Source organism: Sinohyriopsis cumingii, chromosome 14 (genome assembly GCF_028554795.1).
Source record: "Sinohyriopsis cumingii isolate HCF-2022 chromosome 14, ASM2855479v2, whole genome shotgun sequence".
Lineage (NCBI taxonomy): Eukaryota > Metazoa > Mollusca > Bivalvia > Unionida > Unionidae > Sinohyriopsis > Sinohyriopsis cumingii.
In genome coordinates, this window is record NC_142974.1 from 126,955,914 (window position 1) to 127,028,002 (window position 72,089).

General features: G+C 39.0%; 2 protein-coding genes and 1 pseudogene across 2 annotated transcripts; all 3 read right to left on the reverse strand.

Moving 5' to 3' along the window:
• Positions 1-486: 486 nt before the first annotated feature.
• Positions 487-10,284, reverse strand: LOC149784800 (uncharacterized). Its single transcript, XM_089932812.1, has one exon. It carries the CDS (start codon positions 9,874-9,876, stop codon positions 8,839-8,841), a length of 1,038 nt encoding a protein of 345 aa, XP_089788938.1. The 5' UTR covers positions 9,877-10,284; the 3' UTR covers positions 487-8,838.
• A 6,591-nt stretch (positions 10,285-16,875) lies between these two features.
• Positions 16,876-37,184, reverse strand: LOC149784801 (uncharacterized; annotated as a pseudogene).
• A 2,194-nt stretch (positions 37,185-39,378) lies between these two features.
• LOC149784802 (uncharacterized) lies at positions 39,379-41,291 on the reverse strand. Its single transcript, XM_089932816.1, has one exon. The coding sequence runs from the start codon at positions 40,883-40,885 to the stop codon at positions 39,848-39,850; it is 1,038 nt and encodes a 345-aa protein (XP_089788942.1). The 5' UTR covers positions 40,886-41,291; the 3' UTR covers positions 39,379-39,847.
• Between the last annotated feature and the right edge of the window lie 30,798 nt (positions 41,292-72,089).

A 72,089-nucleotide genomic window follows, 5' to 3' on the forward strand; every position in this document is an offset into this window, starting at 1 on the left:
CTCACATCCATAAACATGTCTGCAGCTCTCGTGTCAATTCATGATGGTTAATTTTTCGTCTGTTTTCCTTCATTTTTGAACTGTCAGACAATTATTATTACAAATACACCATGAAAACATTCTGTTAAATCAATGTCATGTCATGCTGTTAAACAATTACCATTTTTTACTTGCATCAGTAAGGTCTGTGTGTTATTTTGTATTCTCATGTCTGCGTTTTACTTAAATTCATTGCTATTAAGAATTACCTCACATGCAAGTGTTTACATATCGTTAGTGTGAATATCCCCTGATGAATAAACAATTCTTTTTAAAGGCACAGTTCAGACAGCAACTAAAATTTTATTATTTTCAGATCCAATATTTGTTATGCAGCTGAAAACTGTGATATTGTCACATGATATCTATCACATTCGTTGTTTAAAGAGAATAATGAGCAGATAGATGGAAAAGCGGTTTCTTAATTAGAAAAAATAAAAACAAATAAATACTTTAACTACTTTTATTGCTTCCACTTGTAAATTAAAAATCAGGTCTGAGACCATGTAAAGGCATCAGCCAAGATGAATGTTAAAACATATGAAGTAACAGTTTGTTAAAAATACAGAATTGTATTGGATGCAACTAGTCAATCTCCAGTAACAGTCACCTTTGAAAATAGAAACACAAATAATGACCAGAATATAACAAGCACTTAATATGCTGCAAGAAATTGATGTAAAACGTGTTGCTTACTTAGACAAATCTTGTATTTTTTTAATTTGGTATTTAATTTACATACAGGAGACAAAACCACAAAACGTCTATGTAAGGTCTTGCTTTAGCGTATTTAGTGCACATGTTTGTTTCACAGTATCTAAAAATGACTACTTGCTTGGATGTGTTGTAGAGCTAATTTACCCTGTTTCATTTTTAAATTAATATCCTTTCAACAGTTCATTTGATAAATCATCTTTTCCTTGAAGAAAATATCTTGGGTACAGGCGGACGGTCTTGCTATAAATATATACCCGCTCTGAATAAATCATAAGTCCTCTTGCAAAACTTCACTGAGATTAATTATATTTAACATATATGTCAAAAGATATACAATATTAAGTAATTCCCAGTAGTTATCTATTTTGTTCTGGTATTTTTATTTTCTTCCAGAATTTTAGTTTTGTTCCTGGCTATTCCAGTAAATAATTAGACTGCCTATTTTCAAGTTATAATGGAAAAAACGTTAATAATTTCCAAAGATGAACAGTCAAGTTTGCTAAATTCAATGATGACTATACCCAACTGCAGAGGTCTCGCTAGGATTTTAAAACTAGGAGTCAAGGACTCCCATTGTGGTTACTGAATGAAAATGGGCGTGAGTGCATCTCGCTGATTCCATCGTAAATGTTGCATTTTAAAGAAAAACGTGTCTTCAAACTTTGAAGTCGAATATTTATTCAGTGAATGATAAAAGTCTCAATAAACTATTTCCTATATGGAAAATGTATTATTGTCAATGTTTTGTAGGCAGAAGGTTCACTCAGTCTTTACATTTGACGTGCATACATTACTTAAATGGTAGTGTACTGTTCAGATTTGCATTGTCGCTTTGTTACATCAAGTACTTTTGATTATTTAAATAATCATTAAACACGCTCATACAATATTCTTTTGATGATTTTTCTTTAAATTGTTGTGTTTTATAAAGACAGAAATATAGTTTCGACAAAAGTTGTTTTTATTTTTCAAAAATATGTGGCCTTGATTGCATGTCGCCGAAAACCTTTTAATATACGTAACAACACTCAATTTTCTCTATAAAGTAAGACCAATAAACGTTTATTGACCTTTTAGTATTGGTTTCAGATCAAGTTGAATGCTATTATCATCCCAACACATGCTTAACTATATATCATTTAGATTGATGACGATAACAAATTAAAACTATCGAAATTTATTTTGTCGCGTTTAAGAAATTAAGGACCGTAACACCGTTTGTAAGCGCTGAAACACTAAAGGTGTTTGAATTATTTGTCACAATTGAGATAATACATTGAAAGGTACTTCAGAACATTATTAATATTGTTCTTTTATTTGACACCTAAAGACAAACTATTTTAAAATGCCGTGCATTTAATGTACATAACATATAATGTACGTAACGATAATGTACGTAACGGTAATTTACGTGTAATTACGGTAGTCTTCGATATTATTTTCCATTACACCGCCGGATATGTGCATAGCAGACGAAAATACTGTTGATTTAGATACTTTTACGAGATTCTTGGTGTTGTATACATATTTCTAACGTAAGTATCACTATCATGGCTTTCTAAAGATGACTTTTATACAAATAAAGTTATACTGTTGTGTGAAAATTATTGTAAATTTAAACGATGACATGCAAGACCAAACTAGGGTAATGATACCGGTGTAACCTGAAAAAAAATACCGACATTTTTGCCCGGATGAAAACTTGTTACGGACATTATATCATAATTTCTATTTAAAAGAACCTTTAGAAAAACAGTTAAAACATACATTTTATAAGCTCTATTGTCTTGAATTGTCGCATTAAGATAACTTAAAGTTTATTAACAATCAATCCACAACTATCATTCTCGATAGAGGCAATAAAATGGTTACGGACATTACAGATATTTTGTCAAGGAAAATCAATACGTCGAAGAGCATCTCAGTGGTTTTGTATTACTTATGTAAAACTAAAATCAGCTTGATATTTACATGTACTGTTGTTGGCAAGATTGTTAATGATACTAATATAACTTGTATGGATAGAAAACCCGTTACGGACATTAAAGTAGATTGTTACGGACATTATGTCGTTATGGGTTTTCTACATTTGGTTGAGCAAACACTTTTAAACATAAAAAAATATTCACTCGACACACAGATGTGAATATCTGATGAACAGTACTGTACAAAAGTGATAAAACTATTTATATACAGCAAATATTGAAAGACATTACTTTTGTCTTCCAGATGGCACTTTCGAATGCCGAACGTCAGCGGAAATGGCGTGAAAAACAGAAAAGAGAAAATAAAGAAGCATTTCTTGAAAAGGAGCGAATACGAAGAAAACAACGATATATTCCATCATCTGAACTCCCCACAATGGAACTTAAAAAGAGAAGAGCTTCAGTAAACACAGCAGTAAAAAAACATTACCAGAAAAAGAGAGAACTCGCACAAAAAGCATCGGAAATTCCTAGCATAGAAACACCATCATCCAGTCGCACCCGCAGCAAATGCAATGACAATGATCAAAGTTGTCCTCTGTTAGTTAAGCTTCCTCTACCAAATCGATCAATAGGAGTGAGAAAGAGACACAGTACAGCACTCAGAAAAGCATACAGGCAATTGGATGCGTTGCGTTCACAGAACAGCAATCTGTTGAAGAAGAACAAAAAGCTGCAGAAACGGATAGAACGAATGCGAAATAAAACGGATCCACAAGAAATGAAGACTGAAGACGAGGAAAATAACAATAAACCCCACTTGACACCAAGAAAGAAAACACAACTTCAGATGCAAAGAGCAGGCTTATTAGGTAAACATTTTCGATGGCTGAAAAGAAAACTCCTAATGACAAATGCCTTAATCGAAGATGTAAAAAGTAAAACAAAAGATGGCACGCTTCAGAAATTGTCATGTAGGATCATAAAGAAATATCGTTGTGCGACCGCATTCAGTAAAGAGGTCGGAGTAAGTCGTCGACGGATCATTAACGCTAGCTCGCAAAGAAAACAACGAATAACGATCAAAAATCAAATTGAAAACGACGTCGTGGAGTTTTTGGAACGAGAAGACAACAGTTTAACATTGCCTGGAAAGAACGATTTTAAGAAGGCAGACGGTGAGGTTAAACAAAAAAGAATTCTCACAGACTACATGCATAACTTACACTCGAACTTTTTGCTAGAAAACCCAAATGTTAAAGTGTCAAAGTCCGTGTTCTATAAAATGAAACCGATGCATATTCTGTTTGCAAACTTTTCTTCGAGAAAAACATGTCTGTGTACTAAGCACCAGAATATTGCTTTGAAAATTAGATGTCTGAGAGGCTATGGCATGCAAACCACGAAGAATCCTGATATGTTCATAAAAGAATTTTCTGATGAAAATGTTATAGCTGCTATTGATGAGAAGTGTCCGGTTGAAGTCAGGTTTTTTCACTGGAAACGGGTCCAAGAAAATGACAAGATGCGTTGGAAAGAAGTACAAGAACAAATGCCTAAAGAAGACTTTAAACAATTGATGAAAATTGAACTATCTGCGTTTCGAGATCATGTAGAACGTGTAAGTACACAGTACAGAGAAATGAAAAGGTTACGCGAAAACCTTCCAGATGGCCATATTTTAGTCTGGATGGACTTCGCAGAAAATTTTGTGTGTTCCTCCGTTGAAGAAATCCAGTCGGCTTACTGGAACACGTCAATGATTTCACTCCACACAATGGTAGTATACTTTCCAAATAATCACTCTAAAAAATTACAGAGTATAGTGGCAATATCCGATCTTATCAACCATAATGCTACAGCAGTGCATACAATCTTAAGAAAAACCATACCAGTAATCAAAGCCGATTATCCTGCACTGACAACAGTTCACTACTTATCGGATTCGCCTACAAGCCAATATAGGAATCGATACATCTTCCAGTTTCTTGCATACCACGAAGAAGAGTTTTCAATAAAGGCAAGATGGAATTTTCTAGAAAGTGGACACGGAAAAGGCCCGTGTGATGGTCTAGGAGGAAGTGTTAAACGGTCAGCAGATATGGCTGTCAGACAAGCCAAGTGTAACATCCAGGATGCAGCAGATTTTTATGCCTGGGGTTTGCAATCTGAGTTGGCAGGAAGCAAAGTAAAATATCTTCTTTATACACAGGAAGACTACGATGAAACAGTTGCTAGAACTGCAAAGAGAGAAACTCCACTTAGTGTTACTGGAACCATGAAATTACACGCTGTTGTACCATCTCGTCAGGCTACAAAGAGTGTATACACAAGAAACGTCTCGTGTTACTGCCTAACCTGCATGACGGATGTCGAAACCACAGATTGTGCAGGCTGGGAGTTACATGCATTATCTGTAGATAGTAACAAAACAAGCGAGGAAAATATGCAAGTGTCAGATGAACATAGAAGAAGCGAAGATCAACATAAAGACCATTACAGTGGTAATGAACGTCAAACAATAATTCCAAAGGAAAACGATTTTGTAGCAGCAATTTACGACAAAAACTGGTATATCGGAAGAGTTACCGATGTTGACGAAACAGAGGTTATGATAAATTTCATGTGTAGAGCAGGCAAATACGATGATTCTTTTAAATGGCCTACTACAAAGGACGAGATATGGCTCGACCATAAAAACATTATATCAATCATAGATGAGCCAGTTCCTCATGGGAAAACAAAGAGACTCTTCAAAATACCGAAGGAAGTTATTGATCGCTTAGAAGAGGGATTCGTGTCGCTTAAAGATGGACTCTAGACGTCAATTGTTGATTTTTTTTTACAATGTGTTCCTGACTCTTATCGTCCGTAACGAAATTTCTTAATGTCCGTAACTGTATAAATTGAGTGAATTGTGGATTTATTCATCATTGTTGAGTAATATGGTGCATATAAAAGCTTTTTAAATTGAAAATTCCTATCAAGTTTCTAGTTTGCCAGCCTGAGCAGTTATTGTTCTTAAATTATTCTTGCATACTGTCTTTTTTTTTAACGAGAGGTATGACTACGGCCAATTTATTGATACAGGACATGACAGTGATAAGTTTTGAAAGCTAGATATCTATCTGATGTTTGTTGATACTATTTTGATTTGTGTTATTACTTTTGACTTAAGATTAAATGCTATGTTGAGGCAATAACGCTTTCCACTCATTCCGTGAAATTCATCGAATGTCCGTAACGAATACATGCCTATGAAAATCCAACCTCTGATGAAACAACACTCTTGAAAACAGATAAAATATATTAAAAATTGATAAACATATTATTACTTCAGCTAAACATTACTTCACACAAGGATTATGAACATTTAAAAAACAAGGAGCATGACACAAATGTTGTACCAGAAATTATTTCTTTAAAAATGACACAATGACCATAAAGATTTTCTTGTTTTTTAAAACGAAAAAGTATTTGGTATGTTTAAGATGCATTATTTCTGTCTCTGGTATTGTTGGTGTTTGCGGTAGACTGGTAGAAAGTTATCTTGAACTGCAACTTCGGCTTTTAATAGGAATTAATTCCTGACACTAATGTCCGTAACAGATATGGCCATACCCGAGACAAAAAAATGATTTTTCAAAAAACGCAACGAGTAACGTGCATGACTTTCTACAAGTAAGTAACAAACACATAAATGAATTTATAGGAGTAAACAGTTATGTTTAAAGTAAACATTCAATTTTTGGAGGTATGTGATTTTTAATTGTGCCGTTTTCGGCGGAACTAGTCATCTATGTTTAGATGGAGAGGTTTACGTAATGTAATCATTCACTTTAATATAGCTTCATTACAACAGCCCATTGACAGGATTGCAAATTTATGGTTTATTTATTTTTCTACGTCCTTGCAGCAATTTTAGGCAATGGTTAAATAGTATCTGATTTGCTGTTTTTTCCCCGTATTTTCACAATTAAGTGTAAAATCGGAAAATAGCTTAGACCTTAAAGCGTATCTCGCGAATTCCACAATATATCATTGTCTCATATGTTTCTTACCTAAATTATTTGCAGTTTAAAGTTAAATCTTTAATACAATTATACCTTGGCTTTGCTTTCAATCATTTGTATATTTTTCTGAAAATATTTGCCCGATGATTTATGAAAACGATCTAATAAACTGGTACATCCCAGATTTAGCGAAGTCCGCCATTATTTCCCGTTAGGCCTACTGGTTCACTTACAGTTTCAAACTAATTTTATGACGAAATAGTGTACAAGAGGCAGTTAATATATATCAAGATCATCGATTCTGATCTTAAAACACATGTTTGTATGTTTTATCATCAATGGATATCATGTAGGAAATTGATAGTTGCTACCATACTCGGAAAAGGGTTAACGGTCAATCAGCTATCAAAACATATGCTTGTGAATGGGCAAGAGTTTGTTTGTCAACGACATTAATATAAATACTTGGCCTAGTTACTGATCTAGTTACAACACTAGAACTAACCGGGCTAAGGCGAGGGGGATTAAAAAAAAATGGTATGGTCAGTTAATGTACCTCTTAAATAGCTCTTCTTCGTCCGTCAGAGTGATACTGAATTTTGTCTATCCAAGTAAGGACTTGTACCAAACACTAATCTAGGCATCACACACTTTCGTGCACGTAGCTAGTGTCCTATCCGAACTATCAATTCTAGCAGCTTTAGCACTCTTCTGAATCTCGTTACAATCTTCGTACGTTTGCCGTTTAACCCCAAAATACTTATCCAAATTTACGAATGGCATTTTGTCTAAGTCTCAACATGTCTTGAATCTCGCGCACTATTTATTCTGATACATTCGGAAATGAGCACAATAACGAATGCTAAAGTTGTTTATTTGATGTACTTTTATAAATGACCACATGTACATCTCTGGGTCTTTCTGACTGAATTCAATCAATGTAAATATCAGGACATTTTCCCACTTGGCCGCCCATGAAAGCCTTTGAACTTGCCGCCCAGCTATTACATCATATTCTTTTTGATGCACACTTGTAACGGCAACATGCATGCACAGCAAGGGGTCTTTCAGCCACTGAATTCTGCCACTGTAAATATCAGCACAGCTAATTCATTAACACATTTTGCCACAAAGCATGCGGCTGAAGCAGAAGGTCTTTGAATTTTTTCGCACACCAGTTATATGCGTATGGAGAACTCCAGATACGTGTAATTAAGCGTTTCTGAGATCTCTGGCCCAAAGTAGTGTGACTTCAATAATGAATAAGTTTTCTTGGAAAGCATTTAACCAATGCAGACTGAGAACAAAATATATTTTTTGGCACAGTTTTAAAGAACATAGAAAAATTCAAAGCAGAAAGAACTAGTATAAAGAAATCATCAAGAAGATAATTATTTGATAACAAATGAAGAAATGATAGTTACAAATTGCCCAAAACAATCAAAGACTGGAATTTATTAACACAAATACTATTAACAACTGCTCATACATTCTTCAAACGATCTGGATTGGATTTGGATTTTTAACATAGCTTAAAAAAAATTCAGTAATATCGCTGCAATGTCTGCAGTGTGACAGTTTACAGTGATGTCTAGCACTGGGGTATCATGCCTCAGACATGTAGCATGATGTCCCACCCAGTCACATTATGCTGACACCAGATCGACCCGTCTTAATACTAACCTCTTAATGCTGAGCGCCAAGAAAGGCAGCTTAAGTACCATTTTTGTAAGCCTTTGGTATGACTCAGCCGAGGATCAAACCCAAGTGGTTAGAGCAATCGAGGCGTACGCTCTAACCACTAGGCTACCACAGCGGTTCAAAAGAAATGTGGACATATATTTGCTTTTACAAAATAAGTTTTTTGTGCAAAACTTTGCGATGGTTGGTGCAAAGATGTCACTTTGATGTAGTACAGAACAAATCAAGATCAAGGTACAAAATAAAAATCTCAAAAGGATTATCACCAGCATGTATCCTGTGCATGTATCTTCACATGTGTCCAATGTATGTATATACACATGTAGCCTATGTAAGTACAGTCACATCTCATTTAATTATCTCCAGTATGAATCCTACTATGTCTCCTCAAAACAGAACTCTCCTTAAACAACTTATCACAAACTTCGCATTTGATTCACTGGTTAATCTCCAGTATGTATTCTCAAGTGTGTCCTCAAGTTCCCTTTTCGGAGGAACATTTTATAACAAATTTCACATTTAAATAGCTTTTCTCCAGTATGTATCCTCATATGCCTCTTCAACTCACTACCCTCTATAAACATTTTATTACATACTTCACATTTGAATGGTTTATCACCAGTATGTATGTTCTTGTGCCTATTCAAAGCATAATCAGTTGTGAACTTTTTGTCACAAACTTCACATTTGAATGGTTGATCTCCAGTATGTATTCTCATATGAGTCTTTAAGTTCCCTTTCTGGGTGAACATTTTAGAACAATCTTCACATTTAAATAGTTTTTCTCCAGTATGTATCTTCACATGCTTGTTCAACACACTACTCTCTCTAAACATTTTATAACAAACTTTACATTTGAATGGTTTCTCTCCAGTATGTAACCTAACATGCGTCTTCAAAATACTGTTGCTGCTAAAAAACTTAGCACAAACTTTACATTTATATGGTGTCTCTCTAGCATGTATCATCAGATGCGTTTTCAAAGTACCAGTGTGCCTAAACCTTTTATCGCAAACTTCACATTTGAATGGTTTATCTCTAGTGTGTAGTCTCAAGTGAGTTTTCAAGTGACTACTTTGAGAGAACATTTTATAACAAACTTCACATTTGAATGGTTTCTCTCCAGTATGTATCCTAGTATGGCAGATCAGATCTTTACTCTGTCTGAACATTTTATAACAAACTTCACATTTGAATGGTTTATCTCCAGTATGTAACCTACTATGCGTCTTCAATGCACTGCTGTCGCTATACAATTTATCACAAACTTTACATTTATATGGTTTATTTCCAGTATGTATCCTCATGTGATTCTTCAAATTAAAACTGTGGATGAACAATTTATCGCACACTTCACATTTGAATGTTTTATCACCAATATGTATCTTCATGTGCCTCTTCAAATAACAAATCTGCCTGAACAATTTATCACAGACTTGACATCTGAATGTTTTATCTCCTGCATGTGTTGTCCTGTGCATCTTCAAATCACTACCGTCCCGATCACGATTGAATGCTCAGTCTCTAGTATTTGCGTTAGAGCCTAGAAGCAAAATTGTTCCATGCGTAAGGAGTTTAGTCTCAATTCTTTTCCATATACTGTCTTTACATCCAGTCAGATGGTGAACTTGACAGTATATAGATGGTATATAGTTCGAAAAAGGAAAGGGACGTAACTCGAAATTACGCACGAATTCCGCGAAGCTTTCACCTTCAGTAAGACTCGCGGTACTAATTCAATGCTTATAGTAAAACTATGCCAATACATTTAAACATTGAACAGCCATAACATTTCTGAGTTCTCATGATCCAACTTTACTTATTACTATAGACAGTTTTTGTGTAGAGAAAACTATATTACCTGCGGTATATTCTGCAACTACATGTGTTTGAAACATATTCTTTCAGTACCGAACAAAGAGTCATGTGATGATTTCAGCAACGAGTATTTCAGCTTCAAGGTTGTCAAGGGACTGAACTCCTATCTATAGAACAATGTCTCTGCAAAAAGGATTTTTTTTTTCCTTCTGGTGATTTGTGTTTATTATTGCTTTTTGCTTTTTGGGGGGTGGGGGGGTGGTTTTTGTTTTACAGTTTTTCTTTGTTGTTGTTTTAACACAAATTAAGTTACAACTAGAAGAAGCTCTCAACATAACACTTTTCTTAAAATCTTAGTTTATTATCAATCAATCCTCGCCAGCCCAACATTTATATCTCCTCTCGGTAATGGTTTCGGAGACCTTACGAATATATCGCGGAATAGATCGTAAATAATGTAAGTTTTATTAAACATTCATTTACACTTTGAATCTTCACTATACATGCACTGATATTCAAAACTTCATACTCTTAATGGTTACGGACATTTATTTCATTATGGTTGATTTTTTAATACCACGTTTTGCTTTCCTTGTTTATAACGGCATCTGTTTTGGAGCAACTGATCACTGCGCCACTCGCGGCCATTCCGAAAATAATGAAAAGTTTATGCAATGTATTTATGACAGGTTTAGATAATTTTAATATTGTTTGTTTATAAAATTGCGTAAATATTAGTTTGCCAAAATATAAATATTTATCTTTATAAAAACTACATATTGATTAAAATTTATTAGATTAGTTTTGTCTTTATTCAAACCTTGAAATAACGAAAGAAAGGGAAAAGAAAATGTCATTAAATTCAACAACGAAATTGATAAATTTTCAAAAGAGAAGTGGGCGGCGATAAGAAGTCGTGTGATTCTTTTCATGTAACAGTCAACTACAAACATGTTGCACCAAGGGTTGAAATTCATTGACATTAAGGGGAAAAATTATATTAAACGGTGATAAAATTGTATTTGGCAATTTTGATATTTATGGACCATTGCTGTGTATAATGTATATACTTTAGCCAAGTTTGGAGCATTTTCTTTACTAGCAGAAAAGCGTGGCATTACTGTCAAGAAAACTTCAGAAAATATTGCCTCATCACCTATATGTTAACTTGAGATATCAAAGAAAGAAAATGGCCGCTCCGAAACACATGACGCTAAGAAAATGATGTCACGAGGCTAATTTATTTTATCTTCATCCATTTCTGGACTGGTTACCATTTTTGCATGACTTTCGTACCTTGAGTCCTGTAGGTGGTCTTGTGTTACGTACTTATGTGCAGCAACGACATAAGATTAGATAAAGAAAATAGTAATACTCATAAGGTATTTCAGCATGTCGTATGGTTGAGCTCTACAGTCTTTGCACTTAGGTGGATAAATAAGGAAACAATAATTTTGATTTCTTCACTGATTATTCTGGATATTTAACAAGACATTGTGTGCCTTCAACTTTGTCCGTGACTGAAAATACAGATTTACGTGTACGTGATTTTTGTCTTCTTTGTAAGAAAGAAATAAGTCGTTTACGGATATCTGAATTCAGTGAATAGTCTTAATTATAAAGTTAGAATGTTCTGGAAGAGAACTTGAGACCGACATCCTAGCTAGTTTATTGTGTCTTGGGTTTTTATCTACTGCTGTAAGAAATAAAATTCTTCGTAACCGTTTTAAGATTCATCTGTTGAATCATAAAATAAATGTGTTCAGATATAATTTGAGAGGTATCGTGTGTTTATATTATTGATTGGAATTACAAAACAAAAGCATCCTTGCCTTCATGAACTAAGACACTACTTTTGATTTGTGTGCATTCATTAAAATTCATTACGGAAAATATCACTTTGATGCATCAACAAAAGTTGACACATCAACCTATTCACGACCCCTTGTATATGGTACATCAGCACATGCAAAACTATTTAAGTTCATTCTGAATATTCTTCAGTTATGAACTTGTGAAATAATAGTATGATTGTTATAGGAAGGTAACTCATAGTGCTGTAAGTTCCTCTAAAATTGTCACTTTGCAAATTAGAGATACAAATTATTGGTTAATTTTTAAGGAACTGACTGTATCAGCTCAGTTTGCATCGTCAGCTTACAACAGCACAACAAAGTACGTTATTTCTTTGTGTAATAAAGACACTAAATGATGACCTTTTTGTTTAATGTCTGAAAATAAATAATTTTAAAACAGATTAAACATAAGCGAGTTTGATACGCATCCTTGTCTGTTGCCAATATTACAGGTGAGGAATTCTGTATCTCCTACTTTCCTCGGACACATGAATGTAGAATTTTGTAGATCGAGTATAGAACTTTGAACGACTTTCCACCAATACCTTTCTTGACTAAGCAATTCGGTAATTTTACATGATCAATATATACAACAGTCTTGGAAAAGTGTACAAAAAGACAATAAAATTACATCCTTTTCTTCCCTCATATATTTATATCTAAATCATTGTTTAAAACTGAGAAATATAATCTGTTACTTAGTATCCTTTGCGGAATACTGCCCGAGCTCTATACCTTTGTCCCTAGCCTCGTAACACTGTACAGCAATGATCTATGATTAGATAATCATAATGAAAATATTATTACACCTAAGTTATTTCAGCATGTTGTATGGTTGTGCTCTGCAGTCTTTGCATAGAGTTAGATAAATAAGGAGACAAGACTTATCCGGGATTTCTTCACTGATTATTCTGGATATTTAACAAGACATTGTGTGCGTGAACTTTGTCCGCGATTGAAAATAGAGATTTGTGTGTACATGATTTTTGTCTTATTTGTAAGATAGAAATAAGTCATTTACTGATATCTGAATTCAGGGAATAGTCTTAATTATAAAGTTAGAATGTTCTGGAAAAGAACTTGAGACCGACATCCTGGCCAGTTTATTATATCTTGGGTTTTTATCTACTGCTGTTGGAAATACAATTCTTCGTTTCCGTTTTAAGTTTCATCTGTTGAATCATAAACTGTTGTATTCAGATATAATTTGAGACCAATCGTTTAGATAATCTATTGATTGGAATTATAAAATAAACATAGACTTCATGAAATAAAATGTTACTTTTGATTTGTGTTCATTCATGAAAATTCATTACGGATAATATCACTTTGATACATCAACAAAGTTGACACATCAACCTGTTCACGACTATATGTATATGGTGCATCAGCACATGCAAAATTATTTAAGTTCATTCTGAATATTTATAATTGTTTAACTTTTGATAAAACATTATAATTTGTATTGGGATATAACTCACACCGTTGTAAGTTCCTATAAAATTGTCACTTTGCCACATTGAAAATAAATGTTTGGTTAATTTTACAAGCTCAATTTGCATCGTCAGCATACATCAGCGCAACAAAATACCATATTTTTTGTAGTAAAGATAGCAGATTATGACTTTTTTTATCCGAGGTCTGAAAATAAGTAATTTTTAAATAGATTAAACTGAAGCGAGATTACTATGCAGCCTTGTCTGTTGCCAATATTACAGGTGAGGAATTCTGTATCTCGTACTTTCCTCGGCAAACATGAATGTAGATTTTTGTACATCGAGTATAGAACCTTGAACGACTTTCCACCAATACCTTTCTTAACTAAGCATTTCAGTCATTTTACATGATCAATATATACAACAGTCTTCGAGAAGTGTACAAAACGACAATAAAAACTACCTTCTGTTCTTCCCTCATACATTTATTTATAAATCATTGTTTGAAACGCAACAATATAATATATCACTGAGTAGCCTTTGCGGAATACTGCCTGAGCTTCTATACCTTTGTCCATAGCTTCACACCACTGAGTGAGGCATTGGGTTAAAATACAGCTAAACATTTTATTCACGATATAAATGAGAAAAATATCCTTGTGATTGTTAGGGTTATCTAAAGAGTGTTTTCGTGCAATAAGAAATATAATGTTTAGGGTAGTTGAAAATGTAAATAAAAACTGGAACATCATCATTCCTATTAGTCCCATAAACACATTTATCTGCCAATTTGCCACCTAAACATCTATCATCCAAGTGGCATAAAATGTAAAAATAATTCCCATCGATTCCTCTAATGCTTCTTAATGTTAGTCTATAGAATGATATCAATTCCGAAATGTTTCCCAAGTGTCACCTGACAACTGCTTGAGAGCAACACATAGGAAATAAACATAACTGAAACTTACAAACAAAAGTACTCAACATGTCAAATTAACAGACCTACTAAAAGCAACTGAAACACTATATCCTTAGTGTTTATTCTCATTTCAAGCTTTAGAAACACAAATGCATTTAGTCATAGAAGTCACATTTGAACCCAGTATGCATGCTCATGTGGTTCCTCCTTTGCCACTGTAGCGTCCCGAGCTTTAGGTCTGCACAAGGTCAGCTTTTACTAGATGTCAACTTGGGATTTTATTCACAAGACAGGAAAGCTATTTAAGATTCAACAATTTAATAAACGCTAATAATGGTAAATGTTAACGGTACCCTATGCATGAACGGATCAAGAATGAAGTCAGAAATAGGTATGAAATAGGTCCAAGCGATTAGACAATACCTAAAATTCTTTAATTACCTAAATGTGTGGCTCAGAGCAAAGTTAAGAACGTACATAATAAAACAATCACTGGAAACAAATAATGTATCTCTCAGGAAAGAGTACAACCCAAAACGAATTGAGTTGAAGAACACGAAAAAACGATACCACTCGAATGTGTTTCCCAGTGAGTTTAGTATTGTTGTGGTCCAGAATACACTACTACTTTGAAATATAAATTTAGAATTGTTTTTCTTCTTTATAGGCAACTTAATGACACTTCAATGTAATATGGAAATAATGAATACTCCCTGTAGAATTAGTGCAATGAATGCTCCCTTCTATATTTGTTTAGTCATTTACCGTGTCAACAGTACTGATATTTTAATATATATATATATATATATATATATATATATATATATATATATATATATATATATATATAGTTGAATTTCCATATGCAACAATTATATAACAGTATAGTCGATTATTGTTTTATCACTCGAGTCAATATAGATGTAGGCCATTGGTTCAACCAACGCTATTGTAGTATAGCACTGTTAACTCTACGGGGTGGGTGGGGTGGGTGGGTTTCAATCTTAAACATTGAAGAATATATTGTAGATTTATTTCATAGCATTTGGAATATTATATCGTCTGTAATGGTTTATATTGGTATAATGTGATCTTTATAGTAAGCATACCGCTTTCGTATTAACTCTATTTCACTGTCCTCTTATTTGATATTGATAGTCTCTCTGCCGGTCGGAATGCGTCTGCCAAAATACGGCACACGACTGGTATTTATACCCTTGAGACCCACTGATCTTACGCAGAGATTGATTGGAAAAACCTTGGTCGTAAGTGCGTGAGGGAAACACACGAGTATATCGATTGACACTTAACAACACCTTAGAAACGCTCAAATGTATTATGGCGTGTGAATTAAGATTCGCACTTACACAAATACTTTGGCAGTGCAGTTACTCTATATTTGGGCACTTGATGTGAAGATATTCACATCAAAACCTTACTCTTTATCCCAGAAAACGAATATATTAAGCTAAATAGTGTTAGAGGATATAAAAGACCAAAACACAACGACCAGAAAGACCGATTTGAACCAACATTGACAACTGGATACAAACCCATACGAAGTAAGTGCCAACCACAATCCCCCAAATTAACAATATATTAATAAGACAAAAATCACTAAACGTGATATTAAAACATTTTTACAGTTATTTATTGTGCCTAGCAACCCTACAAGTCCTTTATGTCTTCTGTATGTCTTAAAACCTATCCCATTTTGTTTGACCACTGATATATATATATATATATATATATATATATATATATATATATATATATATATATATATATATGAATTACTGAAATTGAATATTTCATGTTGAGAAGTATGAAAATCATGTTTAAATGAGCCACACACTACTTATATTTTATAACACCAGAGTTTATCACAGCCACATATACATTTCATCATAAGCTTCAAATCCGATTTATCTCCAGCATCAATCCTCATTTGCACTTTAAAATAATTACTCTGTCAAAAAAATATGATAACAAACGTCACACATGAATGGTTCGCCAATATGGTGTGTACCTTTTTGTAACCTCTTTCAATAAACATTGTATCACAACCTTCATGTTTATCTACAGTATGCAAATTCGTCCTTTTCGATGCGTTATTATTCCCAAAACTATTTTATCAAAATCTTAACATCAACCTATCTATCTATCTATCTATCTATCTATCTATCTATCTATCTATCTATCCGTTGACGCAGTCACATTTGACTATTAAGCAACGAGTGGTACGTGGTCAAAGATAAAGTAAAGATGGAAGTGATAGGACAGTCAGAAGAGCAATGATAGGAAAGGCAGAAATAAGTAAAAGTGTGTCAGTGTACGTTTTCGTCCCTTCATACTCAGACCAATCCTGCTACCGTAGCGGCAATGAGATATGGAACCTCAACCGGCATAGCCCTGAGAATCACTAGGTCTTACTTGTAGCTGACTAGTTCATTAGAATGTGATTTTGGAAAGCTCCTGCTTGGGAGATACCAAGTCAGGAGCTTCTGCAATTATTGATGGTAATTTGTTCCAAGTCCCTATTGTACATGGAAAGAAGCTGAACTTGAAACAATTTGTCGATGCTGACTTTAATTGGAACTTTTTCCTGTGGTTTGCCCTAGTTTGGCTATATGCCAGGGTCAGGTATTTGTCCGCTGGTATGTCCACTAGGTTGTTCGCAATCTTGTATATCATGGTTAGCTGGTCCTTGGTTCGCCTGAGTAGTGTATGGGGGCGATTTCAGCGTCAAGGGGATTTTACTGTTAAAATAGGGTCCCGGCCCTTTGGCGTCAAGGGGAATTTAACATGGGAATAGATCGTGGGCCTGTATAGCGTCAAGGGAAATTGAACATGGGAATATATTTTGGGTCTGTATAGCGTCAAGGGAAATGGAACAGGGGAGAGGGATATAACACACACGCACGCACACACACACACACACAATAGACAACAGACATTTTTTTTAAAAAGGGGTAGGCATGAAAGTCAAGGTCTTTTCGAGGCATATGAAGGGGCCTTGAAAAGGGCCTTTGGTTTTCTACTTCTTCTTCTAATTTCTTCTATTCCTCCACAAGCTTGTTATTTTCTCTCCTACACTTTTTCTCTTCTTTTCTTTCTTTTCTTCCTCCTTTTTCTTCTTTTTCTCCTCTTTCTTCTTCTCCTCTTCTTTCTTCCTCTTCTCATTTTCTTCTTCCTTTTCAATTTTTTCATTCCATGCTCTCATCCTTATCCTTTCCTCTTCATCCTCCTTCTCCTCCTTTATTTTTTTCATCAGATCACTGATGATTTCCTTTAGTTTTCTTACGTTGTTGATCTCCATCTTTATTCTATGTGGACTATAAGAATATCGATCCTCGTCCAGTCTTACTAACATCTGCTCCATTATTCCTAAATTGTCCAAAACGTCTTGCAATTTTTTCATTTTATCAAGGTGGTTCGAAGCCATCTTCTTTTTTATTCTTTGTAAATGGTGCGAATGACGAACGTTGTGGGTTCTTATATAAAACGCGCGGACGTGAAGGAAAACATCCCTACTTTTCTCTTCTCATATTATCTAGACAAATAATATAACCATAATCTACTATCCACACACACGCAAAGCAGCCAAATCAAACCCAAACTATACTATCCACACACGCCAAGCAGCAAAAACATAACCATAAGCTACTATCCACATACGCAAAGCAGCCAAATCAAACCCAGACTGTACTATTCACACACGCCAAGCAGCAAAAACATATCCATAATCTACTATCCACACAAACCTACTTGAGCACTTACAAAACCCAATAATCTACTATCCACACAAACGCACGTGAGCGCTTACAAAGACAAACACGTACACTCACACTAGGAAAAAAGAGTCAGTGTTTATATTCACACTACTCTACATACACACATTGGCAATTCGATTACTATTTCTTTTCTAGAGTATGGGGTAGCCCTGAAAAGGGCTGTTTTTTATAACTCCAGGGCACCTGGTTAATGGTTACACCTCCCTGGCCTGGCACCGCAGACACATCTGAACCTGCAATCTTTCTCCCAGTTTACTCTTTTGACTGGGAGCGCAGAGGGAGGATGATTGGCTTCAGCACCCCAATCATCTGTCTCTGGAATATTGTAGGACATCCTCTCTCCTATTTTCTTTTCCTCCTCTTCTTTTTTCCTTTTTTGCTCCTCTTCCTCTTTTATTCTCCCTTCTTCAACAATGGCCTCTGCAGCCAGCTCATTCACTATATGAAAAGGGCTGGGGATTTTTTGCGTGTGAACTTGAAGCTATGGCCATCTTTTAGGTTCTAAGATGGCGGCCTCCTCTGACGATAGGCTTTCTCCCAGGATAAGGTCTGCTTCTTCGGAAAGAGAAGAAGAACTCTTTGGTATCGATACGAGAGTCGACAAAGCCACTGTCAGGTTCAGGTTGCTGCTGCTGCTGCTGCTGTTTCTGAAGTATATACTTTTCTGTCCATTCTTCTTTCTCCCTGTTAATTTCTTCTCTGAGGAGCTCTTCTATCAGGTCTTCAGTGACTTTTAACATTCTCACATTCTCTATCTCTTCTGGCTTCGGTATCCGACTGTGTCTGACCCTATGCAAATTCACGTCGGCTTCGTTTAGCTTAGCTAGTCTGGAGCACATCTTCGTAGGAGGATGAGTCGACAATGGATGGTTAGACTGGAGGGTATCCCGGCTTTAAAGTCAAAGCGCGGACGTGAAGGAAAACATCCCTACACGGTTTTCGAGTCGGAACGTTCAATGAGTGTCATGAGTGGGATAGTAAGAGGTCAAAGAGCATGAATAAAGATTCCTATAGCAAAACAAACCACAAAGACGTTTTTTCTTCAAAACACAACAATTTTTATTCAAAATTACTTAACACTAACAAGTAACTATAACATTTTAACAATAAGCAAACGATATAACATTAAACATTTTTTTCAAATTACAAACATTTATTTTTTCAACTAACACATTATTTTGGACAGGGCTGACAACGTTGTGAATGAAATTGTGATTTCCACTGTTGGAAGTCATTAGGCCATTGATGGACAATACGTTTCCTAGCTTGAGACAAAAGATAAGCATAATGGTCACAAAACCATTTATCTACTTTCACATCGTTTCTAGAAGACGAACTACGATCAAAATGAGTCACTAAATGTTCTAAGGAATATCCCAGGCTGCGATGATTCAGAAAATACACACAATATTGTCCACACACCAAGGAATCTGTGCCTTGTAATTTCACATTATTGAATCGTGTGGTCTGAGTATTTCTTCTCATAAAGTCAATGATATCGTCTTCCAAAGGAGGCAATCCATACGAATCGAAATATTCCACACATCCTTCTTGAGGAAAGTACACGACTACCCAGTGAATTCCTGGGAGATGACTGTCGTCCGTGTTGATCACACAAGCTTGATGGTCTTGAGGTTTGTGATGAGGGAGTTCATCTTTAGCACATACGACAGGATTCCAAGAAGCAGTGTACGAACTGTGGTTCAAAAGATAATAAAGTTCCCAGGTATCCATTTATTTGTGTGGGTTTTTTTCTTCTTCACAGGTAATGATAAATGATCAATTCGATCCTGACTTTTTGCTTGAAAATGTCTGACAAGTAAAAGGCGTTTAGCTTCGACTTCTTACTCTGGTCAAAGAGAGATTCGATGCGACGGCACTCCAGAGACGTTAATGGAGGAGAAGAATGTTTATCCAAGCCTTTATACCACTGATGCAACACGAATTCTATCTCGATGAGAACCCAAGCATTGTCCAGATATTCGTCCAATTTTTCTTCTTGACTCAACATCAGACATTTATCGTGTTGAATTTGACTGGGATGATCGTTGTGACATCCATAGCACTCTTCCATGATCAATTCTTTCATTTTATCTGCCAGGACTGTAGCAAAACAGGAGACCAAATGGGCTTCTTGTTCTGACCATCTTGACTTCATCATGATAACTTCTTCGTCTTTGTCTTGGGATTCTTCTTCCACAGTCTCCTCACATTCCATGTCTAAAGTTTCTCCACTAGGTAAAGAGGGATAACAGTCTTCCATTGCTTCTAATAGTCTAGAATGACTTCTCTTAAACTGTTGATTTCTATGGTATTGTCAAATTCCAAATTCTGCATACAGCAGGACGTTCACTGTGTCAGGTAGAGGATTAGTAAACTGAAGTTCCACTCAAATCTGACCGGATTTTATGAGGTGGAAATGTCCCTCGTCGCTGCCTTGGTCTGGAGTGAAATCAAAAGCCCACAAACCGTAGCCTCCTGCATAATCCTCGTACGATATGCCGTGACTGGTGTTGGTTCCTAACTGTCCGGTGGCTTCGTACAGGGACAAGTACGACCTCAAGTAATTCCTGTCACCAAACTTAGGCTCAAAGGGTCGGGTACACAAGGTCTTGCCATCGCGACTGACTTCGATCTTGGCTACCTTGCAATGATGAAACAGGAAAAGATTTTCGTTATGGACTCCGTTGAAGGCTGAATTCTTGACGATCACAATGATCAAACGCTTGGGTAACTGGCCTTGGAAAAGATGATCTTCGATCATGTATCGCTGTCCAGCAGGAATAGTGAACGTTTTTACTTCCACGCGTCGTATTGGATACTTGGAGGTCGTTCTGCTCAAGGTGAGACTGATGTCATTTCCCACTTTGGGTAACACTTCCAGGCGTCCCACGTACAGCCTGGCTTCTTGGATAATGGTTTTGTACTCGTTAGCAGGGGCCATCAAATGGAAATCGGTACTGCTACGATTCAGTCTCAGGCGAATATCCACTCCGTTCAGCAAATACTTTTCTTGCAGCCACATGTCCAAATGCAAACGACCCATCAGTTCTAAACTACGTCCTTGCAGAATTTTATTTCTACGTGTGTTAAATCCCACATTGTGAGGATCGTCATCTGCTGTGAGGGCTGTATCGTTAAATGTGTTATCACCCGCTGTGTCAGGTTTCCATACCACGCAAGCATCCAGATGAGTATTCTTGGCTTCTTTTCCGTACGTCAAGAGATTTTCCAGGTAGGCACGATAAGGGTAAGTATCCATGCTGCTGCTGACCAGTTTGTTATTCAAGTACAAGTCCACTTCGATGAACAAGGAATGTATGAAATTATTGACAGGAGCTACTCTTGCTTCGCCTCCTGGATTGGTGTTGTCCGTTTTGATCACTTTGACTTTCAAATACAGGTAACTGCTATTCAGATCGATGTAATCTTCGGGCTGACCTTTGATATCAAACTCAATGGAGCTGAATCGGTCAAAGAGGAGACGGGGTGAAATTCCACCCATTGGGATTCCTGCATGGTCATCATGGTGGATGCCATGGCAAACAGATCTAGATCCGACTTGGAACAAGCGCAAGACTCTCGGTGAATCATTTTTTCTCTTTCTCAATAATCGAAAACGTCTAAGTCTCGAACGGTTTTTCTTTTCTTTGTCTTTCTAGCTTTAGACGTGTGAAGTCTGGTGAAAGGGTGTTTTCTTCTTTGTCTCTTTCTGCTTTGTCTTTGCTGTGGCTTCAGGGAAGTAGGAATGCCTCACTCGGTAGCGTGTAGGGCATTTAAATGTGTTTCTCGACGGCCTAAAAGGTCTTTGCCCGTTTGCAACAAGACATGTTTGCCTGCCCTCAAGAAAGCTTCTTTGGGGTTTTGTTTGTCGATGATGACATTTTGGAGAAATTCTTTGCCGTGTGTCAATGCCGCATCTTTCAAGGCGTGCAATCCGCGTGTCACCATCGGTTTCAACACCGGAGCTACCGAACGAAAAGCCGATTTTAACATATCTCCTAAACCGTGTCCTCGCTGTCGAGCAACCCCTCGGTACACTGGATACATGACTTACAACTCGTTAGAGAACCGTTTTCGAAAATGGAGTTTCACCGTGACTTTCCCTTTGGTGAATGGAATATTTTGTCCCAGATCTCCTTTTATAGCAATGTTGACCCTGTCCAAATAAGACTTGCTGACAGGCAAATAGTGAGGATGTACAAATTCGCGGTGGACGTGGTAAGTGTTTCCACCTTTTTCGTCAGCGAGCGTGGCAGAATCCACTTTGAAAGGAATGACACGCAGTAACGGTACAGAGGTGTGTCCCACCACGACATACTCTACCACATCGGAGTACACAAAGATCAAATTTAGTCCTTGGTTCAGTTCTACCGGGGAACGAAATAACTTGGCAAAAGAATCGCTGTCGGAAATAACTGGGAACTCGTTTTTCTTGATCATGACCATTCTCATGTCCATGTCCCCCCCAACATGTCAAACAATTCAGGACAAAATAAAATAGACATGATTTTACCTCCGTCAAATTTCATCAGGAAGCGACGAGCTGATTTGTGGTATTCCATGGTGATACTTTTTCTGACACTTTCCCAAGCTTTAAGAAACACGACATTAAATCTGGAGGTAATGGTGCTGACCAAATGTTGACCACTAAAATAATAGGCTGGGGAAATGAACAAATGGTAGGACCACTTTTGAGTTTTGTCATCATAGGTTTTGTGATCACATTTGACATGGGTATTCAAGTACTTTTGCATTTGCTCGTCATGAACTTCCAGCGTAAAAAAAATTTTGATTACGAAGGGCATTGAGGACTTGGGTCGGGTGAATGATTTCTACCCAAGCCACTTCCCAATGGGCTTCGTGATCTAATTGGATAGTCTGAGGTAATTTGACCGTGTAACAGCACAAAGTGTTCTTGGGAAACACCTCCATGGAACTGTCACTGGGTAAGGTTAAGTAAAATTGGTTGTTATTGCTCATAATTCCAGAGTTCTGTGGGTGTCCGAGGGGTTACTAGAAGTCACAGGCGTGTCTCCGCTCAAAATAGGATTGTTTTTTTTTTTGGAGTGGTAACTGACACTAGCACTAGGCACAAGGTTCCCGTTGTTCCCGTTCGATGTGAATTTCAGGAAGGGATTGGGAACCAGGTAACCGATGAAACTGCTCAATAAAATGGTCCACAATTGTTAGTCTCCTTGTTGTTGACTCAAATTGGCAATGGCTGCACCGATGACACAATGCACCACAAAGATTTGGCAGAAAAAGACGATTTGCGTTTTAGGCACACGTTCTCCACACCACACCCACAAGGGTTGTTTCTTTAAATCTTGCAGAGAAGAACTGGGTGAAGGAGTGGTCGCAGTAGTTGCATCTCTGTGAAAGGGCATGATGGTCACTTCTTTTTATAGTCGATGACTTGCGAAGCGTCGATGCAAGAATCAAAAATTGGTTGGATATCCTTTCCAACGTCGTTTACCCACTTTACGGGTTCTGCGTTCGAGAATGCTTTCGATGTCGTACACGTCGTCTTCTTTTTTGGTGACACGTTGTAACTCGGGCAAATAAAACGTTCCTTTGAGCACTTCTCCATTCATGTCTTCCAATTTATAGACAACAGGATCACGGCCATGCACTCGTCCAGTGACACGAAACAATTCGGTAGTCCAGTTAGGTAAGTAACCTTTGTCGAAAGTGCGTTTGGTTTTGCCAGTGCGTACCCAATCTCCTACGGCCAACACTCCACTTTTCTTGGGGACAACCCTCGTCGGGGACGTACCAAACAGGCGATCAGACACCAGCACTTCGTTCTCGGGAGTCACCAATGCTTCGGTGGTAAGATTGGTTGTATGCTTGCACCAGGTGCGGTAAGTTGTCGATGTACTTCAGAGTGTGGTGATGCGCAAAATATTTCTACATGCGTTCTTTCAAAGTGCGTTGAAAACGTTCCACGATGCTGGCTTTCGTTTCAGGATTCTCGGTGGTAAAAAAATGAATATCACGTTTCTTTAATTCTTTTTGGAAGGCTTGGTTCAGAAATTCGGTACCTTTGTCCGTTTGCCATCGAAGAGGGTGACGACCGCTTTGTTTCAACACTCGCTGCTGGGCTCGCACTAACTCACTGCTCGATTTGGAAGTCAAGGGTACGACCCAGGCAAATTTGGAAAAGACGTCGATGACACAAGACAAATATTTGTAGCCACGATTGTAGCTGGCCAAATCAGAGACATTGGCTAAATTGGCTTGCCATTGATGATCGATGCCTTCCACTCGGGTGCGACTTCTGGAATACTTGCGTCGAATGGGTTTGTGTAAAGTGTTGGCATCTTGTTCTTGTAACCATCGTTGCACTTGAGGTAAACGGAGACTTTTCAGTCGAGTTTTGGCAGCACGATACAATTTTTGAACTCCTGCGTAACCTGCAGGATGGGATGGATCGTAGTAAATGCTGGCTAGCACTTTTTCCATTTTGTTTGTTAATAAGACACCCACTCTTGGAGAATGCTACTCTTTTTTTCGTGGGGTATTTTCTTGGTTTGTAATGCTTTACGTGTGCGACCAGCGATAGGTGTCGATGAGGAAGATGTCTGAGCGGGGGATATCGGTTCTTGTTTCACTTCTGCCTTCAGCTTCTTTTTCTCTTCTGATGAAGAGGGGGTGGTCATCATCTTTTTAATCCATCCAATTCTGGAGGTAGGTGGTGTTGTTAACTTGCGCACTTTTTCTGGTGGAATTTGAAACCCTTCTTCTTCTTCTTCTCCTTTTTCTGTCTTGGTCACTGGTAGTGGTGGTGGTAGTGGTGATGGTGCTGCACTTTTCGTCAAGGTCATAAAATCTTTCAGAGTGGGAAGAGCTGTTTCGTCTAAAGCTTTCTGGTGAAAGAGTTGCAGTCGTTGCAAGAGTTGACCGTACTTTTGCGATTTTTCTGTTTCGGACAAATCTTGGCGATCCATAAAGGACTGCAATTCGTGTTGTAACTGGGACATCTCGCTCAAATGGGGATTGGGAGATAAATGCGGGGGGCGTTGTTCTTGCCAACGATGGTATTCCATCCATCGTTTGTAAGGCACAAAAGCTAGTTTTCGTCCTTCCATTGGATGTCAGGGGTTGATTCCGAGATCATGGGACTTCAGAGGCCTTTTTATCTTGCTCCCACCAGTCCTCCCAACATGGTTCCCAAGACTCCTTTCAACAATGGGCCTAACAAGAGGGGTAAAATTCCTCAACGTTGGACCAACATCTTCTTGTTTTGACGAATGCGGATTTTCTTCTGAACCATTTGGCGAAGAACGTGACGATGTTTGTCTAAGCATTGTTTCTGGTGTTTGGACAAAGGGATTGTGAATTTCAACACGTTCAAACAACATTCACACACGGTATCAATGACCTCTTTGGAGGCTGATTGAATTAGTTTTTTTTCGTAGAGTGGAGAAGCTTTGGACAGGACAGATAACATGTCCCCATGTTTGACTAAACGTGCTGGCAGTCTTTTCCTTTTCTTTCCTTGGGGTTTAGAAGAGGGATGTTTTCTGGAGGGTGACATCTTTGAGTCTTCAGGAGCACCAAAAACACTGATACCCCTACTTGGTCACAGACCTATTTTATACTGGAACGAGTCGGCACTGATTGTCTTTACGTCGTATTAACTTGAGGACAGGCATGGCACGTCGTGCAGGGGTACGCAACGGACTAAATCGAGCCAGTTCTTGCTTGGACAAATCCAGTAAACTTTGTATCATGCCCGATCTTTCTTGAACTTTGATTTTGGGAGCAGGTACTTTGTGAGCAGCGGCCACTACCGCTAAATTGGAGTGTCCTGCCACTGGGGAAGTTCTTGTTGTCATCAACGTCTCCAAGTACTTTTCAGTTCTTGGTGTCATCAACGGAAAAATGAACGAACCTGAGGCTACCGGAGACACGGTCACCGTCGTTGCAGGTCGTGGTTTGCGAGTATAAGGCTGCGTCCTGGCCGAAGTGACTCTCTTGCGACTAGTTTTCTGTGGGCTTTTCTTTTTCTGTGGACTTTTTCTCTCCTTCTTTTTCTGGGGACTTTCCTTTTTCCGGGGTGATGACTGGTAAGAGGAGGGTCCCGCCACTGGATAAGTTCTTGGAGACACGGGTCTCCTTGGGGACCTGGTCTTGACACCGTGTCTCTTTTTCTTCTTCTTGGAGCTTCGTTTGACTTTTTTCTTGGGGAGAACTTTGGGAGCATTAGGATCCCATCTTAAGAGAGAGCGAATGATGACCCCTTCTAGAGTACCGCTCCCTCCAGGTTTTTTGGTTTGAGTGTCGATGTGGGGATCGGCCAGTTGGGACAAAGCAACTTTCTTTCGATCAAAAAAGCGTTTGGTTTGATGAGGAATCTGAATGATCCCTTGCAGTAATTGACGTGCTGTGACCGTAAACCATCGTAAGACGTTGAGATTAAATTCTAAGACACGAGCCCGTATTTGTGGATTTTTTTCTCGACTGATGCCATACAAGGCACGAATCAATTTGACGGGAAGATGCGACTGAAGGGACGTCATGTTGAGACTGTGTGAGACAGACGAAAAGTGTCTGAGGTTTATATAGATTTTTTTTGTAGGGGTTAAGTCGAGGACGGAGACGTGTACAGGACAGGCCCTCCGTCTTGGCCCCAGTGGTGAAACAATTGGGTACGAAATCGCAAATCATCGGGAGTAGTAGGTTTCAAATCGACGAGTAAATAAGCGTGTGGAGTTTGAGTGGCATCGTCGTACGCCTGAGTGAGCCAAGGCATTCCTAACTGTTTGGTTAAGGCTTGCACTTGCGATTTATCTCGAGGGCTTTTAAACAAGACCACGTAATGCGCATTGAGACTGATGGTGCGATGGGCTTTACTTTGTTGAAACAAATTTTGAGTGATGTAAACGACACTGGCATTACGATGATGCCCTTTGCGAGTAAACCACAGTTTAATTTCTTTTTTGTCTTCTAATAACATGTCGTCGAAAATGACCAAATGGGTTTGACTGGAGTCAGAGACGATTCCGTCGTCTTCTTTAGGGATGCCTTCCACAAACACAATGGAATCGCCTTGACTTTCTCGCAAGAGGCTGTACGCCGATTGCCACTCTTTGTAACACCACACGATGCGTTGAGGTGGATGATCGATCAAATGATGTTTATGTTCGATCACACGTTTGACGAATTCGGTTTTGCCTGAACCGCTAGGTCCAGCAATGAGCATGTTAAAGGGATGGCGAAGATACAAAGCCTCCCAAGTGGCACGATCGAAGTGTTGGTCGATGACTTTGACAGTAGAGGAAGAGGGAGCAGAGACAGCAGAGGTAGCCATAGTGTTAGGATTGTCTCTTTTGACACGAAAACAAACAAGACAAGAGTTTATATACTTTTTTTCAAGACACGTTTATTGAATGTTTTAAACATGAACACGAAAGACAAAAATACATAAAAGCCAAAGGCTTAAGTACAACGATAAAATGCATATGAAAACCATCAACGTGGAATAGAAACAAGTTTCTCTGCAACATGTTTTGGGTAATGTTCTGACGAGTTCTATAGGGGGTAAGGTCACACAAGTGTCCTCCCGAAATGGTCTTTCAGACATGTCCACAACAGCCCTGTCCTGAGTGACGAGTTCTTCTTCTGGTACTGTCACTAACACAGGTTGAAAAGTAACTTTTTTCCTTGAACAACTCTCGTGCATACTGGGCCACTTCTTGGGTCCAAGCCTCAAATCCCCCATTTTGCCAGGCACGTTCATCTGTCTAATGGGGGTGTAAATCACAAGCCACACACACATCGTCATACACGTCTTCGGTAGCTAAAAGTTGACGAATCTTTTTTTCCTGTTGAGGTCGAGAAGTATCCAGATGAAAACGCAAGGCTTTAAGCAAAAGGAGTTTTTCGTGACCATTTAAGGCCATTGGGGTGGTAAGTACTGATCGTAAAGAGTCCACAAGGAATCGGCTGGTAAACGAAATCCCAGAAAACAAGTCACTAAGACACACACCACTTGTCGACCCAAATTGAACGGAAACAGTTCTTGTAATAATTGATGGTAATGATCCACGGTTTGAATATGGTCATTGAGTTCCTTCCAAGGAATCTGTTCAATCACATGTGATAAAAGTCGTGGCATGGATTCCTGTTTTTATAGTCTCTTTGTTTCGGAAGCAATACACGTACTTTCTAGCCAGAGATCTTCGTTCTCCAGTTGGAAATTTAAATGCTCCAAACTGTAAACTTCAGAGTTCGATTAGAAATTTCCTCTTCCGCTAAGCAGATTCCACGTAAAATATGTTGGTAATCCTTTAACTCGTCTTCCTCAATGCGTTGCACTAGGTGAATCTCGAAGTAACCAAAATGAAGAACATTTCGATCATTCACTAACTCAAAGTGTTGAACAAGGTCTGACCACTGAAACAGTTTCTGACGAATCAGTTCTCTTATACCATTCAGGTACCAGTGGTTAAACATCTGGTGACTTAACGGATGCAATTGTTCTTTACGTTTGACTTGTATTTTGACCAACTCTCGGTAAATGCGTTCTCTCAACTCCACAGGCAAGTCACAAATGTTCTCTAGCAAAGTATCCATGAATAGGTCATACTAAAAAAACTGTTTTGTTGTCGTAGACAATAAGTGTATTGCCTGGTCAGAGATGGTTTTATTCCAGTAGCAAATCTAAATGGTTTAGTCACTAACTTGCACTTTACAGTTCGTTAAGAAGTTTCCTCTTCCACTAAGGTGACATTCTGTAAAAGATGTTGGTATTCCTTTAACTCTTCTTCCTCTGAAATTTGTTGCAGTAGGTCTACCTGGTAGCAAATAGAATCATCCGTAACAAAACATTTCTTTGAACGACGGGATAGTTGATAAAGGTTGGACCAATGAAACACTTTCAGACGAATCAGTCCTTTTATAGCATTCAGGTACCAGTGGTTCAACCACCAGTGACGTAACGGATGCAATTGTTCTTTACGTTTCACTTGTATTTTGACCATATCTCGGTAAATGCGTTCTCTCAACTCCACAGGCAAACCACGAATGTTCTCTTGTAATGTATCCATGAATAGGTCAGTAGGTACAATTCACAATCTTCTCCTAGAGCAAAAGTAATCCACAGAGTAAGTAATTTCTGACCATTGCCACTCAGGGTAACGTCCAAGAATCTCATTGAAATCTTTTGATGTAAACGGTCTAGAGTGATATAATAGGATGAATGCACACTTGACCCAGAGAAATCTAACACACTGGTTGACTTTTTTCACTTTCCTATTGTGAATTTCTCGGCACAAAAGTTCTACAGTTACCCATTGAGATTTCACTCTGGCAAGCCCCTGCCAAACTTCCTTGGAAATCTTCTCTTGCAGTTTTTTAGGCAATGATTCAATATCATTGTTGAAATGGAGTTTAAATACTGGTCTCGGTGATGTCCATCATTTGACTCCTAGCCAATCTGGTTTCTTCTTCTTCAACGACATGGTAAGCTACTTCAATGTCTCGGTCCTACTAAGGGTAAGTAATGACAATTCGGTGACCATCGAGCGTGTTCTAGGTAGGCCGAATCTTGTGGTTCCCAGTGGTGAAGTGACACACCGCAACTGAAGCACTTGACTTTATCCCCTTCACCCAAGTAGAAAAATCCGGCTCTGTCTAATTCTTCGGGAGTCGGTCCTCCCAGATACTTAGGCCATTTTCCTTTGAACGATTGAAGACGATTTTCAAAGTCGCAGTATTCCGACAAACGCACAGGGAACGAATATTCGTCTTTCACAGGTTCGTTTCGATGAGGCTAGGGTGACATGGACAGAAGTTTGCTCAGGGCTGGATGACATCCATACGGGGGAAGACGTGAAGGTTGACATCCACATTTAAAATGAAACCCAGTAAAGTGTCCAAGAGGACGAGTGGCATCGCTTTCGCATCCCTCCGGTTTGACACGCACAGCATCACTTTCCATAATAGGGGTAGTGACACTAAAGTTCCCATGATGCTTTACTGCATCGCTAAGGTCACAACGTACAGCATCGTTCCCATCGCAAGGCTCACAATCGCAGTCGTCTGTAAACTCCGTTACGCAATTACAATGGTAACCGCATGGACACTTGCAGTTTATTTCCGGACATTTTCCGTCGCAATGCATGGGTCTTATCCATCCAATATTAGTCACACTAGGGGAAGATAAAACTTTTTTACAATCCCCGAACTGGAATGTTGTCTCTTTCAAAGAATTCATCTTGTTCGCTTGGTCTTGGTAGTCACAATGAACTATCGATCTTGGACATTGTCCCTTTTTATATACAGACCAATACCAACATGTCCATACGGTAAGGTGAAGTGATTGGGAAGTCGCACTCGCTTCTGGTACACGATTTAATAGACTTTTTCCAAGAGTCGACTGACGATGTGGTGAGTGGGTAAACGTACAATCTTGTTGGGTTGATAGGTGGTCACTTTGAAGTGGTCATCTTTTCCAGAGTGTAAGGCTTCTTTCAATACCCCAAAGATCACCACTCGACTGGTACGATAATTCAGAGTCAATCCTTTCACTTTACACTTCGTGTACACTTTTCCTTTCTTGTCCCGGTATTGGCAGCAGTAATTTTTAGGACCGCCACTTGTCGTTGGGGTGCTCGTCTGTCCAGGCTCCTAAACGGTCTCCTTCGATGTCAGGGTGCTGTTGACTCTGGTGATCGATGTAAATGCAACTGTCCGTGTCAAAGTACAGGACGCGTTCCCCTAACAGTTCTAAAGCTTCGGACACTTTTAAGCGAGCATGAGCTGTCACGTAAGCCTCAATGACGACATTTCCAAAGAGGTCAGCTTCTACAAAGTCCAGATCTTCTTCGTAATTGACTAAGATCAAATCCTCGCGAACGACGTCCACGTGTTTCATGAATTTGGTTTTGTCGTGAATCATTTGAAAGTAGCGGGAAGGTTCTGTCAAATACTCCGTCTTGGGTAAACACGGTCGTTGTGCCATTTTACCCCACAAGCAATTTAACATCACTTTGGCAAACGATCGCCTGCCTTTGTTTTTCTCGATGTGATCTAAAGTAATGCCTTCTTGTATCCAGTATTTCTCTTTGAATTTAATTTGGTCTTCGGGAGTGTGACACCAGGAAGGATAGCCACTGGCTTCATGCTTCAGTTTCAAAAAGGCATCCACGTAGTCGGCGAAAATGCCATTCTGCTTGGGGTCATTATTGTGGTATAGTTTTGTCTTGGGAAAATGACAAATTTCTTACACTACTAACAGTTGGTATCCCATGTCCATAGCTTTGAACAATTCTATGCTGACACACGTCCCCGTTAAGGCACGTTCTTCCTGGGTGTGCTGACAAGGCTGGTCTTGGTTGCACGTTTCGGCACAAGTACGGCACAAAAGAAACATCAGTTTGTCTTGACAATGATGAGGTAGTACGGGATGGTACAAGTCGGTGGGAGGCAAAACTTTACATTTGATCAAGCCTTCGTATTGACGAATGTTTTTCAGGTCGATGTGTTCCGTTAACAATTGTGGGTGCCCTGCAGGAAAGCGATAATATTTGCACACGTAAGGATACAGCGAACACACGTCCAAGTATTTGATTTCTTCTCCTTTCTCTTCGTCGGCTTGGTACAGCAAACAGGTGGCATTGGTCCATCCCTCGGATTCAGGGGGTCCATGAACTGGTAGCTTTCCACAGTGCGTTTAAATTCGGAATCGGTTTTCAAACGGTGATCGTATTCGTGTTCCCACATTTCCACCACTTGGTATCCTTCCTGTTCTAACTTTAGGCGTCGCTGACAAGTGGCCTGGTACAAGTCTTCTATGGTTCGTTGTAAAAACTGATTTTTAGTGCAACGGTCAGGGTAACAGACGGGACATCCGTGAAATAAGCAGCCGTTAAACTCGTACACGATCTTGGGGTTTTCTAAGTCCCAGCCATCGACCGAATACGTTCCGATGGTCTTTTCACCCCCTCCGTTGCGGGCATGCTGAATCCATTTGTCTTCCTTTACACACAAGAGATGTAACCAGCGTAGGGCTTTGACCGAGTATTGACGTTTGACATAGTTGGTCGTTTAAGGACTGATATCAGCCACGGTGTTTTCAGGCATGAATCGTTGCCGGTACACTAAGGAACACGCTTTGGCAATGGTGCAAGCTTCTTTCAAAGGATCGACTCCTCCGTGTTCCATGAACAGTTCTCGAAATTTTCCACAGCAACGCCGTAAAATGTCCACGTCTGAACGACAATACTTTAGCATTTCTTCCTGAAAGTCAAAAGGGTCTGAGGCGTGAGCCTGGTACCAAGCGTAGAAAGCTTCTCGTTGTTCGATACGCATGTTGTCAGGGTCGTAATATTGAGCCTCGGGCAAATGGGGTTGAACGGCGTGTTGATTGGCTTCCATATTGAAAAAGTGTGGAAAGTACCCTTTAGCCATTTCTGGCATTCCAAAAGTTTTAGGCATTCGACTCAAAGGCATGGCCAAATAGCTCATCGAATCTTTAAACTGCACTTGTCCCACTTGCATGAAAATGATTTTGACTCCGTTCAAAGTGACTTTAGGAGGCTCGGTACCATGTTCCGTATAGTATCTGAGAAGAAACTGTCCATCGTATCCGGAGAAATTGTGAGAAATCACTATGGCATGACGATGACAATCTCCGTAACGTTCGATGTCCTCTTGGTTCCACGTCTTGTCGATGGGGTCTAAGACCCATTGTGCGAAATCGGCTAGCGTGTTCGGTCCCCGAAAGATTTTTCACGCCCTCCAGGAGCCTTACTGCAGTGAGGGCAATAACTGAAGATAGGTTCTTGAATGCACTTTTCGCAGGCTAGATGAACCACGCAGAAATTAGGAATGTGAATGCCAGTCTCTTGCATGCATTCAAAATCGAAAAAGATGAAATTGCCTTTCTCTTTGTGACCATCCTCTTTCTCTTGTTGGGGTTGGTATTTTTGCATGTAGCATTGATGTGGTGACAAATGTGACATTTTTTCTTTCCTTGACATACGTGTCTCTTGGCAGTATTGGTATGTAAGCTTTGTCCACACGTAGGGCACAATCTCAGCAGTTGACAAGCACATTTCTGCTGTGAACCTTGCGTCTTCAAATGTTGTTGGTAACAGGCAGGGCTGACAAACGTGCGCAGACAAGCAGGACAATGCACTCGTTCTTGTCCTTCAGACAGCGTTGAGAGGCCAAACATCCTGAGCATTTCGATCCACAATGCTTGTGTTGCTCTCGATTGTTATAGCCATAGTCATATTTCTCACAGTAATAACTGTATCCTAGGAATGCAGTGATACTGGTAATAGCATCGAAATGTTCATCGTGATGATAAAGGTGAATGTATTTTCCTTCCTTAAAGTCTTGGCCTCGAAACAACAGAGGCCCGCGCACTTCTTGAGGGTACACTTTCAAGGTGTAGAGTGGAGCTAGGATATCTTGCAATTTTTGCATCTCAGGAATGCCACATGGCGTCTTTGGACAGGCCAGCTTGTTGCAACAGGAGTTCTGCTTCGTTTCGTTGTTTGGCTCGGTCCGATTGTTGAATAGATTTCCAGGCTCTTTTCCATTCTACCGAGTCGTTCTTGTTGGCATAGGTTCGTCCCATCACGATGGCTCGGGCTAAGCACATCTGGTCTTGAGGGTTGTTAATTTGGACGAGACTTGTTTTGGTGCTGCGAAGACCGTTCACCAATAACACCTTTTTGCGGTGTCCGGTCCCTTGAGGAGGAGAAACGTGGGTCATGTCCAGTGTGGCTTTTCCATCGGTGATGTCAAACTGGTCATTGGATTGTTGTACGTCTTCAATCTTCTCCATGACTTTGGAAGCGGTCAATTCTGCAGGACTGCTAAACTCGATCCAAACAGGGGATTTCAACCCGTCGTGTTGTATGGAAAGTCTCAAGCGATCGTCTTCTTTGGGTTGACATTGTCGCTTGAGTGTTGTGAGCAAAGAATCCCACATCTCGGTGATGAACCATTCTGCTTTCTCTAACGGTACGTCGGACTTGAAATCTTTAAACTTCACCGTGTATTTGTAAGCCGTGGTCCTAAATTTTCTAGAGGGACGCTTTTCCGTCTCTCGAATGGAATAGTACTTTTCAGGGTTGACTAAGGGTGGTGAACTTTGTTTAGAGGAAAACTCTCTGGCTTTGGATTCTGGTTCACTCATGTCCTCTTCAAAATCACTAACATGAATTTGTGCCAAGACTTCAGCCCTGGTACGAGGCGATAGATCACGTTTCTGCCTCTTAATTTCTTCTTCTTTCTTCTTGAATGAATTAGATCGTTTCATCTTGATAGCAAAACGTCAAATGACTAAAATTTAAACACCATGGGTTACTTTATAGTCATGACAGACCAGCGTATATAAAGGGTGTGTGTCTTGTCCTTCCACTATTCATTTCACTCTCAAACCGAGCACAACGATGAATTCATCAGAACATTGCGAGGGGTCATCCGAAAGTTTTCGTCAGACCAGCCGAGGGACTACTCACCCTCCTATCGAGATAAAAGTCAAGATACTTGCTATATCTGTCAGAAGAAAGGGCATTGGTCTTCAGAGTGTCCAGACCGTCAAAAAAGAAAAAAAAAGGGTTAGAAGAGACAAAAGTCAAGATACCTGTTATTATTGTCAAGAAAATGGACATTGGTCTCCAGATTGCCCTAAGAAACAAGAGGAGTCAGAAGAAGAGAGGGATTCTGGACAGGAAGAAGAGGAAGAAGAAGAAGAGGAAGAAAGCAGACAGGTGAAGAAAAAGAAACAGAAGAAAAGAAGAAGGGAAGAAAGTGAGGATGAAGAGGAGGAAAAGACTGTGACTGCGAAGAAATTCAAAAAAGAGAGAGTGAACAATGAGACAGAAGAAGTCTATGAATTTTTTAAAGTGTTATGTTGTGAATTGTGAATTGGATTGTAAATATTTATAAAAGAATAAATTTAGGTATAAAAGGTAAGTGTCTTTGTGTTCTGATTTTAAAATAAGAACCTATACTCACGCACTCATAATCAGACACGTACTATTGGGGTAAAATGGGGGCGGGTTGAGTTTAAATGGATTTTGGCAATTGAAAGACTATCTCTTCCAGAGACATGGGTGGCCCTGAAAAGGGCCTTTTTGGTGTATGGGTGAGTTTAAACAATCAACTTTAACTACCTTAAGCCTTTGCCATGGCCAAGGCCTACTTCTGGACTGCGTACTGTTGATGATGATGATGATTTGGTTGAAATCACTAAGGGTGGTACGGTAGGCTTAGTCACAGAGTTGGAGTGTTTAGCTCGGGAAGGTAGTATTCTCTTCGGTCGTAATAAAGAAGTCTGATACATTTGTTTCAGACTTCTTAACTCCGCTAAAATGTCTAACAGTCCCGTGACCGTTTGACTTTCACACCCTTGTTTCTTTGCTGCTGCTGTTTCTTCTTCTTCTTGTTTTTTCTTCTGTTGCTGTAGGAGAAAAGCTTGTTCCGCTTCGTTTTGCTGTTGTATAAATTTCTCCAATTCTTCTTTCTGTCTCTGTCTAAAATTCTCCACGTGCGGTAATGAAGGAGAAGGTGATGAAGGTTCCGGAACAAATTCGTGCGAGGTAAGAAAATCCACAAAATCCCAATTCACCTCTTCTGAAAGTAAGTCCGGGTTCCCTTGGGTAGTCTCCACGGCTGGTGCACCCCAATTTATCGTTTTCTGAGTTTCCGTCATGTTGAAAACCTGTTGCATGGATTGACTGCGCACAGGCGCTAGCGAATCTATATAGGACATGTGACGTCACAGACTGCTCTCTTCGGATTGGACGTGGGCTGACTGAATTTTGTAACGCGTGTTTGGATTGGTCAATGAACTCAATCCGTTTCAATCCTTCCTCTCCCTATAAATAAGTGCAGTTCACTGCATTCCTTCACCTGTTCTCGGCACCCCCAACATGTGGACCGACGTGCAATCATCAACTCTTGTCTCTTCCATGATGTTGTGGACGGACATACCGATGTATGTCCGATCCAAGTGGACTATTGTTAGGATGACAGAAACAAGCCTGTGAATGAGAAGGATTTATGTGGAGAGGCAAGGATGCCTAAAGAGGGTTCTCATTTACGGTCCTTAAATCAGACGTAGTTTGAGGACAGGAAAAAGACCAATGCAGTGCCCTCTGTGTTAACAATAAGGTATGTTAACATAAACCCAAAGGCCCTTTTCAGGGCCCCTTCATATGCCTCGAAAAGACCTTACTTTCATGCCTACCCCTTTTTTAAAAAATGTCTGTTGTCTATTATGTGTGTTTGTGTGTGTGTCTGTGTGTGTGTGTGTGTGTTATATCCCTCTACCCTGTTCCATTTCCCTTGATGCAATAGAGACCCAAAATATATTCCCATGTTCAATTTCCCTTGACGCTATACAGGCCCATGATCTATTCCCATGTTAAATTCCCCTTCACGCCAAAGGGCCGCGACAATTTTCCCCATGTTAAATTTCCCTTGACGCCAAAGGGCCGGGACCCTATTTTAACAGTAAAATCCCTTTGACGCTGAATCGCCCCCATACACTATTAGCCTGGATTCGAGTGATTCCAACTGGAGATGGTTGAGCATTGCACTGACACTGCTAGTCTTATGATATTTATTTGTGGTAAACCTAGCCGCTCTCCTCTGAACCATCTCGATCTTATTTGTTAGATCTTTACTATGTGGGTTCCACACACTGGAGCAATACTCAAGACCTGGTCAAACCAGAGTGAAATATGCTGCACTTTTTACTTCTTCATTGTTGATTTGGAGGTTGCGGCGTAGGAAACCAAGGTTACTGTTCCCTTTTCTCACTATCTTTTCTATGTGCCTTTTCCAAGAAAGGTCTCTAGACAATTCCACCCCGAGATATTTTGTTGCCTGCTCATTGGCTAACTTGTGCCCCTTGAAAGTATATTCGGACAAGATTGGTGATTTTTTCCTGTAAACTCTTAGGATGCTGCATTTTTCTGGATGGAACGACATACCCCAAGTTCTTTCCCAGAGGGCCAGTTGGTTCAGGTCTTCTTGAAGGATCTCACAGTCCTTGGAGACATTTATTAACCGGTAGACTATACAGTCATCTGCAAAAAGTCTTGTGTTGGATTTGACGCTTGCAGGTAGATCATTGATGAACACCAGGAAGAGTATGGGACCCAAAACACTCCCCTGAGGTACCCCACTCACAACTGGTGCTGGGTCTGATGTTGCTCCATCTACTGTAACTCTCTGCGATCTGTCTGATAGGAAATCTCTGATCCATTTATGTGTGTTACCCCTGATGCCATAATGGTCCAACTTACTGAGAAGTCTTTCATGGGGGACACGATCAAAAGCCTTACTGAAGTCAAGGATTGCAAGGTAATACTGCTTCCCTCTGTTTAAGGATTTTGGCGACACATCCACTCGGGTTATGAGCTGTGTTTCACAGCCTTGTCTGGCATGGAAACCATGCTGGCAGTCTGTTAGAATGTTGTAGCATTCTAGATGTTGCATCATGTCGCTGACTATGATGTGTTCAAGTATTTTGCAGCAGATACATGTAAGGGAGACCGGTCTATAATTGCTGGACTTGAATCTTTCTCCATTTTTGAAAATAGCTGTAACGTTTGCTGTTTTCCAGACATCAGGGACATAACCTGTTGAGAGGCACTTCTGGTAAATGTAACTCAACTATGGTGCACACTCTTCTGCTAGATCTTTCAGGATCCTTGCTGGAATCATGTCTGGTCCTGTAGCTTTCTGTGGGTTAATTTTCCGCAACACCTTCTACAGTAACTTGCATATCAGGCATTGGTGGGTAACGATCTACATGTAGGCTTGGTAGATCACTCTTATCCTCTTGTGTGAAGACTGCCTGGTATTGACGATTCAGTATGTTAGCCTTGTCGGATGCCTCTGAATGTAGTTTCCCGTGTTCCTTGAGTGGTGCCACACCACAGCTGTCTCTACGTAATGACTTAATGTAGTTCCAAAATCTCTTCTGCTTATTTGGTTGTTGTTCTTGATATGGGTTACTGACTTCTATCAAGTTTTCAATATATCTCCAGTAAGCCTGCCGTTCTAAACATTGTGATCTTGCTTTTGCTTCTTTGTATAGTTTCCAATCTCTTGTTTTTCCTGTTGTTTTCTGTCTTGCAAACAATTTGTTCCATCTTCTGTGTTGGGCTCTAATGGCTTTGTCTATCCAAGGTTTGTTTGTTTTGTTTCCAGATAAGGTCTTAGATGGTAAAAATTTATCCATTAACCATTTGATGTTCTCCTCAAACATTTTCCATGTGTCATTTGCAGAAAGGTTATCTGTTTCACGTATGAATGATTCTTGTAATGACTTAAATTCTTCACGTAACTGGCCATGGTATGCATTCCTGTATTGGAAGACTTTACGAGCTGCTTTCTTCACTTTCATTTGTCGTAGGCTGGACTCTATGTAAACTGAATATTTAGTCTCCAGTATGCAGTCTCTTGTGTCTCTTGAAAGCACTAATTTTCCCAAATACTTCACCACAAATTTCACATTTGAATGATTTATCTCCAGTATGTATCCTCATATGCATTTTCAAAGAACCTCTTTGGATAAATAATTTACCATAAATGTCACATTCGAATGGTTTATCTCCAGTATGTATCTTCGTGTGGTTCTTCATATGTGTACTTCATGCAAAAGTCTTGCTACAAATTTCACATTTGAATGGTTTATCTCCAGTATGTATTTTCATGTGGCTCTTCAAGTAAGTATTGAGTCCAAACACTTTGCCACAAACTTCACACTGGAATGGTTTATCTCCAGTGTGTATCATCATGTGCACCTTCAGATGAGTATTTCGTCCAAACATTTTATCACAAACTTCACCTTTGATTGGTTTATCTCCAGTATGCTTCATCATGTGCACCTTCAAATTATTACTCTGTGTAAACATTTGATTACAAATTCCACATTTGAATGGTTTATCTCCAGTGTGTATCATCATGTGCATCTTCAAATGACTATTGTGTCAAGTTTTACAGGATAAAAAAGTGCAAAATTTCTAAAAACGAACAGTCATGTTTGTTAAATTTAATTATGACTGTACCCAAGGAAGTATGACTACAATAATAAATAAGTTTTCTTGGAAAGCATTAAACCAATACAGACTGGGAACAAACAACATGGAAAAATGCAAAGCAGAAAGAACTAGTATAAAGAAATCAAGAAGATATTTATTACATACCAAATGAAGAAATGATAGTTACAAATTGCCCAAAACAATCAAAGACTGGAATTCATTAACACAAATACTATTCACAACTGATCATACATTTTTCAAAAGAAATGTGGACATATATTTGCTTTTGCAAAATAAGTTTTTGGCGCAAATGTTTATGATGGTTGGTGCAAAGATGTCATTTTCATTTACTAGCACAGAACAATACGAGATCAAGGTACCCATCTAAAATGGATTATCACCAGCATGTATCCTATGCATGTACCTTAACATGTATCTTGTGTATGTATCTTTACATATGTCCAATATACATATCTACTTATGTATCCAATGTATGTACCTTCACATCTCAATTAATTATCTCTAGTATGAATCCTACTATGTCTCCTCAAAACAGAACTCTCCTTACACAACTTATCACTAACTACGCATCTGATTCAATAGTTAATCTCCAGTATGTATTCTCAAGTGAGTCCTCAAGTACCCTTTTCGTTGGAACATTTTATAACAAATTTCACATTTAAACAGCTTTTCTCCAGTATGTATCCTCGTATGCCTGTTCAACTCACTACCCTCTATAAACATTTTATTACATACTTCACATTTGAATGGTTTATCACCAGTATGTATGTTCTTGTGCCTATTCAAAGCATAATTGGTTGTGAACTTTTTATCACAAACTTCACAGTTGAATGGTTGATCTCCAGTATGCATTCTCATATGAGTCTTTAAGTTCCCATTTTGGGTGAACATTTTAGAACAATCTTCACATTTAAATAGTTTTTCTCCAGTATGTATCTTCACATGCTTGTTCAACACACTACTCTCTCTAAACATTTTACAACAAACTTTACATTTGAATGGTTTCTCTCCAGTATGTAACCTAATATGCGTCTTCAAAAGACTGTTGAAGCTAAAAGACTTAGCACAAAATTTACATTTATATGGTGTCTCTCTAGCATGTGTCATCAGGTGCGTCTTCAAAGTACCAGTGTGCCTAAACCTTTCATCGCAAACTTCACATTTGAATGGTTTATCTCTAGTATGTAGTCTCAAGTGAGTCTTCATGGTACTACTTTGGGAGAACGTTTTATGACAAACTTCACATTTGAATGGTTTCTCTCCAGTATGTATCCTAGTATGGCAGATCAGATCTTTACTCTGTCTGAACATTTTATAACAAACTTCACATTTGAATGGTTTATCTCCAGTATGTAACCTACTATGCGTCTTCAATGCACTGCTGTCGCTATACAATTTATCACAAACTTTACATTTATATGGTTTATTTCCAGTATGTATCCTCATGTGATTCTTCAAATTAAAACTGTGGATGAACAATTTATCGCACACTTCACATTTGAATGTTTTATCACCAATATGTATCTTCATGTGCCTCTTCAAATAACAAATCTGCCTGAACAATTTATCACAGACTTGACATCTGAATGTTTTATCTCCTGCATGTGTTGTCCTGTGCATCTTCAAATCACTACCGTCCCGATCACGATTGAATGCTCAGTCTCTAGTATTTGCGTTAGAGCCTAGAAGCAAAATTGTTCCATGCGTAAGGAGTTTAGTCTCAATTCTTTTCCATATACTGTCTTTACATCCAGTCAGATGGTGAACTTGACAGTATATAGATGGTATATAGTTCGAAAAAGGAAAGGGACGTAACTCGAAATTACGCACGAATTCCGCGAAGCTTTCACCTTCAGTAAGACTCGCGGTACTAATTCAATGCTTATAGTAAAACTATGCCAATACATTTAAACATTGAACAGCCATAACATTTCTGAGTTCTCATGATCCAACTTTACTTATTACTATAGACAGTTTTTGTGTAGAGAAAACTATATTACCTGCGGTATATTCTGCAACTACATGTGTTTGAAACATATTCTTTCAGTACCGAACAAAGAGTCATGTGATGATTTCAGCAACGAGTATTTCAGCTTCAAGGTTGTCAAGGGACTGAACTCCTATCTATAGAACAATGTCTCTGCAAAAAGGATTTTTTTTTTTTCCTTCTGGTGATTTGTGTTTATTATTGCTTTTTGCTTTTTGGGGGGTGGGGGGGTGGTTTTTGTTTTACAGTTTTTCTTTGTTGTTGTTTTAACACAAATTAAGTTACAACTAGAAGAAGCTCTCAACATAACACTTTTCTTAAAATCTTAGTTTATTATCAATCAATCCTCGCCAGCCCAACATTTATATCTCCTCTCGGTAATGGTTTCGGAGACCTTACGAATATATCGCGGAATAGATCGTAAATAATGTAAGTTTTATTAAACATTCATTTACACATTGAATCTTCACTATACATTCACTGATATTCAAAACTTCATACTCTTAATTGTTACGGACATTTATTTCATTACGATTGATTTTTTAATACCACGTTTTGCTTTCCTTGTTTATAACGGCATCTGTTTTGGAGCGACTGATCACTACGCCACTCGCGGCCATTCCGAAAATAATGAAAAGTTTATGCAATGTATTTATGACAGGTTTAGATAATTTTAATATTGTTTGTTTATAAACTTGCGTAAATATTAGTTTGCCAAAATATAAATATTTATCTTTATATAAAGTACATATTCATTTAAATTTATTAGATTACTTTTGTCTTTATTCAAACCTTGAAATAAGGAACGAAAGGGAACAAAAAATGTAATTAAATTCAACAACGAAACTGATAAATTTTCAAAAGAGAAGTGGGCGGCGATAAGAAGTCGTCTGATTCTTTTCATGTAACAGTCAACTACAAACATGTTGCCCCAGGGGTTGAAATTCATTGACATTAAGGGGAAAAATTATATTAAACGGTGATAAAATTGTATTAGGCAATTTTGATATTTATGGACCATTGCTGTGTATAATGTATATACTTTAGCCAAGTTTGGAGTATTTTCTTTACTAGCAGAAAAGCGTGGCATTACTGTCAAGAAAACTTCAGAAAATATTGCCTCATCAGCTATATGTTAACTTGAGATATCAAAGAAAGAAAATGGCCGCTCCGAAACACATGACGCTAAGAAAATGATGTCACGAGGCTAATTTATTTTATCTTCATCCATTTCTGGACTGGTTACCATTTTTGCATGACAGTAGTAAAGTGGGGCACATTAGGGACAATGGGACTTAGCATTAAAAAGACCCCTGGGTCAGATTAGGGACAATGGAAATTTAACATGGAGAGAAATCGTGGGTCACTTTAGGGACAATGGGAATTTAACATAGAGTTTGGGTCTGTCTAGGGACAAGGGAAATTAACATGGGGAATAGAGTTTGGGCTTTTGGGATTTTTGGTTTTTTTTATAAATTTTTTTAAATTTAAATTTAAATTTAAATTTAAAAAAAAGGGGTAGGCAAGGGAAAGGCTATCTCTTTTCGAGAAATATGGCTGGCCCTGAAAAGGGCCTTTGGGTTTTCTTCTTCTTCTTCTGCTTCTAGTTTCTTCTTTTTCTCCACCAAGTTCTTATTTTATCTCCAACACTCTTTCTCTTCTTTTCTTTCTTTTTTTTATCCTGCTCTTCTTTCTTCTTCTCTTCCTCCTCTTCTTTCTTCCTCTTTTCATTTTCTTCTTCTTTTTCAATTTTTTCATTCCATGCTCTCATCCTTATCCTTTCCTCTTCATCCTCCTTCTCCTCCTTTATTTCTTTCAACAGATCACTGATGATTACCTTCATTTTTCGTAAATTGTTTATCTCCATCTTCACTCGATGGGGACTATAAGAATAGTGATCCTCGTTTAGGTTAACCAACATTTGCTCTATCATTCCTAAATTGTCGAGGACGTTTTGCAATTTTTCCATTTTGTCCATTTGGTTAGAAGCCATCTTCTTTTTTTATTCTTTGCAGAATGGTTTGAACGACGAATACTGTGGGTTCTTATACGAAAAGCGCGGACGTGAAGGAAAACATCCCCCTACTTTTTCATTTCATATAATAAAACCCAAACTATACTTTCTCATTTCATATAATAAAAACCCAAACTATACTCTCCACATACGCTAAGAAACAATAAACAAAATCCATAATCTACTATCCACACAATCTTACGTGAGCGCTTACAAAACCCAAACTATACTCTTCACATACGCTAAGAACAATAAACAAATCCATAATCTACTACTCACACAATCGTACGTGAGCGGGTACAAACACAAACACACAAACACAAACACACAAACACATACGCTAAGAAACAATAAACAAATCCATAATCTACTATCCACACAATCGTACGTGAGCGGTTACAAAACCCAAACTATACTCTCCACATACGCTAAGAACAATAAACTAATCCATAATCTACTATCCACACAATCGTACGTGAGCGCTTACAGAACCCTAACTATACTCTTCACCTACGCTAAGAAACAATAAAGAAACCCATAATCTACTATTCCCACAAACATACCTTAGCTCTTACAAGCACCAACACACAAACACATACCCTCACACTATCTTAAAAAAGAGTTAGTGTTTATAATCACACTACTCTACATACACACATTGGCAAATCGATCGTTATTTCTTTTCTAGAGTATTAGGTAGCCCTGAAAAGGGCTGTTTTTTTTAATTGGAACTTCATGGACACCTGGTTAATGGTGGCACCTTCCAGGCCTGGCGCCGCATACACATCTTGTCCCCCAGTTACTTTTTACCTTTTGGGGGGAGAGAGCAGAGGCAGGATATGTCGCTTCAGAATCCCAATTTTCGCTCTCTGGGATTCTGAAATTTCTTCTTCTTCTCTCCTTTTCCTCCTCCTCCTCTTCTTTGTATCTTCTCTCCTCCTCTTTGTATCTTCTTTCCTCTTCTTCTTTATATCTTCTCTCCTCCTCTTCTTTGTTTCTTCTTTCCTCCTCCTCTCTTATCCTTCCCTCCTCCACGATGGCTTCCGCGGCCAGTTCATTTAATATGCGCCTGGCATATTCCAGATGCACATGAAGTTCCAACAGTTTCTCCAGTCTCGTGTTCATTTTTGGTGTTGATCAATCAACAAGGGTAGCTGGACTGCCGAACGAGTTTCAATTTATAGTGAAAGCGCGGACGTGAAGGAAAACATCCCCTAAAAACATAAAATTGATCTTACCTACATCATGACCAAAAAACAACAACGCGTGGACCTAAAAGAAACACTCACTCACTTTTTATGCTACCCATCACTATTTTAAAATTTTTTATAAATCACTTCAATAGACTATCCACATACGCAAAGCAATCCAATCTAACCCCAAATTTACACCTCAAACACCGAAAAAAAAAAAAAAAGACATCATTTTAATCTACTATCCATACCAACTTACTTAACCACTTACAAACACAAACACACAAACACATACCCTCACATTTTTTTTAAAAAAAGAGTTAGTGTTTATTTTCACACTACTCTACCTACACACATTGGCAAATCGATTGTTATTTCTTTTCTAGAGTATTGGGTAGCCCTGAAAAGGGCTGTTTTTTTTTGTTTGCTATGGCATTCTTTTAGTTTCTAAGAATGCGATGTCCTCTGAGGATAGACTTTCTGGCGATAGGTCTGCTTCTTCGGAAAGAGAAGAAGAACTCTTTGGTGTCGATACGACAATCGACAAAGCCTCTGTCAGCTTCAGGTTGCTGCTGCTGCTCTTGTTGTTGTTGTTGCTGCTGTCTCTGAAGTCTGTACTTCTCTGTCCATTCTTCTTTTTCCCTGTTCATTTCTTCTCTGAAGAGCTCTTCTATCAGGTCTTCAGTGATTTTTAACATTCTCACATTCTCTATTTCTTCTGGCTTCGGTATCAGACTGTGTCTGACCCTATGCAAATTCACGTAGGCTTCGTTGAGTTTAGCTAGTTTGGAGCACATCTTCTTAGGAGGATGAGTCGACAATGGATGGTTACACTGGAAACAACCCGGTTCTTAAAGTCAAAGCGCGGACGTGAAGGAAAACATCCCCCACACGGTTTTTGAGTCGCAACGTTTAGTGAGTGTCATGAGAGGGATAGTAAGAAATGAAAGAGCATCAATCCAACATTCTTATAGCTAAACAAAAGACAAAGGCATTTTTTTCAAAACACAACATTTTTTATTCAAAAATCACTTAACACTAAACAACAACAACTCTAACATTTTTTAACAACAATGCAACACTAAAAGTTTCTCCACTAGGTAAAGAGGGATAACAGTCTTCCATGGTTTCTAGTAATCTAGGATGACTTCTCTCAAACTGTTGATTTCTATGGTATTATCGAATTCTGCATACAGGATGACGTTCACCGTTTCATCAGGGTCTCGGTCTTTCAACTGAATTTCCACACGAATCTGGCCGGATTTTATAGGGTGGAAATGTCCCTCGTCGCTGCCTTGGTCTGGAGTGAAATCGAAAGCCCACAAAGCGTAGCCTCCTGCATAATCCTCGTACGTAATACCGTGACTGGTATTGGTTCCTAACTGTCCGGTGGCTTCGTACATGGATAAGTACGATCTCAAGTAATTCTTCTTTTTAAAGTCAGGTTCGAAAGGTCGGGTACACAAGGTCTTGCCATCGCGACTGACTTCGATTTTGGACACGCCAAAGTGTTGAAAGTAGAAAGGATTTTTTTCGGCAGCTCCGTTGAAGGCTGTATTCTCGACGATACCAACGATCAAACGTTTGGGTAACTGTCCTTTGAACAGATGATCTTCGATCATGGATCGCTGTCCCTTGGGAATGGTGAAGGTTTTCACTTCCACGCGTCGTATGGGATACTTGGCGGTCGTTCTGCTCAACGTCTGACTGATGTCGTTTCCCACTTTAAGTAACACTTCCACACGGCGTACGTAGAGTCTGGCTTCTAGGATTTTGGTTTTGTAACCGTCACTATCAGCCATCAAATGGAAAGCGGCACTGCTACGATTCAGTCTCAGGCGGACATCCACCCCGTTCAGCAAATACTTTTCTTGCAACCACATGTCCAAATGCAAACGATCCATCAGTTCTAAACTTGTGTCGGCTCCCGTGATTCTCTTTCTTCGTTCTACAAATCCATCATTGTTGTCTTTCTTTTCATCAGTTTCCAATATTTCAAACTTGGTAGGTTCGTCAGCTTCCCATACCACACAGGCATTGAGATGAGTGTTCTTGTCATCTATTCCGTACGTCAAGAGATTTTCCAGGTAGGCACGATAAGGGTAAGTATCCATGCTGCTACTGACCAGATTGTTATTCAAGTACAAGTCCACTCCACTGAACAAGGAATGCATGAAATTGTTGACGGGAGCTACTGCTTCATCGTCTATAGCACCTCAAGTCTTATCTAGAATTTTGACTTTCAGGTACAAGTAACTGCTATTCAGATCGATGTAATCTTCGGGCTGTCCTTTGATTTCAAACTCAATGGGAGCGGAATCGGTCAGTGAGGAGACGGGGTGAAATTCCACCCACTGTAATTCTTGCATCGTCATCATTGTGGGGGGCATGGCAAACAGATCCAGTTCCGTCTTGGAACAAGCGCAAGATTCTCGGTGCATCATTTTTTTGTCTCTTTTCTCAATAATCGAAAACGTCTAAGTCTCGAACGGTTCTTCTTTTCTTGGCCTTTCTCGCTTGAAGTCTGGTGAAAGGGTGTTTTCTTCGTCGTCTCTTTCTGCCTTGTCCTTGCTGAATGCCTGACTCGGTAGCGTGCAGGCCATTTATAGGTGTTTCTCGTTGGCCTAAAATGTCTTTGCCCGTTTGCAGCAAGACATTTTTGCCTGCCCTCATGAAGGCTTCTTTAGGGTTTTGTTTGTCGATGATGACATTTTGGAGAAATTCTTTGCCTTGCGTCAGTGCTGCATCTTTCAAGGCGTGCAATCCGCGTGTCACCATCGGTTTCAACACCGGGGCCACCGAACGAAAGGCCGATTTTAACATACCTCCTAAACCGTGTCCTCGCTGTCAAGCAACCCCTCGGTACACTGGATACATGACTTAAGAGTCGTTAGAGAACCGTTTTCGAAAATGGAGTTTCACCGTGACTTTTCCTTTGGTGAATGGAATATTTTGTCCCAGATCTCCTTTTATAGCAATGTTGACCGTGTCCAAATACGACTTACTGACAGGCAAATAGTGAGGATGGACAAATTCGCGGTGGACGTGGTAAGTGTTTCCACCTTCCTCGTCAGTGTTCGTGGCAGAATCCACTTTGAAAGGAATGACACGCAGTAACGGTACGGAGGTGTGTCCCACCACGTTGTACTCCACCACATCGGAATACACAAACATCAAATTCAGTCCTTGGTTCAGTTCTACCGGGGCACGAAATAACTTGCTAAAAGACTCGTTGTCGTAAACGATGGGTAATTCGTTTTTCTTGATCATGGTCTTTCTCATGTCCATGTCTCCGCCCAACATGTCAAACAATTCAGGACAAAATAAAATGGACAGGATTTTACTCCGTTCAAATTTCATCAAGAAGCGACGAGCTGCTTTGTGGTACTCCATGGTGACATTTTTGTTGAGATGCTCCAAAGCTTTCAGAAACACGACATTAAACCTGGAGGTTATGGTGCTGACCAAATGTTGACCACTAAAATAATAGCCTGGGGTAATGAACAAGTGATAGGTGGTGTACTTTTGTGCACGGGTTTTCTTGTCATATTTGACATTGCTATCCATCCACTGTTGCATTTGCTCGTCATGAACTTCCACATCAAAAAAATTTTGATTGGGAAGGACATTGAGGACTTGGGTCGGGTGAATCATTTCTACTAAAGCCACTTCCCAATGGGCTTCGTGATCTAACTGGATGGCTTGAGGTAATTTGGCCGTGTAACAGCACAACGTGTTCTTGGGAAACACCTCCATGGAACTGTCACTGGGTAAGGTTAAGTAAAATTGGTTTTGGTGACTCTTAATTCCAGAGTTCTGTGGCTGTCCGAGGGGTTACTGGACGTCAGAGGCGTGTCTCCGTCTAAAATGGGGTTCTGGGGCTGATTGAAGTGGTGACTGGCACTGGCACTGGACACAAGGTTCCCGGGGTTCCCGTTCGAGGTGAATTTCAGGGAGGGATTAGGAAGCAGGTAACCGATGCAACTGCTCAATAAAATGGTCCACAATTGTTTGTCTCCTTGTTGCAAACTCAAATTGGCGATGGCTGCAACGATGACACAATACACCACGAAGATTTGGCAGAAAAAGACGATTTGCGTTTTAGGCACACGTTCTCCACACCACACCCACAAGGGTTGTTTTTGTAATCTTGCACAGAAGAACTAGGTGAAGGAGGAGTGGTCGACGTAGCTGTGTCTGCTGTGTGAAAGGGCATGATGGTCACTTCTTTTTATAGTCGATGACTTGCGAAGCGTCGATCCAAGAATCAAAACTGGGTGGATATCCTTTCCAACGTACTTTCACTTCTTTGACACGTCTTTGCCCACTTTACGGGTTCTGCGTTCGAGAATGCTTTCGATGTCGTACACGTCGTCTTCTTTTTTGGTGACAGGTTGTAACTCGGGCAAATAAAACGTTCCTTTGAGCACTTCTCCGTTCATGTCTTCCAATTTATAGATGGCAGGATGACGGCCATGCACTCGTCCAGTGACGCGAAACAATTCGGTCGTCCAGTTAGGTAAGTAACCTTTGTCGAAAGTGCGTTTGGTTTTGCCAATGCGCACCCAATCTCCTACGGCCAACACTTCACTTTTCTTGGGGACAACCCTCGTCGGGGACGTACCAAACAGCCGCTCAAACACCAGCACTTCGTTGTCGGGAGTCACGTCTTGCGGGGCACGTCTGATGCTTCGATGGTAAGATTGGTTGTACGCTTGCACCAGGTGCGGTAAGATGTCGATGTACTTCAGAGTGTGGTGATGCGTAAAATATTTCCACATGCGTTCTTTCAAAGTGCGTTGAAAACGTTCCACGATGCTGGCTTTGGTTTCGGGATTCTCGGTGGTAAAAAAATGAATATCACGTTTCTTTAATTCTTTTTGGAAAGCTGGGTTCAGAAATTCGGTGCCTTTGTCCGTTTGCCATCGAAGAGGGTGACGACCGCTTTGTTTCAACACCCGTTGCAGGGCTCGCACTAACTCGCTGCTCGATTTGGAAGTCAAGGGTACGACCCAGGCAAATTTGGAAAAGACGTCGATGACACAAAACAAATATTTGTAGCCACGATTGTAGCTGGCCAAATGAGAGACATCGGCTAAATCGGCTTGCCATTGATGATCGATGCCTTCCACTCGGGTGCGACTTCTGGCAAACTTGCGTCGAATGGGTTTGTGTAAAGTGTAGGTAGCTTGTTCTTGTAACCATCGTTGCACTTGAGGTAAACGGAGACTTTTCAGTCGCGTTTTGGCAGCACGATACAATTTTTGAACTCCTGCGTAACCTGCAGGATGCGAGGGATCGTAGTAAATGCTGGCTAAGACTTTTTCCATTTTTTTGTGTTGGTTGGTGTGTTAATAAGACACCCACTCTTGGAGGATGCTACTCTTTTTCTCTTGGGGTACTTTCTTGGATTGCAATGCTTTGCGTGTGCGGCCAGCAATAGGTGTCGAAGAGGAGAAGGATGTCTGAGCGGGGGATATCGGTTCTTGTTTCACTTCTGTCTTCACTTCTGTCTTCACTATCTTTTTCTCTTGTGAGGAAGAAGGGGTGGCCATCATCTTTTTAATCCATCCAATTCTGGAGGTAGGTGGTGTTGTTAACTTGCGTACTTTTTCTGGTGGAGTTTGAAACCCTTCCTCTTCTTCTCCTTTTTCTGTCTTGGTCACGGGTACTGGTGGTACTGGTACTGGTACTGGTACTGGTGCTGGACTTTTCATCAAGGTCTTAAAATCTTTCAGAGTGGGTAGAGCTGTTTCGTCTAAAGCTTTCTGGTGAAAGAGTTGCAGTCGTTGCAAGAGTTGACCGTACTTTTGTGATTTTTCTGTTTCGGACAAATCTTGGCGATCCATCAAGGACTGCAATTCGTGTTGTAACTGGGACATCTCGCTCAAATTGGGATTGGGAGGTAAATGCGGGGTGTGTTGTTCTTGCCACCGATGGTATTCCATCCATCGTTTGTAAGGCACTAAAGCTAGTTTTCGTCCTTCCACGGGGTTCTCAGGGGTCGATTCTGAGATCTTGGAACTTCCGAGGCCTTTTTATCTTGCTCCCACCAGTCCTCCCAACATGGTTCCCAAGACTCCTTTCAGTATGGGGCCTAACAAGAGAGGTAAAATACCTCCACGTTGCACTAACATCTTCTTTTTTTGACGAATGGGAATTTTCTTTTGAACCATTTGGCGAAGAACGTGACGATGTTTGCCTAAGCATTGTTTCTGGTGTTTGGACAAAGGGATCGTGCCTTTCAAAACGTTCAAACAACATTCGCACACGGTATCGATGACCTCTTTGGAGGCTGTTTGAATGAGTTTTTTTCGTAGGGGTGGAGAAGCTTTGGACAGGACAGATAACATGTCCCCATGTTTGGCTAAACGTGGTGGCAGTCCTTTCCTTTTCTTTCCTTGGGGTTTTCTGGAGGGTGACATCTTTGAGTCTTCAGGAGCACCAAAAAACACTGATACCCGACTTGGTCACAGGCCTTTTTTATACTGGAACGCGTCGCCACTGATTGTCTTGACGTCGTATTAGTTTAAGGACAGGCATGACACGTCGTGCAGGGGTACGTAACGGACTAAATCGAGCCAGTTCTTGCTTGGACAAATCCAGTAAACTTTGTAACATGTCCGATCTTTCTTGAACTTTGATTTTGTGAGAAGGTACTTTGTGAGCAGCAGCCACTGCCACTAAATTGGAAGGTCCTGCCACTGGGGAAGTTCTTTTGGGGGTCATCAACGGAGAAGTTCTTGGTGTGATCAACGTCTCCAAGTACTCTTCAGTTCTGGGTGTCATTAACGGAGAAGTGGACAAACGTGAAGCTGCCGGAGACGCAGTCTCTGCCGTGGCAGGTCGTGGTTTGCGAGTGTAAGGTTGCGTCCTGGCCGAAGTGCCTCTCTTGCGGCTAGTTTTCTGTGGACTTTTCTTTTTCTGGGGGCTTCTTTTCTTTTTCCGGGGTGGTGGTGTCTGGTCAGAGGAGGGTCCTGCCACTGGAGAAGTTCTCCTTGGGGACCTGGTCTTTTTCTTCTTGGGGCTTCGTTGGACTTTTGTCTTGGGTATAACTTTGGGGGCATTAGGATCCCATCTTAAGAGTGAGCGAATGATGACCCCTCCTAGAGTACCGCTCCCTCCAGGTTTCAAAATGATTTGTTTTTTGGTTTGAGTGTCGATGCGGGGATCGGCCAGTTGGACCAAAGCGACTTTGTTTCGATCGAAAAAGCGTTGGGTTTGATGAGGAATCTGAATGATTCCTTGGAGTAATTGACGTGCCGTCACCGTGAGCCATCGTAAGACTTCTTTGAGACTAGCTTCTAAGACACGAGCTCGTGTTTGTGGATCTTTTTCTCGACTGATGCCATACAAAGCACGAATCAATTTGACGGGAAGATGCGACTGAAGGGACGTCATGTTCGCACTGAGAGTGAGACAGACGAAAAAGGGTCTGAGGTTTTTATAGATTTTTTTATGGGGAGTGAAATGAAGTCGAGGACGGAGACGTGTACAGGACAGGCCCTCCGTCTTGGCACCAGTGGTGAAACAAGTGGGTACGAAATCGCAAATCCTCGGGAGTCGTAGGTTTCAAATCGACGAGTAAATAGGCGTGTGGAGTTTGAGTGGCATCGTCGTACGCCTGAGTCAACCAAGGCGTTCCTAACTGTTTGGCTAAGACTTGCACTTGCGATTTATCTCGAGGGCTTTTAAACAAGACCACGTAATGCGCATTGAGACTGATGGTGCGATGGGCTTTACTTTGTTGAAACAAATTTTGGGTGATGTAAACGACACTGGCATTACGGTGATGCCCTTTGCGCGTGAACCACAGTTTAATTTCTTCTTCGTCTTCTCCTAACATGTCGTAGAAAATGACCAAATGGGTTAGACGGGAGTCAGAGACGATGCCGTCGTCTTCTTTAGGAATGCCTTCCACAAACACAATGGAATCGCCTTGACTTTCTCGCAAGAGGCTGTACGCCGATTGCCACTCTTTGTAACACCACACGATTCGTTGAGGGGGTCGATCGATCAAATGATGTTTATGTTCGATCAAACGTTTGACGAATTCGGTTTTGCCTGAACCGCTAGGTCCAGCAATGAGCATGTTAAAGGGATGGCGAAGATACAAAGCCTCCCAACTGGCACGATCTAAGTGTTCGTCGATGACTTTGACAATAGAGGAAGAGGGAGCAGAGACAGCAGAGGTAGCCATGGTGTGAGAAATGTCACTTGTGACACGAAAAACAAACATGACAAGAGTTTATATACTTTTTCAGAACACGTTTATTGAATGTTTCAAACATGAATACGAAAGACAAAAATGCATAAAAGCCAAAGACTTAAGTACAAGAATAAAAGGCACATGATAACCATGAACGTGGAATAAACACAAGTGTCTGTGCAACATGTTTTGGGTAAAGTTCTAACCAGTTCTCTAGTAGGGGTAAGGTCACACAAGTGTCCTCCCGAAAGGGTCTTTCAGGCCTGTCCACGACAGTCCTGTCCTGGGTGACGGGTTCTTCTGGCACCGTCACTAACACAGGTTGAAAAGTAACTTTTTTCCTTGAATAACTCTCGTGCATACTGGGCCACCTCTTGTGTCCAAGCCTCAAAAACCCTGGTCTCGGTGATGTCCAACATTTGACTCCTAACCAATCTGGTTTCTTCTTCGTCAACGACATGGTAAGTTTCTTCAATGAACAATGAACTATCGATCTTGCCTAGGGTTCCTTTTCATATACAGACCAATACCGACGTGACCGTACGGTAAGGTGAAGTGATTGGGAAGTCGCACTCGCTTCTGGAATACAATTTGATAGACTTTTTCCAAGGGTCGACTGACGATGTGGTGAGTGGGTGAACGTACAATCTTGTTCGGTTGATAGGTGGTCACTTTAAAGTTTCCATCCTCTCCCGATTGCAAGGCTTCTTTCAATGCCCCAAAGTTGACCACTCGACTGGTACGATGATTCAGAGTCAGTCCTTTCACTTTGCACGTCGTGTGCACTTCTCCTTGTTTGTCCCGGTATTCGTAGCCGTAATTTTTGGGACCACCACTGACGAAACTTAGAATCTTGTCGTCGGGATGCTCGTCTGTCCAGGCTCCTAAACGGTCTCCTTCGATGTCAGGGTGCTGTTGAATCGGGTGATGGATGTAAATGCAACTGTCCGTGTCAAAGTACAGCACGCGTTCTTCTAACAGTTCTAAAGCTTCGTACAATTTTAAGCGAGCATGAGCTGTCACGTAATCCGCAATGATGACATTTCCAAAAGGGTCGTCTTGTACAAAGTCCAGATCTTCTCCGTAATTGACCAAGATCAAATCCTCTCGAACGACGTCCACGTGTTTCATGTATTTGGTTTTGTCGTGAATCATCTGGAAGTAGCGGGAAGGTTCTGTCAAATATTCCGTCTTGGGTAAACACGGTCGTTGTGCCATTTTACCCCACAAGCAATTTAACATCACTTTGGCAAACGATCGTCTGCCTTCGTTCTTTTCGATGTGGTCTAAAGAGATGCCTTCTTGTGCGTAGTATTTCTCTTTGAATTGTATTTGGTCTTCGGGAGTGTGACACCAGGAAGGATAGCCGCTGGCTTCTTGTTTCAGTTTCAAAAAGGCATCCACGTAGTCGGCGAAAATGCCTTTCTGAGTAGGGTCACCCTTGTAGTACTGTTGTGTCTTGGGAAAGTGGCAAATTTCGTACACTTCTAACAGTTGGTATCCCATGTCCAGAGCTTTGAACAATTCCACGCTGACCCAGGTTCCCGTCAAGGCACGTTCTTCCTGGCTGTGATGGCAAGGTTGGTCCTGGTTGCACGTTTCGGCACAAGTACGACACAAGGGAAACATCAGTTTGCCTTGACAATGGTGAGGTAAGACGGGATGGTATAGGTTCGTGGGAGGCAAAACTTTACACTTGATCAAGCCTTCGTATTGTCCAATGTTTTTCAGGTCGATGTGTTCCGTGAACAATTGCGGGTGCCCTACAGGAAAGCGACAATATTTGCACACGTAGGGATACAGCGAACACACGTCCAAGTATTTGATTTCTTCTCCTTTCTCTTCGTCGGCTTGGTACAGCAAACAGGTGGCATTGGTCCTTCCTCCGTACAAACTATCCCTCGGGTTCAGCGGGTCCATGAACTGGTATCTTTCCACGAGGCGTTTAAACTCGGGATCGGTTTTCAAACGGTGATCGTACTCGTGTTCCCACATTTCCACCACTTGGTATCCTTGCTGTTCTAACTTTAGGCGTCGCTGACAAGTGTCCTGGTACAAGTCTTCCATGGTTCGTTGCAAAAACTGATTTTTAGTGTCACGGTCAGGGTAACAGACGGTAACATCCGTGAAATAAGCAACCGTTAAACTCGTACACGCTCTTGGGGTTTTCTAAGTCCCAGCCATCTATCGAATACGTTCCGATGGTCTTTTCGCCTCCTCCGTTGCGGGCATGCTGAATCCATTTGTCTTCCTTGTCGCACAAGTAATGTAACCAACGTAGGGCATGAATCGTTGGCGGTACACTAAGGAACACGCTTTGGCAATGGTGCAAGCTTCTTTCAAAGGATCGACCCCTCCGTGTTCCATGAACCGTTCTCGAAATTTTCCACAGCAACGTCGTAAAATGTCCACATCGGAACGACAATACTTTAACATTTCTTCCTGAAAGTCGAAGGGGTCAGAGGCATGAGCCTGGTACCAAGCGTAGAAATCTTCTCGTTGTTCGGTACGCATGTTGTCGGGGTCGTAATAGTGAGCCTCAGGTAAATGGGGTAGAACGGCATGTTGATTGGCTTCCGTATTGAAAAAGTGTGGAAAGTACCCTTTAGCCATTTCTGTCATTCCAAACGTTTTAGGCATTCGACTCAAAGGCATGGCCAAGTAACTCATCGAATCTTTAAACTGTACTTGTCCCATTTGCATGAAAATGATTTTGGCTCCGTTCAAAGTGACTTTAGGACGCTCGGTGCCTTGTTCCGCATAGTACCTCAAAAGAAACTGTCCATCGTATCCGGAGAAATTGTGAGCCATCACCGTGGCATGACGATGACAATCTCCGTAACGTTCGATGTCCTCTGGGCTCCACGTCTTGTCGATGGGGTCTAAGACCCATCAGGCAAAATCGGCTAACGTGTTTGGTCCCCGAAAGATTTTTTCACGTCCTCCAGGAATCTTGCTGCAGTGAGGGCAATGACTGAAGATAGGTTCCTGAATGCACTTCTCGCACGCTCGATGAGCCACGCAGAAATTAGGGATGTGAATGCCAGTCTCTTGCATGCATTCGAAATCGAAAAAGATGAAATTGCCTTTCTTCTTGTGACCGTCCTCTTTCTCTGGTGGGGGTTGGTATTTTTGCACGTAACATTCGTGTTCCAAGTCCACGATGTGGTGACAAATGTGACATTTTTCTTTCCTCGACATACGTGTGCCTTGGCATTGTTGGTAAGTATGCCTTGTCCACACGTAGGGCACAATCTCAGGAGTTGACAAGCACATTTCTTCTGTGAACCTTGTGTTTTCAAATGTTGCTGGTAACAGGCAGGGCTAACAAACGTGCGCAGACAAGTCGAACAAGGCACTGGTTCTTCGCTCAGACAGGGTGGAGAGGCCAAACATCCTGGGCATTTCAATCCACAATGCTTGTGTTGCTCTCGATTGTTATAACCATAATCACATTTCTCACAATAATAACTGTATCCCAGGAATCCGGTGATACTGGTAATGGTATCGAAATGGTCATCGTGATAATAAAGGTGAATGTATTTTCCGTCCTTAAAATCCTGGCCTCGAAACAACAGAGACCCGCGCATTTCTTGAGGGTGCACTTTAAAGGTGTAGCGTGGAGCTAGGGCATCTTGCAATTTTTGCATCTCAGGAATGCCACAGGGTGTGTCTTTGGACAGGCCAGCTTGTTGCAACAACAGTTCTGCTTCGTTTCGTTGTTTGGCTCGGTACGATTTTCGAATGTTCTCCCAGGTTCTTTTCCATTCTACCGTGTCGTTCTTGTTGGCATAGGTTCGTCCCACCACGATGGCACGGGCTAAGCACATCTGGTCTTGAGGGTTGTTAATTCGGACGAGACTCTTTTTGGTGTTGCGAAGATCGTTCACCAGTAGGACCTTTTTGCGTCCTGTCCCTTGAGGAAGAGAGACGTGAGCCATTTTCAGTGTGGCTTTACCATCGGTGATGTCAAACTGGTCATTAGATTGTTGTACGTGTTGAATCTTGTCCATGACTTTGGAAGGGGTTAGTTCTGCGGGTCTGCTAAACTCGATCCAAACAGGGGATTTCAAACCGTCGTGATCTATGGATAGTGTCAAGCGATCGTCTTCTTTGGGTTGACATTGTCGCTTGAGTGCGGTGAGCAAAGAATCCCACATCTCGGTGATAAACCCTTCTGCTTTCTCCAAGGGTACGTCGGCCTTGAAATCTTTAAACTTCACCGTGTAGGTGTAAGCCGTGGTTCTAAATTTTCTAGAGGAGCGCTTTTCCGTCTCTCGAATGGAATAGTACTTTTCAGGGTTGACTAAGGGTGGTGAACTTGGTTTAGAGGGTTCGGATTCTGGTTCACTCATGTCCTCTTCAAAATCACTGGCATGAATTTGTGCCAAGATTTCGTCCCTGGTACGAGGCGATAGATCACGTTTCTGCCTCTTACTTTCTTCTTGTTCTTTCTTCTCGAATGAATATGATCGTTTCATCTTGAGTGCAAAACGTCAAATGACTCAAGTTCAAACACCATAGACTAATTTATAGTCATGGCAAACCAGCGTATATAAAAAGGGTGTGTCTTGTCCTTTCACTATTCATTTCACTCTCAAACCGAGGAGAACGATGGAAGAGACTACCCAGATGGAACGTTTCGTCAGAGCTTTGCGAGGGGTCATTAGAAAATTCTCTTCAGACCAGCCGACGGACTACCCTCCTTCCTTTCGAGATAAGAGTCAGGATACTTGCTATATCTGTCAGAAGAAAGGGCATTGGTCTTCAGAGTGTCCAGACCGTCAAAAAAGAAAAAAAACAGGGGCTAAAAAAGACAAAAGTCAAGATACCTGTTATTATTGTAAAGAAAAAGGACATTGGTCTCCAGATTGCCCAAAAAAGAAACAAGAGGAGTCAGAAGAAAAGAAGGATTCTTCAGAAGAAGAGAGGGATTCTTCAGAGGAAGAAGAGGAAGAAAGAAGACAATTCTATTTAAAAGAAGCAAAGAAACAGGAGAAGAAAAGAAGAAGGGAAGAAAATGAGGAAAAAACGGTGAAGAAATTCAAAAAACAGAGAGACTAAACAAGGAGAAAGAAGAAGTCAATGAACTTTTAATTAAAGTGTTCTGTGGTGAATTGTGAATTGGATTGTAAAAAATGGATAAAATAATACATGAATGATATAAGGTAAGTGTCTTTGAGTTTTGATTTTAAAATAAGAAGCTACACTCACGCACTCATACACAGACACGTACTATAAGGGTAAAATGGGTGGGGTTTATTTTTGAGTTATTGGCAAATTGAAATTGTATTTCTTTTCGAGAAATGTGGGTGGCCCTGAAAAGGGCCTTTTTATTTTGGTGTAGGGGTGAGTTTAACCAATCAACTTTAACTGCCTTAAGCCTTTGCCACGGCCAAGGCCTACTTCTGATGATTGGGTTGAAATCACTAAGGGTGGTACGACAGGCTTAGTCATAGGGTTGGCGTGTTTAGCTCGGGAAGGTCGTATTCTCTTCGGTCGTGATAAAGAAGTCTGATACATTTGTTTCAGACTTCTTAACTCCGCTAAAATGTCCAACAGTACCGTAGCCGTTTGATTTTCACCCTCTTGTTTCTTTGCTGCTACTTCTTCTTGCTGTTGTTGCTGTTGTTTTTTCTTACCTCTTCTTGTTGCTGTTGCTGTTGCTGTAGGAGAAAAGCTTGTTCCGCTTCCTTTTGTCGTTGCATAAATTTCTCCAATTCTTCTTTCTGTCTCTGTCTAAAATTCTCCACTTGCGGTAATGAAGAAGGTAACGAAGGTTCCGGAACAAATTCTTGCGAGGTAAGAAAATCCACAAAATCCCAATGTACCTCTTCTGAAAGTAAGTCCGGGTTCCCTTGGGCAGTCTCCCCTGCTGGTGCACCCCAATGGATCGTTTTCTGAGTTTCCGTCATGTTGAATCACTGTCGCATAGATTGACTGCACACAAGCGCTAGCGAATCTATATAGACCAACTGACGTCACAGACTACTCTCTTCGGATTGGATGCGAGCTGACTGAATTTTGTAACGCGTGTTTGGATTGGTGAATGAACTCAATCCGTTTCAATCCTGCCTCTACCTATAAATAAGCGCAGTTCAGTGCATTGATTCACTTGTTCTCGTCGCTTCAAGATGTGGACCGATGTGCAATCTTCTACGCTTGTGTCTTCCATGATGTTCCGGACGGACATACCCATGTATGTCCGATCCAAGTGGACCGTTGTCCACAGGACAAACACCAGCCTGTGGATACGTAGGATCTACGTAGAAAGACAAGGATGCCTGAAAAGAGTGCTGATTTACGGACCAACAGTGAGACGTAGCCTAAGGACAAGAAGAAGACCAATGCGGTACCATTTATGTTAATGAATACATTAACATAAACCCAAAGGCCCTTTTCAGGGCCAGCCATATTTCTCGAAAAGAGATAGCCTTTCCATTGCCTACCCCTTTTTTTTAAATTTAAATTTAAATTTAAATTTAAATTTTAAAAAATTTTAAAAAAAAAATCCCAAAAGCCCAAACTCTATTCCCCATGTTAATTTCCCTTGACCCTAGACAGACCCAAACTCTATGTTAAATTCCCATTGTCCCTAAAGTGACCCACGATTTCTCTCCATGTTAAATTTCCATTGTCCCTAATCAGACCCAGGGGTCTTTTTAATGCTAAGTCCCATTGTCCCTAATGTGCCCCACTTTACTACTCATGACTTTCGTACCTTGAGTCCTGTAGGTGGTCTTGTGTTACGTACTTACGTGCAGCAACGACATAAGATTAGATAACGAAAATAGTAATACTTATAAGGTATTTCAGCATGTCGTATGGTTGTGCTCTACAGTCTTTGCACTTAGGTAGATAAATAAGGAAACAATAATTTTGATTTCTTCACTGATTATTCTGGATATTTAATAAGACATTGTGTGCCTTCAACTTTGTCCGTGACTGAAAATACAGATTTACGTGTACGTGATTTTTGTCTTCTTTGTAAGATAGAAATAAGTCGTTTACTGATATCTGAATTCAGTGAATAGTCTTAATTATAAAGTTAGAATGTTCTGGAAGAGAACTTGAGACCGACATCCTAGCCAGTTTATTGTGTCTTGGGTTTTTATCTACTGCTGTAAGAAATAAAATTCTTCGTAACCGTTTAAAGATTCATCTGTTGCTTCATAAAATAAATGTGTTCAGATATAATTTGAGAGGTATCGTTTGTTTATATTATTGACTGGAATTACAAAACAAAAACAACCTTCCCCTCATGAACTAAGACACTACTTTTGATTTGTGTGCATTCATTAAAATTCATTACGGAAAATATCACTTTGATACATCAACAAAAGTTGACACATCAACCTATTCACGACCCCTTGTATATGGTACATCAGCACATACAAAACTATTTAAGTTCATTCTGAATATTCTTAATTTATGAACTTGTGAAATAACAGTATGATTGTTATAGGAATGTAACTCATAGTGCTGTAAGTTCCTCTAAAATTGTCTCTTTGCAAATTAGAGATACAAATTATTGGTTAATTTTTCAGGGAACCGACTGTATCAGCTCAGTTTGCATCGTCAGCTTACAACAGCACAACAAAGTACGTTATTTCTTTTTGTAATAAAGACACTAAATGATGACCTTTTTGTTTAATGTCTGAAAATAAATAATTTTAAACAGATTAAACATAAGGGAATTTGATACGCATCCTTGTCTGTTGCCAATATTACAGGTGAGGAATTCTGTATCTACTACTTTCCTCGGACACATGAATGTAGATTTTTGTAGATCGAGTATAGAACCTTGAACGACTTTCCACCAATACCTTTCTTGACTAAGCAATTCGGTAATTTTACATGATCAATATATACAACAGTCTTGGAAAAGTGTACAAAAGACAATAAAACTACCTCCTTTTCTTACCTCGTATATTTATATCTAAATCATTGTTTAAAACTCAGAAATATAATCTGTTATTTAGTATCCTTTGCGGAATACTGCCCGAGCTCTATACCTTTGTCCCTAGCCTCGTAACACTGTACAGCAATGATCTATGATTAGATAATCATAATGAAAATATTAGTAGTCATAAGTTATTTCAGCATGTTGTATGGTTGTGCTCCGCAGTCTTTGCATAGAGTTAGATAAATAAGGAGACAAGACTTTTCCTGGATTTCTTCACTGATTATTCTGGATATTTAACAAGACATTGTGTGCGTGAACTTTGTCCGCGATTGAAAATAGAGATTTGTGTGTACATGATTTTTGTCTTATTTGTAAGATAGAAATAAGTCATTTACTGATATCTGAATTCAGGGAATAGTCTTAATTATAAAGATAGAATATTCTAGAAAAGAACTTGAGACCGACATCCTGGCCAGTTTATTGTATCTTGGGTTTTTATCTACTGCTGTTGGAAATACAATTCTTCGTTTCCGTTTTAAGTTTCATCTGTTGAATCATAAACTGTTGTATTCAGATATAATTTGAGACCAATCGTTTAGATAATCTATTGATTGGAATTATAAAATAAACATAGACTTCATGAAATAAAATGTTACTTTTGATTTGTGTTCATTCATGAAAATATGCGATAGTGGAATTGCACATGAAAATCTTCTATTGTCTCCTATCAACATACTTCTACGTGCTGCAAATCCCAAGTTGAAATTTTCGCTAGAACCATGAACCACTGGGGCCACATCAGCATCAGCGTTATTGGCAACATTTCTTGGTCGTCTTATATTATACGGATCGCTTTCAGGGTTATTGGAGTTATCTTTCACAAACATCATTGTAGGACCTGCTGATCTTGTATAATCATCAGAATATCTTGCTAATCCTATTATTGTTGTAGCAACGTCTACATCTTTCTGAATCGATTCAATATTTGTTCCATCGATCATATAAGTGGCGCTATCAAACAACGCCATAATCCCATTGTTGACAAAACCAACTTTTACTGCACCTCCGTAATTAGTGTCATCCGTTTTTATAATTGGACCTTCTACCTCAAGAAAAGCCTCAGCGGGTAAAAAGTATCTACTTGTATCATGAACTTGTAGTTCAATTCTTCCACGTTGATCTGGTATTCGTGCCTCATAAGAATAAAACTGATAATCACGTACCGATTCATCTTTAAGGACAGGTGCCTCCAAATCAAATGCTTCATCGGATTCACGTTTAAACATTTTATTATAATTATTTTCGTCTAACACGAAAACCGTGTTTGGACACTCCACTTCCTGATATCATGCTTGAAATATTATTTCCTGATTCACTGAGTCTTTGATCTATCAAATTTGATGTTATATTTCTTTCTGCCTCTTCAGATAATTCCGCTAGTTTTTGATTTGCAGCCTGATTTATTATTTTACTTACGTCTGCGGGCATAATTTCAGTACTTGCCAGTTTCACTGGTGGTTGTTGTTTTCGTCGCAATAATCGTGCTATTCTTTCTTTGATTGCCGAAAACGCCTTACCAGCAACATTGACAATTGCTCCAGGAGCTTTTTCACGAACAATATCGATAGCTTTCATCGATTTGTTTTGCAACGGGTGCTGCTTTTGGAGCTATCCTTGTGAATAATCCCCGCACAACATCACCAAGTCCATCTCCGTAAGTAGCTCTGTAGATTGGTAATCGTGAGTTCACCGCTCTGACCTGTACAGGTTTACGATGATTATTATGTATGATCATCTTTTTTAATTTACCATTTATCTAACAATTAGTCAACAACAAGTTCATCGATAAGTTCTCGGTAAACTCCGATATCCATGATACCACCTTGAAATAATCGCGGACAAATATCAGCTGCTTCATTAATTATTTCTGGTGAATTATTTCCGGCACGTTTTCCTCCTATGAGAACTTCTAACCGTGACACGTCATTGAGGATATTATCAGGACAAATAAAATTATTTCCTTCTGATGCAGTCAGGAACCCACTTCCTACAGCGCTTGGAGTATCATCGTCAGGATCTTTTTCTTTACCCAGTGAACGTAATTTTTCCTGTTGTTTAGTTTCTATATCTCTAAATATTTCTTCTTCTTGTTTCCATTTTTCTTCTGCTTTTTGCTTCATTTCCTTTGCCATCTGCTTCCTTTTCTCTCTAGATGGTTTCAACATCAATTGCTGTTGTTCTATTTGTTGTAAAGGTGGAGGAAGTTTCTGCTGGGCGAGTTGTTCTTGTTGTTTCAGTCTCTCTCTATAAAGTCTTTTTACTTCTTCATTAATATATTTATATTCTTGACCTTTAGCTTGTTTTTTGTTGTAATATACGCGATATATATATTTAATAAGATTATCATCATTTACTTTTTCATAATGGGGTTTTAAAATACTAGATTTATTAAATAGTATATTTAATATTGCTTCGGGTAATTTTTCTCTTTTAGTATTTCTAATTTCTTCAACAACCCACTTCCTAAATTTTGCAATCAATTCTAAGTTTTTTTCTACTAGTTCCGGTTCAGGTGCATGTTCTTTTTGCACGTCGGCGACTTCAGTACGAAGTTTACCAATACTTTCAAGTATTTCTTCGCCAACAGGTGGAGGTTGAGCCGCAGCTATTTCCCTGGCTATGCCAGGTGGAAGATCTCGTAAAATCTTCTTTGTCTGTTTAGTTCTTCTTGCTATTTTTTCAGTTTGTTCTGCTGTTTGTTTTGATACCGGAAGAAGTTCTTCTTTGATGACAGCTGTAACCTTTTCAGTAGCTGCAGTGACGGGTTTAAACAGTTTTTTAGTTTCTTCTTCGTACTCAACTTGTGCTTCTTGCTGCGCTTGTAGATTTTTTTCTAAATGAGTCTCTGACAGGAAGAAATTTTTTAATTGCTTCTAATCGTTCTCGTGCCATTCTTGCAGTATGAGATTCTGGATGTACCATTATTTTAAACATAATAATTTTTTTAATTGATGTCATCAGAGAGGGTGTAAATTTAATTAAACAGATATCATTAATATAATGAACAACTGTGGTTAATTCAAGGAACAACAGATAAATGCAACGAAAGGTGTCGTGGAGAATATTGTAAAAAAACATAATTATATTTTAAAGAAAAATCCTCATGCTGGTTCACGAAGTTGTGTTGGATGTAACAACGGCGTTAGAGGATTATATCAGATTTGTAAAAATTGCGGTGGAGATCGATACAGAAGTTTGATGAACTATTACAGAAAAAGAAAGAACATAAATCCAAAAATAGAAAAACCACCATCAGAACTTGAATATTACTTGAAGAACAAAACAAAAGATTCCCATGATTCAGATGAAGATTCCCATGATTCAGATGATGATTCCCAAGATTGATAGCAGCAGAGAGTATTGTAACATTTCGGGATGAAGTTAGGCTTTCACTACGACAACCCTTATTTGCTACCACGTGGTTGGCCAGGACTATTCGTCAACACTTCACTAGTCATTTCACTATGCATGGATCAGTGGAAAACATAACCAGATTGGTCGTTCAAACTAAACTCTAAAATCACGCTCAGAAATAACTGATTGATTGACTTATGGATTGACTGATTGATATATTGATTGATTGATTTTACCTCAAAAATGTTTATTATGAAATAGTGGAAAAAACAGAAAGACAACATGGTCGAGATAAATGAGGGTCCCCAATCAAGAGGAAATGTTATAAACACAAAAAGATGATCGAAATATTATGGCGTTTGAATAACAAGGAATGAAAAAAGAAAAACACAATATAGTGAAAACATAGGAGGGCCCCTGATCAACAGACGATGTAAATAATCATCACAATTTGGTGCCAATATATGAGATTTCTTTAAAAGTTTCGTTATCGAACAGCGCTAATAAAATCAAACAATTCAAAGCAAAATCATCAGATGGTGATGGTAACAAATGAAACTTCCAGATCAACGGGGAATGCCAACTATGTGTGCTAATGAATAATTAGATTTTAAAAAAGAGTACTTAGAATTAGCGGCAGTACACATGTTACGTAAAACTACTCCAAGGAGGGAATTATATTTTAGGACATGTTTACTTCTTTTAAGAAATTTAATAGGCAAGATGGCTTCATGTGTTGACCATTTTAGTAAGGATCGCATTTAGTTTGGAGACAATTCTTCATGATGTGAATCACTGTGAATGGTTCAGTACAAGACATACACTCAAGAGGGTGTTCACCTTTTAGTCTATTGGAGTGGGTTATACAAGTATGACCAAGTCTACTTCCTGAAACAACTACCTCGTCCGTACATTCTATGGGTAGGAGCCCAGTCGCCTACAGATGGTTTTCATTACATACAGTCAATTATTCACTGTACCATTCCACGATGCCTGACACTTACAAAGCAAAGATGTTTTGATACTAGGTTTAAAATGTGTGTATTCTTTTCTAAAACCAGATGATTGAAGGGATAGGGTCATGTTAGCAGCGTGGCCTGCTTTGTCATGATCTTTCATACTGACATTGCCTGGGAATAAATAATGAGTATACTGTATAGTGGAACATACATAGTTCTGAATGTTTTCATGAGAATATGTCAATAACTCAGCCAATAACAGATTTTCCAACTTACTATTTTGTAGTGACTAAGGTACTGATAATGAATTAGAGAAGATGATAGAGTTGTTAATCTAATGATTAATGATAATCTAGCTTCAGCTGAAAAAATCGAGCCCCATCTGGCATACTTTTTTTAAATATATTACATAATCATGGAGGTTTTTCGGAAATAGACGCATTATGAATTTTAGAAAGGTCAATTTTTGTACTGTCAAGGTACAATGGTATTCTGATGCCAAAGGTAGTTATGGAATTGGTTTATTTTGTTATCTTGTTTTGTGTTTGGGTTGGACTACAGCCGAAAAGCAGAGTTCAAAGGTTTCAATCTGAATTTGATAGATACTGTATAGCAAGCATTTCTCAACGATACGACAACGGTGGCTCATTAGCTTCGGTGAAATGGTTATCCCAGTGTGAGACTTATTCCTTGTTTTTGAATTGGGTCAACGTCTTTAAGCATGACTAACACAACACAACCGTAATCAGGATTGGATAGAATAAACGTTCTATATATGTTAAGAACGGCTGTTTAAATCTCTCAGTTTGTGTGTTACTACAGTAAGTAAATCTAGAGATTTCAAGCATTGAACTTTCAGGTTCTTCCTCGGAGGAGTATAGGCAAGTTTTCTGTGAAGATAATGCCTGTAAATACCTAATTGTTAGTACTTAAGTTTAATGCAATACAAAATAATAAAAATAAGTAAAAAGTGCAGAGATATTATTACCGCAGATTTTTTTTAATTTTACCACTGAAAAAGTTATTTTATTCCATCAGAATATTAAAAAATTTATTTGGAAGTAAAAATAAGTAAAAATAAGTAAAAGAATAAGTAAAAATAAGTAAAATATTTTATAAGATATTTGCCCGCAACAAAAAAATTAAGCCAAAAACAAATTGATGAAATTAAATCGGCTCGCAGAATAAAGACGGCTGGAGAAATTTCTATCAAATATAAAATTGGGAACACTAGAATCTATAAAATTTGGAGTAAATGTGGTAACGTAGAAGAATTATCTGCTAAACCAAAAAACAGATGTTGTTAATCATCAATCAATCGTGAAACAGCAATCAGATGTTGTTAATAATCAATCAATCATGAAACAGCAATCAGATGTTGTTAATAAACAATCAATCGTGAAACAGGAATCAGATGTTGTTAATAATCAATCAATCGTGAAACAGCAACCAGATGTTGTTAATAAACAATCAATCGTGAAACAGCAATCAGATATGTCTAATCATCAACCAATCGTGAAACAGCAATCAGATATGTCTAATAATCAATCAATCGTGAAACAGCAACCAGATGTTGTTAATAAACAAACAATCGTGAAACAGCAATTAGATATGTCTAGTCATCAGTCAATCATGAAACAGCAAGTAGATGTTGTTAATAAACAATCAATCGTGAAACAGCAACCAGATGTGGTTAATAAACAATCAATCGTGAAACAGCAATCAGATGTTGTTAATAAACAATCAACCGTGAAACAGCAATCAGATATGTCTAATCATCAATCAGTCGTGAAACAGCAACCATATGTTGTTAATAAACAATCAATCGTGAAACAGCAACCAGATGTGGAGCAACTTAAACATATAATAAATTTGTATCAGAAAAAAATAATTAAGTTAAAATCATCTCGCGATAAATATAAATTTCAGCAGCAACAACCGGTTGACGTTAATCAAATTATTAACCAACGAGATAGGCTCGCTGAAGAAAATAAAGTTCTCCAGGAAATAATCTCAAAGTTAAATAGTTATGATAAAAATGTGATTAACTTGCTTGATAACAACAACGTTACAATTATTTGAAAAATAAATGATGTGGCGACAGAACAGAAGCAACTTGATGATATGACCCGTAAGTATAACTCGCAGTTAATTAATTTTAATAACACCGCGGTGGCAAAGAAAATACATAAAGATGTTATTGTTGGAGAAATCCTGACAAAAATTGATTATGTGAAACCCAAGTTAATTTCGCCAGGAATAACCAACTCGATCAGTAACAGATAAATTTAATTCAATCAGGTCAAAGTAGTATTTCACCGCGATATTTAATACAAATCATTGAGGTTCAATTTTTCTTTGCTTAAATTTTATTTGTAGCCTATCTCGAGCTGATTCCTTACGTGCTTTATATCGAATGAAACTCTTCCTGTGGTAGCCGAATTTAGTTTTCTCGACAATAAATGATACATCTTTATAATTCTTTATTTTTCTGTTAGATTCTGATTTTAATGGCTTATATTCAACAAGGGTAGATTTTATCTCATCACTGGTTGGATTCATCTTATATCTTATATAAATCTATAATGTTATTTCAAAATCAAAATTAGATAATGTTGTAATGGCCGAGTGCCATTGTATTAATTCCATCTGTTGTGTATCGTTTATCATCGAAGTTGTTCAACGCGGTTTTATTAAGCCGATCGGTGACGATTTCATGTTTGTAGGATCGGAATCCAAATGAGGTTGCTGTTGATAACTTCTCTCCTGGAATACGATGTAGCGCGTTAAAATAATCATCAAATTTTAATTTATTCTTAACAAAATTATTATTGATTCCTTTAGCTTTTTTCGTCTCTTTGGATGATTCGGCAATTACTGAATACATCTTCGATCTTAACCCGACAAATTCCCTAACAGGATCAAATGCGAACTCATCCTTCATCTTGCCGATAACTTTTTTATTGGTCTTGTCGTTAAATTTTCCCTTAACATCAGATAGGTCAAATAAATCTTTATTATCATAAATATCTTGATATAGGCCGTCATCGCAATCGCAGCCGGGAATTTCATAAACAAGCGAGTCAGTATCTGTAAACAATAATTTGGTATTTGGCCACTTATTTTTGGTAAATTTATAATGAAAATTAAACATCATAAACTTTGATAAATCTAAAACAGCCGCACCAATATAGATCGGCTTATTTAGATATAAACTTGTTTGCAACATTTTTATCAACATTAGATCCTTACTTATCAACATTTTATCGAGGAAGCAATTTAATTTGAGCAATTTATCTCTTCGCTGTTTGTTATTTACAATCTTAATGTCAACTCGCTTGCGAATATTTTCCATCGTTTTGCCGAATACAGGATTATTCATCAACTTGAAGAAATCTTTCTCAAAGTCATTTGTTGTAACTGTGCGTCTCGTTGCATTCGCATCAATATATGGTTTCATCCACGTTGAATGATTAAATTGTAGAACCTTGTGAATTTTCCTCAAAATAAGTCCAGCATCTAGCGCCTGTTTTAGGTTCGAGTAATGACAGGTGTATCTTGTTTTGTTAAAAAGATTAGGTACACGTTTCTTAACTAGTGAAGGTTTAGTTGTTCTTAACGAAAGTTGCTCCAGCGAGAGCATCTCATCGGTAATCACGATCTGCTCAGCGAGAAACGGATAATCATTGTGCTCATCATGGAGATAATCAGGATAATCTACATCAACCTCAACATAAAAGCTAGTTGATGGATCCGTCTCCTTAAATTTTATCTTGGATAGATCGTCATAGTTATTTTCTGATGTTAGTGAGAGAAATTCCTGCTTGCTAATCCATTTGAAACCTCCATGAGGCATTGGTTGGCATATATCAGCACCATACAAGTTATTCATGTCGAGGTAGGTAATAAAGTTAACTTGTTTGTTTCAATCATAATCGTGGAGATATTTATTATTCGCTGCGGAATATATTTTTGTGATAACGCTAATACCATCTCGGATGCCTTTTTCAATAAATAAGTACATATCAGGGTCGGTTAATAATTCCAGTTTAATATTGGTCGTTTTTAGTAATGCATCCCAGCTGAGTCCAGGAGATGAGAAATAATGTGCGGGATCGAGTCCGTAGTTGGTCATCGATGTTTTTCTGAATTGCTCGAATATATCAGATAGAAGAAGAACATCTACGGTTAAGTATAGATCATGATACTCACCAGTTTTTACAGGAAAAAGCTTTCCAAGTATCCGTTGCGTATTTATATTCATCATCTGTGATATGCTTATCATATAATGAAGAATAAAATGTTTCTCTAGGTGGTAAAGTTGTCTCGTTAAATTTATCTGGTCCTGGGAAATACTCATAGGGAAAGATGCCCATTTTGGTTAAATATTTCACCTGATCACTGTTATAGTACTTGTTCATTATTGGAAAACTTGAACAATTTTTCGCTAATGAATCTAGTGAATAAATCATGAACTGGATACTATCAATGAATCTCAATTTTCCTATCGAGATTGACATCAAATTTTCACTATTATTTGGAATACATTTAATCTCAATATTATTTTGATCCATATATGAGGCGATTTCAGGATGGCCTAATGCCCTAATGATAAAATGTCCGTCGTATCCACGCAGATTGTGAAATGCCACAGGAATAAATTGCTGGACCACCCTACATCACTTATGAGCTGCTCCTCGATAAATTTTGTTGATAAAATCGTAGTAGGGTAATTTATCATCAGCAAGATCTTGTTTACAAATACAACATTGTTTGGCTGCCTTAAACGAGTTTAATTCTGCAAACGCATCACCTAGTTCAGCTATTTTTGAGATTCTTTCGGATTCAGCAAATAAATACTTTAACATGTGGACTTCAGGTGGTAAGTCCGATCCACCATACATAGGAGATAATCTTGAAAGATCATCATCGACGCAGATTGTATTAAGTCGATATGAGGCCGGCATGTGTTTATTAACTCGAAGGGTTTTAAAATCACACTGACATGTTTGTTGACCACAAACACATTTCGAATCTTCTATTGGTACTATAAAACTTTCAAAATCACCATAAATGATAAAAGGCAACTTTTTGACTCTTTCCCATTTCTTAAAGAACAATACATTTTTATCCTTTTTAGGTGTTGTAGTTTTTTTCGTCTCGAAGCAATATTTATTGTGGTCGAGAAGTTTTTCTTGAGTGTGAAATCCATTTAGGCAGCTGTAGCAGAAATATGTTCTATGTTCATTTTTTGAAATTGTTGATCCTATAAATCTGGAAAAATCTTTGATCCATGAGTAGTGATCCTTGAACCATAATAAATTTATAACAGATCCGTCTGTATCATGTTTGGATGCAGGAGAGATTCTCATTGGAAACGGTTTCATAGTATCATCTAACGAGAATATATTAATACCGTTTGGAAATAATGTCGGATTTAGTTTCTCAATTCTGGCTACATCTTTAACTGCGAAAGGAAAGTTAATGTTGTCCATATTAATTCGATCTTTATATGGTTGATATTTAGTTACACGGTCAAGATGATCTGATGCTGGAAATAACGCTGATAAAATTGCCCATAAGCAGCATTTGTTATCAGAATTTTTCACGTTGATGCACGATTTGGTTCTTAATATCTTATCTGGAAGAGGTCTGTAGGAGCCACCGGATTGAATATCAAACGCGCTGACTGATAACATGATGTTTCTAATTTTATTTATGACCCAACCCGATCCGTAGGATGTAAATTTATCCACGTGAGATGCAATATCCTGATAGGAATCATTTGCAATTTCTGATAGATTAGTATTTCGATAAATAATCCTCGTTGTTGAATTTAATATGGCATTTTGAACAATATTAGGATCAGTTGCCTTGTACATTTCAATTTCGTACTTAACCGTTAATTTTATATTTGGATGGACCAATACAATTTTTGGGATTATTTGATTTATAATTTTATGGAGATCGTTGAATATAAAATAATTATAGCTTTCTGTCTTAGGAATAAATTTTATGAATGTATCTCTACCCTCAAATGCCTCGTCAACGGTGAAGCCGCTTTCGCGCTGTTTAATCTGTTCCATGACCTCACTGTGTTTCTCAAGAACTTTAACACGAGCAAGTAATTCAGCTAATTGAGCATTTGATCTAGGGTATGGTGCAAAAGATTTGGTTAGATTATAATACTCTTCCATCAGTTTTCTCACATAATTATACCTGGTTAATCCTGATATTTTTACGGCATCTCGAACTTCCTTTAGGTCCTGCTGCGCCATATTTTTCTGTATATAATTTGTATATTTCTAATTCAGTTTTAATATATATTTCAGGCAAATTTGGTATTAAAAAATGAAAGTGATTTAGACATAAAATATAAAATTAATTATATATAGATGTATAATTTATCAACCTGTCAGTGGCTCCTCAAAGGAAAAATTACAAAATGTGGCAGAAGTTGTTTTGGAGAATATTGCGGTACTCACGCATTTTTATTGCGGAGAAGTCAAAACGCTGGAACAAGGCCTTGTATTAATTGTGGAGCTGGAATTCAAGGTAAAATTCAGCTCTGTAATGATTGTGGTGGTCATGTTTATAGAAGTATTTTATCATACTATAAGACCAGAAAAAATAAAAACTACCAGCTAGTAGAAAATCTCCCAACTATAGACGAGTTTCTCGCCAAACATAAACCTCGGAAATCACGTTGTTAATTCAATTACATGGAAGCCTCAAAATTATCATTTTTATATTTCTATAAGATTTTTTACTTGTAGAGACATCAATGATTAAAAATAATGGTTCTATCTGTGATAAATTGGATTTGTGACAAATATTTCTGTAATTTTTTCAAAAAGTACCAAATTATAGTGGTCCAGGTAACATTTTTGATGTAATTTCAGGCAGATTTTTTTTATTTTTTAAGGTCAGTTTTGGCCAAAAGGAGCTTATTTTAAGGTATCACATAAAATATCTTGGGTATAATTTGTTCCTTAGTATTTTATGTGATATATTTTTTTTTTCACAAGTAAAAGACTCAAAAATGAAAATAAACAGCTCCAGGTCAGGTGGTCTAGAACCGGCACATTATATATTACTCGCTAAAATATTAGTATTAGTAAATGTCGGGAATTATATATGTA

Coding starts and splice junctions, on each gene's coding strand:
- LOC149784800 (XM_089932812.1), bottom strand. CDS start 9,876: ATGCACAGGACAACACATGCAGGAGATAAAACATTCAGATGTCAAGTC.
- LOC149784802 (XM_089932816.1), bottom strand. CDS start 40,885: ATGCACAGGACAACACATGCAGGAGATAAAACATTCAGATGTCAAGTC.